Here is a 72,089-nt window from a genome sequence, read left to right as displayed (position 1 = left end):
TTTTACCCTCCTGTATGTCCTACCTCAGCTGGAGTAATAGAAGCTCAGGATAAAGTCAGGTGCTTTACATTGACCTTTTGTGTTTGCAACATACAAAATTAAGGGGTTTTATGCTCAGGTGGTTTGTCTTACCAAACATATACAATGCTCCACTATTGAATAGTCAGTAAATATTTTGTGCTGTTGTGAAATGGCACCCCTAGTGGTTAGGATCTTGGGCTGTTAAATCACTTGCTTGGTAGGTGTGGGGCTGGTAATAAACAAGAATCCAGAGATTGTATTCTTTAAACACCACTGGTGAACTTCTATTCTTTTACAGAAAGAGAGAGGGGGAGGGGAGAGGGGGAGGGTAGCAACAGTATTCCTCAGTCCAGGAAGGACAGCACCATGCACTCCACAGCATCAGGGTGAAGCATTCATGTAGCTAGCCTGTCCATATCATCCAGGCTCAACAAGAGCTACTTCTGCTAGGAATCCTGAGGGAGAGACATGTCAAAACTACATGTTTGTCTATGTAAAGCATCTACAGTGCACTGCATTTGAGGGAACTGTTCTGGTAAAGACAAAAATCACGAGTCAAGTCTTCAGGTTAAAAACTTTAATGGTGAAAATGTAGACGTACATTTAGACGTACTAAACACACCTTTATGGCCTGGCATTGAACCACAATACTTACAAAAACTTTGGAGCGCCACACATTTGGAAGTACAAATTGCTTCCAGATTTTCACTCGGGGTCTATTAAAAACAAAATGAGAAAAACGAGTGTTCAAGAAACTGATTGGTTATTGACTGGAAAGAAGCCAGGGAAGGGGTGGGATTAATTTCACCTTCCAGGTCTAAAAGCATGTCTTGCAAACAGGTTATTTTAACCAAAAACATGTGCCTCTTTCAAAACTGCACATTTGAGACCTGTATAATGAATGGATGTGTATGGCAGAGATACCCACCCTCCAGTGGTTAAAGGCCAGGGCTTGTAACCAGAAGGTCCCACCTCTGCCATTGACTGACTCACTGTGTGTGACCCTGAGCAAGTCACTTAACCTCCTTGTGTTCTGTCCTACGGTTGAGACGTTAAATCAAAGTGGTATTGTAAGTGACTCTGCATATAATGCACAGTTCACAGCCTACCTCTGTAAAGCATTTTGTGATGGTGGTCCACTATGAAAGGCGCTATATAAAGATGTCATTATTACACTTTTAAAATACATGAAACTGCAGGAATCTGTCTGCAAGCGGAGATGTCTACAGATTGGTTGAGCAAGGATCCTAACATGGTTGTCTGCTCGATTTATGGCAACATGCAGCTGCAAGGAATCACAGAACAGACAGTGTATCCAGGCTGTAAAATGCAGTTATAGTGGCGGGTATCTCTCTACAGTGGCTTTTTTTTCAGGAGCTGGGTTTGGAGTGTGATAGGTGTCAGCAGGCAGGTTAAAGCTGCAGAGCCCCACAGTTCTGTGTTCTCTTAATTCCATTGTTCTCAAAATCTGTACAGAATTCTACATGCTGAGACTGACCAGCCTTCCTCATTCCACTCAAGCCATGTGACAATATGATCATTCTATTCAGCCAGCTCTGCCTATTCTACATGTATATGTATATAGACAGAGTAGGTGGGCCAGCAGTGTTTTAAGGTCATACTGTCATATGATGTTGAGAGAATGACTATGTCTTTGAAGTCCTGGCAATTAGGATTTTCTAGACAAGCTCAAAGCAAGTGCCCGGTAAAGATATCTTCAGGGGAAATAATAATTTGATATTGGAGCAACAGAACTCAATACCACTCAGCACCATTTTTGTGTGGGAAAAACAGAATTATTAGTGTTATAAAACAAGTAACACAATAGTCAGAACGGTTAAAAGTACTAGTTATGAAAGATTTTTTAGGGATTATTTGCCTTTAAAAAATGGTGCTTAATGGACTCTATGTTGTAAAGAGCCAGTACAAACACTGAAGTATGTACTAACATCTCGACTGGAGAGCTTGCTTTTTAGTTGAATGTTGACACATCTTTAAACCATCAGGTTAGAGGCCCGCGTCCAGAGCTTTCCTTCACATTCAATTCAATGGGCAGGGATCTCGAGCCATTACAACACGACAGTGCCCACTGTATGTATCTGAACACGAACTGAAGTTTGAAAGCTTCAAACACAAGCACTCCTCAGAAAATCACTCATTCTTAACAGGTTAGAAAACAGCAGGAAAGTTAATTACAAACCAAAGATGATTCATTTCACTGTTTCACAAAGCGAAACCACATGCACTTTCAAATCTCATTTACATTTTAACACACTGCTTTGAAACTTTTGCCACGGTGCATGAAACGTAATTATGCTTAATTTGAAATTAGATTAATTTAAAAGAAAATACTATTAAAATGAAGATGAATGATCCTGCCTTTTCATGATAAAGTTTGTAGCGCAATGTTCCTTCTCACAGGTGAAATGTTTAAGCATTCTCTAGTCTAAGAATCATTTTCTGCCAGTGTTGCTCAATCCCACAATTAAAATGATTTGGTTTCCACCTGCTGCTGATTCCACTAAGAACTGACATGCATGCTTTAACACTGAAGACGCTGCTCAAGTCAAATGACCAAATGAAATAAATAAGTAATAAACACTACCTGAAAGTCAATCAAGCAAACAGAATGTTCTTTAACTTAATATAGTGTTATTTTATTGAAATTAAAATTCATGTTACAGCATGTATTTTACAAAACCACGCACGAGGGAACTGTGTAACATGGAAGTGTGTGACAGGTATGAATTACAGATGTTGTAGCGGATTGCGGTGGTGGAGGAAAGAGAATGACAACCATTACTGAACGGGAAAGAGCCTTTCTGACCGTCAATCACTGAGCATATATAAAAAGGCTGCCCTATCAGGGCCATGCTGTGAGGGGGAAGTCCCTCCCACCTCCTGTTGAAGAGGGACATCCTCACAGTAGCATATCGCCAGAGGTCAGCTGGGGACATGACCTAAAAGGGTAATGGTTGTCATTCTCTTTCAGGGAACCAGGGTTATGGTAATAACCTAACGTTGCCTTTCAATTCAATGACAACCATTATCGAATGGGAAGGCTGTACCAAAGATGTCGTGGCTCCAGATTACCAACAGTACAGCCCCATGGCGATAGCCTCAGAGCCCATATGACGCCTAAGGGCATGCCGCTCGAGGTCTCGCTCAGTTTGCAACATCAAGGCGGTAAAATTGTGCAAATGTCTGACTACCTGTCCATGTAGCAGCATTGCATAACTCATCTAAGGAGGCACCATGAAGGAAAGCCCACGAAGTTGCCTGGCCACTGGTAGAATGGGCCATAATGTCCCCCTGTAACGGGGAGTCTGTCTGTTCATACACCAAGCGTATCGCATCTGCCACCCAGTGCGCTAGATGTTGCTTCGATGGGGCCTGACCTCTAGAGCGGGACTCATAGTAGACAAACAGCTGGTTGGACTGTCTCCAGGATGCTGTCCTATCCAGGTAACAGTGCAGAGCCCGAACTGGGCAGAGCATGTGCTGTCTACGGTCCTCCTCTGACTTGTGTGGGGGAAGGACTGAAAGTTTCCAAAACCACGGCTGGTTGATATGGAATGAAGATACCACCTTTGGGAAAAATTTGTTTGGCTGAATTTGTTTGTAATGTTACCCACAAGTCATTCCCTGTGAAAGCCATGCATGTGTCATCAATGGACAGCGCATGAAGCTCACTCACTCGTCTGGCAGTACCAGTTCTAGATCCCACTTGGGGCCTATACTTTTCACGGGAGGAAAAAGCCTCTGAGCCCCTTTAAGAAATTGCACTGCCAGGAAATGTGCCCCAGGGGACACAAATCAATTTTGTTGTGACACACTGTTATTGCTGCCAGGTATACCTTCAAAGTGGATGCTGATTTTCCTGCGTCAAACAGGTGTTGTAAGAAGGTTAGTATCGTCTCAATAGGGCATGTCACAGGATCGTGACCTTCGGCAAGGCACCAGTCTTGGAAAACTTCCCATTTATATGAGTACTGGGCTCTAGTGCTCGGCGCCCTAGCAGACTGTAGTGTTTCTACTACTGCATCTGGCAAACGTTGTCTGAATAGACAGCTCCGTTCAACAGCCAGATCCACAGTTGGAACTGGGCTGGGTTCAGGTACCATAATAGCCCCTCCGCTTGGCTCAGGAGGTCCTTGAGCAGCGGGAGCTGCCACGGATGATCCAACAACATGTCGGAGGGGAGAGCAAACCAGGGGCGTCTCGGCCATCTGGGTGCAACCAGCAAAACCTGTGCTCTCTCCACCCTGATCGTGTCTAGTGTCATGGGTAATAACGCATGCAATACCCCCTGTGGCCAGGGGTGAGCTAACGCGTCTACTCCCAGGGGGCCCCCCCGTCTTTATCCATGGAGAACCATAGGGGGCAATGAGTGTACTCGGCTGTGGTAAAGAGGTCTACTCGTGCAGGTCCAAACCTCTCCCGAATCTGTTTTACCACATGAGGATGCAGTCTCCACTCCGAGCTGTCTGGAGCTCTTCTGGACAGGAGGTCTGCTGCCTTGTTGTCCACACCAAGGAGGTGAACTGCCCTGATGGAATGCAAGTTTCTGTGAGTGAAGGCCCGGTGAGCGCAGGCCACCTTGATGGTTTATGTAGGCTACCACTGTGGTACTGTCCATCTCGACCAGCACATGTGTGTGCACTAATTGCTCGCAAAAATGGGATAACGCCAGGCTCACTACTTGCAGCTCTTGGGCATTTATGTGCGCTTGCTGCCAATGTCCCTTCCACTGACCTCTTATTCCTCTCCCATTCCAGACCGCTCTCCAGCCCAGGCTGGAGGCGTCTGTAGTGACCACTTCCCTTCTGTGGGGGATCCGAGGGGAGATCCGAGGCACAGATTCCCGGGACGGAGCCACCACTCCAGTGTCTTCCGGCATTGTCTGGATACTCGCACCAGCCAGCACCAATCTCGGCAGCCGTAGTGGAAAGATAAGCGAGGCGGCTGCCATCAGCCCCAACTTTGATATACTTTGATCCATGCACTTTGAAAATATGCGGGGTGCCAACGAGAGGCCAAATGGCAGCACACAGAATTCATACGCGTTGCCTTGAATGGTGAAGCGCAGATATTTTCTGTGTGCGGGACGGATCGGGACGTGAAAGTAGGCGTCTTGTAGGTCGATCGATGTGAACCAGTCACCTGGTTGGACGATACTCTGTGCTGTCAACATGTTGAACTTCCTCTGTTTGAGGAACAAGTTGAAGACCATGAGGTCCACAATTGGCCTGAAACCGTGTCTCTCTTGGGCACCAGGAAGTACCTGGAGTAAAAGCCGCTGTGGGCATCGCTTGGACTTACCAAGCGTACAGCGTTCTTCCATTGAAGAGTGTCAATCTCCTATTGAAGGAGTATCACTCTCGCTGGTTCGATGGTGGTGAGGAGCACACCCTTAAAGAGTGGAGGACCTATGTGGAATTGTTGTGCGTATCCGTGTCTCATTGTCGATAGCACCCAGGAGTCCTGGGTACAGCCTTGCCAAGGGTCGTTGCCGTTGGTCTGTCCAGTTGTGAGGGGGTCTTGTGCAGCTGGGACCCCCAGGGGCGGTCTTCTTTGGGCTTGGGAGAGGGTGGGTCTTTCTTATGCCCCGACCTCGATCTCCAGCTGGAGAACCGGTTACCCCTGGCCTGCGGTGGTCCCCTGCTGCTGGCTCTGCCTCTGCCTGCTTGTCTACTCTGGAGTGGGGGGCAGTGTTCAGATCCTTTTACTCCAGCAGGCTGTGAATGCCACCTTGGGCCCTGACGGTAAGGCGGAAGGCGCGAAAACTTGGAGGCGACCTCCGAGGCCTTGTGGGACCTCTCAAGGCTCACATCAATGGGCACCCCAAATGTCTGCCCCAGTGTAATGGGGGCATCCAGTAACGCCACCTTCTCAGTCTCCACAACCTTAGCCTGCGTCAGCCACAGATGCCGACGAGCGGCCACCATCGCCACCAGCAACCTCCCTGATGCCTGGCCTAACTCCCTCATTAGGTCAGTCATCGCTTTTGCTATCGCCTGGAGCTCCCCTGTGTCTGCTTCTGTAGCCCTTTCCTACAGCCCCTCTGCTAACTGGTTCTGGTAGAGCATCAGTATAGCCATGGCATTCGCTGATCGGACTGACAGCGCTGCCGATGCCTTCGCCTTCTTAAGCATCGCATCCGTTGTCCTGCAAGGCTTGGACGGACAGGTTGGGTCCTTATCCCCCTTGGTGAAGGTGGAACCTTGCACTAATACTGTGACCGTGTCCCTGTTAGTGGGGAATGTGCCTAGGCCTGCTTCTTGGGCTCCTGCAGTGTGCAGCAGAGACTCTGCTGTTCTGGAGGCTGAGGGTGCAGACTCTGGGTTGCTCCAGGAGGAGCGCATCAAATCTAGGAAGTCCTGACATAAAGGGATGGCATGCTGTGGGTGCCCTTTCTGCTGGAGGAAGCAGTTCCCCTTTCCTTCCTGTTCTGCCAGCCAGGGAACGTCCGTGGCTGCAGCTGCATGCTGCATTAGTGCCTGGAACTCTTCCCTCTGTGACACATGTGGCAAGGGCGGCAAGGAGCCCCCCGCCGTGGCCTGCCCGATGGAAGTGGGTCCGAGATGTCTGATCTGGACACCGTGAAGGTCAGCTCACCTGGGCTAGGAGGTTTAGGTAGTAGGGATGGGGAATGAGAATGTGGGGGCTGGGGCTGCCCTGCGATTTGAGTAGGGTCTCAAGCATGGTCTGCTGAGTCAGTCTCTGAGTACAGTCTCCACCAGCAAAGCGACTACGACGGGGATCATCTGCGCCAGAGTGCGGTCGGTGCTGAGGGAATCAGTGCCGATGTGTAGCACGGTCGGTGCCGGCCTGTAGAAGGCTCTAAAGATAGTCAAGGAGAGCGCTGTCGGTGCCGAACAGTCATTGCCGAGTCAGCCTGTTCCCAGGTCAGTACCGATGGTAGGCACGGTCGGTACCGGGCTGTATGTAGCCTCAAAGTCGCCGGGAAAACCGTCGTCGATGCTGGGGTATGCAGCCGATTCAGTCGGTGTGGTCGCCGAGGGCAAGCTCAACTGCTCTAGGAGAGCCCGAGGCTTGAGAGGGGCGCTAGGCCTGAGCTGTTTTTTTTTTTTTTCTGCTCGCTGTGGCAGATTAAAATTGGCATAGAGAATGGCGCCACGAGCCCGCAGAGTCTCCTTACAGAACCGCAACAGCTCCCAACACGGTATATCAATCTACACAAGGCCTCGTGTAGTGAAAAAGAGTAATGGCCACTTGCCAATTTCGTAAGAGGGGTCGAAACCAGCTCTAGTTAGTAAACTGACGGGAGAATCAGGCAAGAGCACTCTTAATAACGCTCGAAAGTGTAATTTACCGTGGAGGTTAGAAAATTTGAAGGTCGAAACCAACAAATCAGCCAAATTTGGACAATAAAGCACTAAGCAATCTGTGACCCGTCTCAGTGAAGTGAGAGAGAAAATGGTGAAGTGCTATTGTGAGGACGTCCCTCTTCAACAGGAGGTGGGAGGGACTTACTCCTCACAGCAGGGCCCTGATAGGGCATCTTTTTTATATATGCTCAGAGATTGATGGTCAGAGAGGCTCTTTCCCATTCGGTAATGGTTGTCATTCAATTGAAAGGGAACGAGGAGTCAGCTTGTAAAATGAACAGGCACTTTTATTCACAATACACACAGGCCAGGAACCGACGACACACTACAACCCCAACCAGGCCCCCACTCTTTATATACAGCTCAGGAGGACTGTGTTGTGAACAATAATACATCACATAATAAAAGTAATACATTTATCTAAATTAAGCTCAGGAAACGCACCAATACTGATACAGAGATAACACAAAAAATAAGAATTCACACACCCAGTCCACAGTCCTGGGGCCACGCCCCCCTGCTCCTGTCACTGGCTCTGACTGTGCAGCCCTGAGCTTGGTTGCCACCACTCCCTTACTATGTTTTGTTAGCCACGTTAACTTGTCTTTTAGATCTGGAAGTGGAAGCTTGATCCACTCATATGATGTCACACAGAAAAATAACCCTCCACCTTTCACAGTTATGAATGATACAAAACTACAGAATAGTCTGTCAACCATTGAGACATTCGGTCACCGTTTTGGAAGTGTCTTTGAGAGGTGGAGTATTAGATGGAGTGCTGCCCTTTCACAGCAGACTATTGACATCCTCATCTTATTTTCCACTATGGTCAATGAGAATTCACAGCTTACAGTTTATGCCAGTGGATCTGTCCACTAACTGTGTGCCTATCTGCATCTACAGCCGTGTTTGCAGAGGAGAGTTGTTTTGCATTTGGGGATAATTTCCTCCCTAGACTAATTATATATTATCATTTTCCTTCAAAAGCAAAGTTGTTAGCCACCACTGTGTGTTTACAGTATCGCTTCCTCCCGTTTTTGTTTTCACATGGGTGTCTGGTTTTACAAAACTCACAGTACCTTTCATAAAGTGTTAGCAAACAAGCGGGGCAAAGCAGCAGCTGGTTCTTGGTGGATGATTATGAATGAGCTCAGGCTAGCTAGACATAAATTTGATGTACCATCTGGGAAAGACCCCCTTCCAGTCATAACAGTTGGCCGTGGACTTTGGCCAGTAATTTGCACGTCGATTTGTGGTTTGTGTGTCAGCTCATCTGGTTCACGTCTGTCTCCCTGAAATTTATCTTGGAAAACTGCAGTTTGACATACCCACACCAGCTCTGAGTAGCGCTGGTGGCTCAGTTTTATGGAGCATCTGAGTTAACTTAGGATGACCCCATCCTGACCCCCATCCTAATGTGTAATATTGAACCACCTCTTACACTGTGACCTTGTCAACACTGTGGCGCAAGGCTCCATGCAGTTCTCAAGACAGGCTTTACAACAGGCAGACCCTTCCACCAATTTTACAGAACACAGGGCCTTTCACTTAGCTGCAGCATCATTTAATATAGTTTACTGTGGAGTTTTCTTACTAGGCAGCCTCAATTTCAGATGCTGAAAAGTGAAAACTACATCAAAACATATTCATAGATAGCATTTATGTTCAGTAATATGTGTTAATTATAAGCTGCTCATTAATTGTAAGCTTGACTAGGCTTATAATTGGAAAAGAGTTAACTTCACAATATGTATCGTCTCATACGCCAGTAAATGGATGTGTACCCTCTTCATGCCCTGTGGTAGGATAGTGCCACTGGCAAGGCTGCTTACCAGCAGGAGGGAGACTCAGAAACAGAGAGCTGCAGATAAAGCATGGAGGCACACGTTTATTTACAAAAAACTAAAATAAACACACTTTAGCCTGAGCAGTCACCTTCACTAAAACAGAGCCACACCCCTCCTTGCTCAAACTGGGCATTCACCTTCACTGAACCATCTCTCCTAAGCACAGGGTTTGGCTTCTTTTAATACCATGTAGCTGGGACTTGATTGATGATGAATTATTCAATGAAGACCCAGGCACATTCCACACATGGGTTTGGCAGGGGTGGAATTAACCCCATCCCTGCCAAACTTAAATACAAAATAATACATCTTTATTTATACCTTCACAGCCAAACCTAACACTGTTTACAGGTAGGCTTCCACTCTGTCACAATGCCACTTCCTCCATCAGAGTGACGGGGCCAAAGGTGTGTGCTGGTCCAGATGGACAATACCACAGTGGTAGCCTACATAAACCATCAAGGCGGCCTGCGCTCACCGGGCCTTCACTTCAAAACAGTGGTCCGTTTCCAGTGGTGGCATATAGAAACCAGGTATTAAAATCACAGGGCCATTCAACAACAGAGGAGTTATTATTGTGGTGTTGTGCGGTAAAAAAAATAACCTACAAATATGTCAAGTGTGACATACATACCTATGCACTGTCTACAACAGCCTCCACTCTATCCCATTTGCATGGGATAATTAACGTTACTGGAGCAGCAATGTACCCTCCTATCACGATACCATAAGTACAAGCAGTAAGTCAATCAAGAAAGATATAAGCTTGTTTCCCTCCTTTAACTTCCCATAAAAATCCATAAACATTGCACTGGGAAACACAATTAATCATTTTAAAAAAAGACAAAAACAGCATCATGAAACTAAACAATGACAGACACATTTTGTACCTATTCAATCTTTAAAGCACTGCTTTCAAATGAAGACCACATCCCCTTTCCTTGCTGACTGAGGAAGGTGTTAAACAAGTCATTCTTTATAGCGTATGTATATATTAGCAGCCTCAGTATTAGAATCTATACAGTGTTGTTCTCAGGCCTTGCCACCTTTCTTTTAAACTCTCATCATCTATAGATAGAGAGAAATAATATCCAAAAACGGCAGAGGTAGTGCAGTCTAGGAATAGTGACCAGCAGACCAGTTATATCTTTTTTTTGTAAAAGAAAACGTCAACTATTTAATTCGTTATAGTTGTGTTTTTGGTATTTAGTACTGAATGAGGTCAAAGCAATTGCAAAATGTCCAGCTGAGATGGTTAATTTCTTTCTCATGCTTATAAACCATCACAGGCCTTGACTAGTGAAATCTCATTATACGTGTTTCCTTTTCTGCTTGTGGTCAGACTGAGGGCCTATGGAGCACATTGTAAACATTCCTGCTCAGCACAGTGCTCAAAGGTGTTCATTCTGCTGCTCCTTGGTAGAAACGATCCAGACTCTTGAAGGAATGGGGGGGGGGGGGGGGGGGGGGGGGGGGGGGGGGGGGGGGGGGGGGGGGGGGTAGGGGGGGGGGGGGGGGGGGGGGGGGTGGGTGTCTGAGTAGAAGAGAAGAGAAAGTCAATTACTTTCTGAAATGTTAGTAGAAAGACCACCTGATCCCCCTGATTCAAACTCAGATTGTTCGTATTAACTGTGGCAGGTTCCCACAACAGAAGATTTTTCAATGACAGTAGTTTTCTTAAATGTCTCAGTTGATGACATTTCTATTCATATTTCTGAATTTACCACAAGCAGTTTTTTATAGTTCTGGATGACGTCAGATTCCAAAGCAAGAAGATGGAATGTTTGTTACTATTTATAATGAAAGGAATAAAACCATTATAAAATTATAAAACTATCAAAAAACCACATAAATGAATTAAGCTGCTCCTAACTGCTATAGGTGCCCACTTAATACTCAATCCTTGATTCCTTTGTAAGGAGAGAGTTAATGAAAATAATACAAGTACAAAACTATGAATGTGATGCAGCTGTGCAGTTGTTTTGCGGGCAGTGTATGCTGCTACCAGGGAAAGAACGTTTTGTTGCTATAAAATGAACAAAACTGACCCCACGTGACCTGGTCCAAGTAAGAGCAGGTATGTTTATAAAGGAAGTAAAGAACTGAGACATGTAATGCAGATAACAGTTTATAGTATTTGCCTTCACATTATTTTTAGTATGTGTGTGGTTTTATTTATTTATTTTTACAGATAAACTACCACTGGGGTTACTAACTGTTAATTTGTTAGTTAAGTGATTTTCCTTTGGTGTGAAGACAAATAGACTCCTAGCGCACTTTCGTTACTGAGTGTAAGTTTTTAAAGAATTAAATTAAGCTTTCTGAATTGTTTTTATTGTAAGATATAGGGATGCACAGTCAGTACATGGAGAATGATAGTTGCTACTAGGATTCTGGATCAATGCATAATAATTCCAGCTTTTACTGCTGCTTCCTGCGTGGTAGGCCACGTGGTCTCACTGCAGCTAGACGACTGACTTGAGACAGTGGTCAATTGAATTAAAAGTGTTGTATCTGAAAACCCTCTGTCAGGGGGCGAAGTAACAATGTTGAATGCCAGATTAAACATTTTTTTAGCCTTGGTTAGCACTAACCTGCAGCTAAACAGGAAGCTAAAAGTCTCAAATCCATTCTAAAAACTCAGACAGTTCATTTTTGTATTTTAATGCAATTCTTACAACATAAAGCCCTTTTCATCTTGTTCAGCTTAACAGGGCTTTCAAAAGCATATCAAATGATGTCTAGAACGCTTTACAAAATCTTTCTCAAAAGATCTCATACATTCCACAAGGCCGGAGTGCATTTTTGTCATATCTTAGGTGTACAGACCCGTTTAAATGATGTGTGTTCATCTTGCTAACCAGAATGAGGAAAAACACAGAGAAATAGTTTCACCGTCGTTTTACATTTTTGAAGCAGGTTTCAAGGTGTCCTTTTCATGTGCGCCGAGGGCAGCAGGGAGGACAAATACTTTCACTAACCATTGGGCCGAGGCTGCCGTTTTGGAGCTGGATGTTTGGAATCGCTGTGGGTTTCACTGGCTGCACTGCGTTTATTTTTCGTCTGCCTGGGTTTTCAGGGGAATGTTTCGTACTGGATAGCCATTGCTGTGGCAGAAGCAGGAATGTCTGGGTTCCTTAGCCAGGGGAAGGTTTGTATGTGTATGTGTATGGGAGAGAACAAGGTGGGCCGGAGGCTGGGGTTGCCAAGTCCACTGTACCTTAATTATTGTTCCTTGTTGCCTTGCCCTTACCCACATCCCTTATATTGAAGTTTGCTTGTAAATGTAGGATCCACTTCATTAGGAACTTGGTGAAAACACATCCTGCGTTCAGTGGGATACTGTGCATATTGATGGATGCCTCTCAGATATCACAGTCATCTGTAACTGCCATCTTCCCACATCAGTCATCGTTCTCTTCCGGCTGCACAGATCTGAAGTGGTCTTTTAGGACTGTTTATACTCGCGAGGGAATTTTTTCAGTATTATTTTTATAAGTTAAATAGACAGTTATTTTGAGGCAGCCAACTCCACTGTTCTATACTAAACTACTAACAAGCTTTCTGTCCTGCTGAAAGAGCCAGGCATTTATTCAGCAGCTAGATAAACAAGCAACAGACAGACAGATATACAACTAACGCAAGCACACCACAACCCTCTGAGTCAATGGTTTATAATCCACAGCTTGCTTCCCTGTTCCACACCCCCTTTAGGCAGAAAATATTTTAATCTCATTATAATTAAGCATAAATGAACACCTGGCAAAAAATAATAATTAAACTTGGTTATATTATCACAAAGAGACCACATATAAAAACAAAAAGGGTTGATTTCCATAACTAGTTAAACAGTTCAATCTTTATCCCTTGAACTGACAAGTCACCATGGAGACCACAATGCTGGATTGCCAGGCCTTGTGAGAAACATGGAACGGGGAAATAGCTGACATTCCTTCTTTTCCACAACCCTAAACACAACAACAACAACAAAATTAAAGAAAGTTGTGTCCTGCTTGCAGAGTGCAGTAGGTGGGGGAGGAGAGAGGGAGGGAAGGTACTACTGAAATTGCAGCGCCCTGGAAAAAAAGAAATAGAGAAAATAACAGGAAAACGAGGCAGAATTAGTTCACTTTCTAATCTGAACCAGATTTTGTCTCTTACCTGCCAAACCCAGGTGTGGACAGGGTATAAATTCAGAGCTGTGCTCACTTGTTGTTTAGAGACAAGCTTGACCAGGAGATTGAGCAAAAGAGTTCAGAACTTTAAATAGATAAGTTCCCTAGCTGCAGCTCTACAGAGATACTTGACAGTTTGAATAGCTTTTGAACTATCCTTTGAAGAAATTAGACTTTTTTTAAAATTATTTTAAAGCCTCTTTTTTTTTTTTTTTTTTTTTTTTTTTTTTTTTTTAATTCTACTTTATTTTTGCTGGTCTCTCTCTCTCTGGTTCTCCATGGCTCATGTGAGGTGTCTCTGGTGCTGGTTGTCCATGCTGTGGGCTGTCTGCCTGTTACTTACCCTCATCCCGAGTTCCAGTGAAGCAGCCATTTACCATCATTCAGGTAAGAACGATTCTCTATACACAGAGTCTAATTATACAAAGAAACTAAAGCAGAAGTAACAATTCTGTATAAATGATATATAAAATGGGAATTTTGCCTACAAATGACAACCGAAAATGTAATATGTATTTACAATAGAAGTTTTTACCTTTAATACCATGGATGGTGGCAGGAATAAACTTGCCTACTGCTAACATTTTTCATGTTTATTTTAATCATTGTAAGGCAGATTTTAATAGTCTTATTATCTTTAAATAATGCCAGTATCTTGTGTCAGCATTCCGAGATGTGACAGATATTAAAATATGATATTATTTAAAGATGGCACTCACATAAAAATAGATGCAAACAAAGAAAAAATGATCTTTTGAGCAAAATTGCACCTAGTAAGATTTGATAAACATGAAAATATATATATATATATATTGCAAATATAGCAGATAATACTGCCTTTAAAGAATAAATAAATGCACATTCCATATATTGGGGTATACTTTTTTGTAGTCAGCGAGATAGATATGCACCTCCCCCACTTGAATTTGGGCAAAATGTTACCCCAAATTCACAGGTAAAAAAAAAAAAAAAAAAAAAGTACAGCAGTAAAATTTAAATTTTTGTTTTTCCTTTTCTAAATTGGGAATTTGTAGATAATGCTAAAACACTGGGTTTTCATCATCGATCAACTCAGACTTATGATCTTGTATTCTGACAAGAAGTAGTGTGCCGTCTGGTGTTTAAGGCTAGATATTGCAAGCACATTTGTCTTCATCTGGTTCTTACTGCCCTAAGCGCTTAATTGGGTTTAAATTCATGCCTTGTGACACTGTTTTATGCAGGAACTGCCCATTTTCTCTTTTGTAACTGCTAGGCAAATGCAAGAACAAGGATAAGCTCTTCAAAGTAGGACAGACGTTCACAAACGGCTGTGACAAGTGCTACTGCCACGAGATGGGCTTCACCTGCTTCACGTAAGTTTACCGGCACACCCTTGAGTGTGTTTGAGAACAGCAGTGATGTATAGTTGTTGCCTTCAATTGAACGTAATGTGCTCAGGGGAGATTTTCGAACACAGGAAATCAAGTTAAGAAACCAATTCCATTGCAGATCTGTATCCCTTAAATTCCTTTCAAAAGGAGTGAGAACTAAGGCTCTCTTTTCCATTAGCTCCATGCACCACCAAATGATGAGAACTGGGAATGCAATGCCACATGGTACAAAAACTTTCGGGTATATGATCATTTCCTGTGCTGTAGGTCACACTGCAGGAAAGAAATTTACCAACAAAACACAGAAAGTGATTAGGTACCTCAAAACAACAGCAGCAGAAACTATTGTATTAGAAAATAAATAAATTGGCATATCCTGAATAAAACAATACAAATAAAAAAAAAAGCTGTAACTAACCCCCAAAACAATGGTATTAGGGTCCCTGAAGCAAGGGCAGCTATTAAGAGCTTTGTTAGAAGGTTAGAAAGAATTTTCTATAAATGACTAATAGCCACTGTGCTCAGAATCAGAAGCCTCTGGAGATTTATGATAATATATCACATTCGGGGTAGCGTGACTACTTATGAACCAGAGTGAAATAGTCAAGATAAAAATAAAATAAACGTATTAGATCATGTGCAAGTGCAGTTCTGCAACACTCTGTGCGCTGCATTTTAAAACTGCTATTAAAATCAAGCCTCGCTCAGGACAACTGGAAGCTGCTAGAGACTGGAAGATGCTGGCAGATGTTGGTCAACGGCTTATTTTTCCACCTGAGATTGCCACCACTAACCTTCGACCAGACATTATCTTATGGTCTGGATCAGCACGCCTTGTTCATCTGGTGCCATGGGAAGATGCTGTGGATGAGGCATATGAGAGGAAGAAACTTCGGTATGCTCAACTAGCTGCTGAAGCGGAACAGCGAGGATGGAGAGTTTGAGTTTAAACAGTGGAGGTGGGTTGTCGAGGATTTGTGGCACAGTTTCTCAGAGACGTCGGGTTCAGTGGCCAAGAGTTGCGTCGCACAGTGAAGAACTTATCTGAAGCAGCAGAAAGGAACAGCAACTGGCTGTGGTTGAGACAGAAAGATTCTGGATGGGAATCTCAAGCACAATAGAAAGAAAGCAGCGCTGATGTACAGGTAAGTAAGCTGGGCTGAGCTGAGTGGGGGATGGAGGGGGGTGATGCTGGGACGCCACAAGCACTGTTGAGCCCTCTTGAGGCGTCATGGGCTAGTCAATGAAACACCGAGGATGGAAGGTGCCCACTCGAAAACCCCAGAGATATACCCTACTTAGCTCAATCCAGACGGTTGTCATGCTGATGCGCTGGGGAGACTGCACTGGGTTGATCCCCGGAGCCAGCATTGCAGCCGTTGTGTGTGCTGATGTGCTGGGGAGGCAAAATGAGCTAATCCCTGGACCCAGCATTACACTTCAGCAATCAACACCAGACAGAAGGATATCTACATCATCAGATGGAAAACAATGCAAATGGATGGAGATGCTGATGGATCACATTAGTTTACTGCAAAGCTATGTCTTAGTTGGTGCTTATCTTGGCGAGAGCATGAAGTTCAACATCTACTCTCATGTAATGGAAATCATTCTCAAATGTAATGGATTGAGGTCGTAACCGCACATTTCACAATTACTTTCTATTTAACTCAAACGGCCCAATTCAAATACCGACAGTGCTAGTTTGGTACTAGTATACAGTTTAAACACAGAAAAACATCACTATGCAGCTGCTGCTTTGAAAGTGAAGTGTATGATTAATCAACTACCAGTTTCTGAGGTCAACTGTCACTTTTCTATTGGTCGGTGTTATCCCAGATCAGACTCCAGACTTGTATTTGCCTTCATATCAAGGCAGGGATCGAAGGTAAAAGCAAGTAGTTGCCTATTGTAATACGGCTTCTTCTTACAAGGGTTTATTCAAAACATATTTTACTTGATATTTCATATTTTGAACCAAGCTTGCTTCTCATACATTACCAGGGATACCTTTCATTACTATCCCGGACATAGCAAGGAACAAAGTTACCCCAGACTAATGCAATTAGCTTATTGCTAAGATAAGAGAAAACAGGCAACATTAAGTGACGTTGCTGAATAATTTCATTTAGGTGATATTTTGATTTGGATTTGCACTGCAACACTAGTAACAACCTTTCTCTGTGTAGCCCGATGAAGCCCACCTCTTGGCCTAAGAAATGCATGCGAATCCCAGTAGACTGCGGATACCGGATCGTTTACCGGGAAAACCCGGAGAAGGAGTGCCGGGCCTACAGCTGGATCGGGTGAAGTGGGATTTCAACCCATCAGTCAACATCCATGCAGTGTTCAGATTCCAGAACACTGCTGAACTGAGGCATCTTTGGTGCGGGCACATTTTCATTATTCTGGAAACACTATATATAATTTTCTATTGCAATGCCACATAGTACAAAAACTTTGTGCTGCAGGAGTGAAATCAGCCTACAACAGGTGGCGCTGCAGTAAAAGGTAAAATATTATAAAAAGACAGAACCATAAATTAAAAAAACAAAACAAAAAAACATTGAATAAACTTGGCTGTTTCACTGCAACTAAGATACACCGTGACTGAAATTGCAAGAAAACCAGTATAATCCTGAAACCCTGCTTCAGTTGCAAACAGTATCATCTGAGCTATTTTAACGTGTTTATTAATGGGCAGCTAAATACTATATTTTAAAAAGATATGTAAAGAAAACCAGGGACTGTCCCTAAAAACTAGGGTGTGTAGGTCTTCCTTTGTATGAGACTTGGTAATCTTACTGTGTAATCTTATGATTTTTAAAGTGTAAATCTATTTACAAAATCCTCAGCAAGTTATTATTGATATTATTTGTGTTATGCTAACAGCCTGACAACACTGCCTTTGAACCAAGGAAGTTAACGGTTTTAAGTTTATTCATTAAACAGACTATGGTTAGTTATGACCAATAACAGGATTGTGTATGTATATATAAATTGTATAGCTCAATAATATAACTCCATATAGCAAATATATAGTAATGTTTAAATATGTCTGCAAAAACTGTATACATAAAAATCATAAACTCTTGAAATGGGCTGTTTCCCAATAATTTGCTTTAATCTTTAATGTATCCTGTTTGCAAATCAGGAACGAATTAGTGGTACAGGACACCTTGTCTCATACATGTGTATTTAGTTCATAAATTGTGAGCCGAATGACTTGTGATAATTATGACTGTCAGAGGGTCACAAGCAGATTTTTTGTGACAAACCCTGGGCACTCGTGGAAGTTAAAAAGAGCCTGGATATACAATGGAATTGCTTTCTCAATGTTTCGATAAAAAGATTTTTTGGGAAACTGTACCCACATTGTTTTATGTACAATTAAGACCAGTATAGTTCCCTGCTGGAATTTACTTACATATCAAAATATGTATGCTGTGTAATATTTTTACTTTTGTTTAAATGGAGTTTATTTTATTCAATAAAGTATGTCGATTTACAACATATTTTGCAAGCCAATTGTGTACTGTGTATTGCAAGCCAACCACTCAACCTACTGCAGAGCTGGACAGTAATGACATTACATCTACATTCATTATTAATCCAGTCCAATTGGATATTGAGCACATTGCAGGATTGCTGTGAGGCGCCAAGAAGCAACTTACTGTTGGCGACAACCGTGCAGCTTCCAGCAGCTCTATAGCAGTGGTTCTCAATGTTTGAGAAGTGCTCTTTCACTGGAGTAAAAAAAAAAAAAAGGACTAAAAAAAATAACAGATGGTGTAAAATCCACAGGACACATACAAGCATATTTATATAAACATCCTTGACTTAAATGTTTGTACCCAGCAGATCTCGCATGTAATGAAATCCATCATCTCAGCCACTGCTGCCTTTGGTGATCCAGATACAAGATTACGCAAAACATAAGGAGCATGTATTAAAGCCCAGGCTAACGCTGAAGAAAAGCCAACACAGCCAAAAACATGGTACTGAAAAAAGTAACTAACAAGGTCTGTTGAACCATTCCAATGGTACATTACAGAGCTTTCATGAAATGGGCTAATGAAACAGCAGGTAAAGAGGGAAGCATTGCACCACTTTTGGTAAATTAAACATTTAGGTTTCCGCAGCAAGGAAGGAAAAAGTGACAAGCTATATAAAAATTAAAAATAAATAAGTTGTAAAAAGCAAGAGATATGAAAGATTTAAGCTATAAAACATGTATCATCTGCAGGTCCAGCTCTCAAAAACACAGATGATGTACCAACCAGTGTTTTTTTGCTTTTCAAACATTGGAATGTCTACAATTTTTAAAAGAAAAGCAACTTACTATTTTGTCATGTTACCTCAAGTCATTGCTGAGCTGCATTTAACACCTCTTCCAGAAGCCCACTAGTTTAGCATTTACTTACAAAGGATCTTGTAATAGGAAATGCTGAACAGTTAATCACCAGTATGGAATACATCCATTTGCAAAAAGCACAAGAATTTCCATGTCCCATATATTTGTATATAACAACTTTGGAAAGACATACCCAGGTAATAATTTCTTGCAGAAAGTCATGAAACACATGCTGTACATTACCACGGATATTCTCTCAATATTTACTAATTTCATTAACCAACACCTGAAACCAAAAGTGGGTGTATGTGTGTTTTACTCCACTGGAACAAGATATATTTTTTTTATTTTAGTATTTTTTTTTACTTCCAAGACACAATTCCAAAATTTGCACTCCTGAATGTTTTTGATTATCAACATGAGTATTTTATTATCAAAAATTACATCTTATTTTTGGAAAATCTAAATTGTTACAACTCTCTGTAAAAACACCATTGACTTAAAAATGCAGTATTCCCTTTCAAAATGCTGCTGGCAAGTTCACCAATAAGCAGGGAAATCAGTGTGCAAGATTCAGCCTAAATGCATTTCATGTTCATGAGTTCCGAACATTCAGAATGAAAACGGAAAACCTGATGGGATATACAGTAAACTCGATTTATGCACACCTGCTTATATACATTCAGGTACAAACAAAAAAAAAAAAAAAAGAAGTGCAGATATTTGGTATTTCAGAGGATTGTGTTCAGTTTTAACATTTGTTTTTTCATTCAAAGGGTTGTGATGAAAGTGTTGAGTTGGAAAAGGTGATAGTGTTAACTGTTATGCCATCTACACTGTTGGGAAGAATTAAATATCAAATACCAACACTTCCAAGATCATAAACTTGAATTTATTGTAATTAGTTTTTCTGGTACGGTGGATGCAAAAGTCAAACATTTTGTGAAGGCTCTATAAACAATTTTGTTTATTTATTTGTTGGTCTGTTTAAATCAGTTAATGAGACAGCATCTTAAAAGGGACACTGGAGATTTAACCCAAATGAACTATCTGCTTTTACAATTAACTGTGTACAGAATGGAGGAGAAAAAGAGGGAAAAAAAAAAAAACACATGACCTTAAATTCCAACAACTTAATTTAACAGGTTTCAAAAAGAAAATTAGCTTCCTTAGAAATCCAACTCTCTCCCACTCAGTTATACTGAAAGTTTGTAACAGTCACTAAAAAACAAAAAATGTTTCCAAATTCCTCATCGATAACAAAAAGATTGAGGAACTCACACTGTGAACTTGGGGAAAATATAAAAATGTCACTGCAGCACTGTGGATTATAATGTCCGTATGGGTCAAGTACTTTATAGCTAGCCTAGAACGGTTATAACAAATAAAAATTAGATAAATAAAAAAATAATCTAACTCCAGAATATTACAGTATACTCGTGTGTGAAAAAAAAAAAGAAAAAAGCCAGCAATCATCTGGAATGACCGTCTATACGAGTTACTCTTCTCACTCCACTGAATTCCTGTGTCTTAATATCTGATGCTACAAATATAGATTTGTTTCTGGTTGTTTGTTATTTTTTTTTTTTTTTTTTTTTATACATACACCACACATATATATATATATATATATATATATATATATATATATATATATATATATATATATATATATATATATTTTTTTTTTTTTTTAAACTGCAAAACTGACTAATGTTTTGGTTAAACCAAATAAGATTCCTAACCAAATTATTTCTGCTTCTGTTTATTTTTTTCTTATGTACCTAAACAGGTACGTGTATTACTTTGTTTTCTATTTCTCTTATTTGTACATTATCTGTCAATCTGAGTTAAAGGTGAACAGGGAGGGGGATTTGAAAGGGAGGGGTATTTGAAATTCTATACAGTTTTTTTTGTTGTTGTTCGTACTGTAATTAAAACCAAGGCCCATTCATTTTTTATTATGCCTTTGGTGAAGCAAAAGTCTGTATAAAAACAGGTCCTGGTGGAAATCCAATCCCAAATGAGTGTTTGGTCCATACATCCCACAGATTATGTCTATTTTAAACTAATAGGTTCCCGATTGTGTCCGCACTCCGGAGCCTTGTATCTGTGGATGCTGGTACTGGCTCAATGCTGTTCCCCGATGTTGGTAGTGCTGCGAGTTGGCTGCTGCTGCTGCCAATAGCCTGGTTCCAGACTGCAGGACAGTTTGTCCAGGGCTGACTGGGTTTAAGGTTCGTAAATCAGATTGTGACAGTCTGGAGCTCTGTGAAACAGAGGTGAAATTAACCGAAGCAGCATTGGTGGCTGGAAGAACCACGCTCGAGTCTGTTGTTACAGTTTTGTGGTTGCCCGGTGTAAGCGAGCAGGCAGCAGATACAGCCATGGACTGACTAGAAAGCAGGCTTGTCTTTAGATGGCTGCCACTGTACAAGTGTATGCTGCTTCCAGAATGCTGTTGACTGCTACCATAGGGTCCGATGTTCCCACCAATGTGCACCATAGAGGAGTCCAAGGAAGAGGAGGAGGAAGAGGAGGAGGAGGAACAATGGACAGGGCTGGAGTAGGATGCAGGCTGAAGTGAGGGATCTAGCTGGCTCTGGGCTGCCCCGTGGCTCATTGTGTGTGTTGTGGGCCTGTAGCCATGTCCAGGTGATGGTGTTGAGTAGCTATACGTGCTGCCGTGGCCTCTAAATGGAGACATGCTGTCCGGTAGGAAAGTCTGAGGTTCTGGTTGGTGTCCTTCAGAATGAACTTGCTGCAGCTATAGATAGGAAAAAGGGGAAGGGATTGCTTTTCAAAAAGAGATTAAATATATTCGGCCTCTGCAGGAACAGCTAAATGCTTTTAAGAACTTACACATCCTGTATGTACCATTCAGACTAAATGAATCCATCAGTAGAATGCAGAGAGTGTCAGACATGTCATAAATCACTGAGGATGATTAGGAATGGTGGCAGCAGCCTCTCACCTGGTGATTGTATCGTGAGGGACTATGACTGTATCTTTGGGGGCTGTGTATAGGTGAGCCTCTAGAACGAGAAATGGCTTGCATTTCTAAACTTTCCCCCTCTGTGAAATCTGAAAAACAGAGTACAATCAAGCAAGTTAAAGTTTAATATAGTGCTAGGTATGTTTAGCACTTTCCACTTTCAACACTGCATTTGGAGGGCAGAAAAACAATAAGGGTTTTGCTGAACTAAGATGTCACTGCCAAAAGTAAATAACCATGTGGAAACGTAAGCCACTCAGAGCCTTGACCACACACTACTATACAGTACCTGAGTCTCTCTCCCTGGTCTCTCCTGAAGTGGACTCCACTCTCTTCAGTACACGCTCCATCTTCATGCCCCCTCGCAAGACTCTCTCCAGCACCCCCTGACCCTCTCGTAGCCTTTCAACTGATGTGGGAACCATCCTAGGGAGAAATGATCATTCAGTAAAGGGCATGCACTTACACCCCCTTGTCTGATCACACAAGACACTAATACCAAAATAAATTAGACTTTAAAAGTTAAGGTAAATATTTTCAGTAAAGTAATATATATTACACACACATGTAGACATTTTCACACAAATCTGCACACTATCAAAGAATTTAGCAACTTCAGTAACCCCACCTCTCCCACTGCATTTCTTTGAATAATGTTATACTGCAGAGGCAATTTGGTGCTACCATTCAATATGTTCTCACACATGCATAACTCTAGAAAATCTGATTAGAAAGCAATTGAAAAACTAGTTCACTTCGTTTTCATAACAGATCTATTTAGAAACAATTCCTGCATTTCATATTTTCCAAATTACAATTAAAATAAAAAAATAAAATAAAAAACAAAGAGTCTAACCATATGGGTATTAGGGTATGTAACACTAACGTTAAACTGTTTTATACAAGTGAAATACCTTACTGTATATTAATTGTCTGATAAGATGTCTTGGAGTATGTTTTAAGAGAATAATAAAAAAGCAAGAGGTTTCAGAGACTTCATAAAACCCCAAGACCAAAAGGTGTGCCAATTACAGTCACCCGAAACGCTTAGTATTTTATGGTTTTAATAACAGAACACACTAATATCTAACATAGGATTATTTTTGTAGTTTTATAAATTTCAGCATAGAATTCAAATGACAATGTAATGTAATAAGGACTTAAAATGTAGCTTGTGAGAGTTCTTCTTGAATAGATTTCACTTCTGACAACACACTACAATGTTTAAAGCAGAAAAAATGAAAATCCTAATTTGCAAGATGGTTAGGTGTGCTTTCTCACCAGCGGCTGCTGATGGTGTCCTGAGGTTTGATGTGGGAGCCAGCTGTTGAGGCTCCAAATTGTCGGCTGGTGCAGGGCTCTGGAGGGCTGACCTCCTCTATCTGAGGGATGGAGGGGTGAACCGGGGAGGAGAAGCCACTCTGTGGGGAGGTGGGGTGCCGCAGCGTGGGGCGCGTGACATGAGGAGACTCTGCGTTGCTGCTGCAGCTACTGTTGGACCTGGTAGGCGTGCCCACGGATTTACCTGGCTCACCTGGGAAGCTCTCCTTCGTTCCTTGTTTCCGCTTTCTGTATTCCAACAGAGAGACCTGAAAACAGAAAGTGGTGGATCATTGTGTTAATCAAGATGCTAGCAAAGGGCCATGGGTTGACCTTACACTACACAAGATCCCACCCGAGGGTCAATTTGTGTTTTGTACACATTTGCCTTTGACGGACAAATGAGGAGAGACTAAAGAAGACATTTTTCAATTCTTAATTATATTGTATTTGTGAACAGCTTCGATCCCTTTGCTAGGAACAAACAATATGGAAAAATCGGATACGCTGTGAACAAAAATGCAACGTTCCATTTCAAGAGTTTTAAAAGGAGGGGGGTACTTGTTTAATTTCTGTCTATTACTCCTAAGTAGCCTCAAAATTAGGTCTGGGTGTCTAACTTTAAACAGATGTGCAGAATTGCTACAGATGTGAATAAAAAGAAAAGTCCTTAAGTTTGTTTTAATCCTATGCTTTTATGCTACACACAGAGGTTTTTTTTTAAAAAAAAACAAGATCCGCCCAGGTATTTCCTGAGGAATGTCCACGTGCCTCTGTTGACTTCACAGGGCTGTTTGCATATCAATCTATTCCTCAAGTCCCATATTAACAGGAAGAGAGAACTCCCTGATTTACAGACAAACTGGAGAAATTCCAATGACAAACGCATTACAGAATTTCTTGTCTGGAAATAAAATCAGTATGTCAGCACCATGTTGTAAACTCAAAAAATAAGAACCAGACCGCTAAAATGGCCTTCATCCCAGTATGCACTTGTAAAATATGCATGTACTGTGCAGTGCAGATTCTGACTTGAATGTTATTGCCAGGTTTCAACATGACTGGTTCTCTATATAAAAATACAAGTGTCATGTACTGATCGACAGGCGCCCCCAATATATTAATTGTCAGGGGATAATAAATGGAATTCTAATTGTTAACAAATGCTCATGTCTTCTTGACAATTATAAATATGGCAGATCAGCATACTTTATTTTCAGCATACATGAATGCCGAGTATTCGATAGCTCACAGTAGCACTGAGCAAACATATTATTGCCAGCCTAATTTATAAGAATTGAAGAAGAATGACAGTAGAATTTCCCCAAAGGAGCACTTAAGAATTAAGACATTTTTGCAGGTTATGCCTTATGGTTACCTTTATAAAATCAAACAATTCTAATAATATTTTTAAATGGCTAATTTAAAAGTAATTTCTTTTTAAATGCCTGTAACGAATGACCCTGCAAGGGCGGCAAATCATTACTGCCAAATACATCCTCACCTTGATGAATGCTTTCAAGCTCTGTCAAGTTATTTAAAAAACGTGGTACAGGATCTGGTTTCAGACATGTTAACCTTAAAATTGTTTAGTCTAAAGTGCAAAAAGGTTACGTAATTCTAGTGGCACAAAACCCAACCTGTGGGCCCCCAACTCTAGTTTACATTAGTACTGAAACATGTTGGTGGAGCTGTTAATTGGGAGGATGAAATAAAAATGTGTTTAGTTTAATTACTGGTATCCTTCATTAACAAGTCAAATTTAACTGGGATTCATACTTTGCTTTACAAAAGATCAATTTACTACAATGGTGTATGAGATTTTTACACAGATCTATTGACAGTTTATAATGGTATACTTTTTTGTAGTCAATGTCAATTTACTTTGCAATCAGTTTTGTATTTAAAAGATTACCTTTATCCACTAAAAGACAGTAATGCAGAACTTTTGTCCTAAAGCAGGGTTGGCTGATTTAAATAAAGTCTATTTAAATTGCGATTTATAAATTACTTTTTTTTTTTTTAAATTACTGTTTTAAATCACTTTTCTTTTATTACCTATTTTATAGTTTTTCCAAGGAAAATACATGAGCAGTTAGCATCCTTAAAATGCATGCAAGTTAAGTTATAATATATCATATATATATATATATATAATATATATATATATATATTGTAAATATGGACTGGAGAGGAGGACCATAGTGGAAAATTATTGACCCGAGGGAAGACCATTGTTACCGACAGGGGGCTATAATGCCCGGAACAGCATAAATAGGAATCAGTCAAAATAATGAGGCAAGGTTGATAGTAAATATGACTTTATATATACTGTAAAGCCATACATATTTGCAAGCATTTTATTATATGCTTTTCACGTATTGTAAAAAAGTAATTTTTGGCACAAACATCTTAGTGCTGTACATATAATAAAGTAATAAACTACTACCAGCACAACAGGTCGCCAAACTTCTGGAGCAAAATAGGTTTTATGCATGTGGAATAGCCAAATATTTTGGTCGCAAACATTTATGGCTTTACAGTATTTTGTTTAACTATAGCAGACAGCCGTTTTCAAGAATACTTATTTTTAGGCTGGATTTCTCATTTTGTTTGCAAAGTATACTCACACAGTCTCCTTTCTTATGCATTTGCTGCCGGCAAGCCCCAATTTAAAAGCCACACAGCAGTCGGTTTGTATTGCCTCCTTCAATCTGTTAACGCGAGTCCCGAATTTACAGTCTGGTTACCAGCACCGAACCCAAGAAATACCTTAAACAGGTTATTGAATGTTAGCTGAAATCTGGGGTCCTGTATGGACCACCACAGCTGTGTAAAAGATGCTATCCTTCAGGAGAGACATAAAGCAAGTTACAGTTGGAGGTTTGCCTGAGGTAACATTACAACTTGGGGACAGGCACTCCAGAAAACAAATGTGTCTTTAATAAAATAAATGCATGATATGACTTGCCTTCTTTTTCTGTGGTGGGTTATGGGGTGGTGTTCCGCTCTCGGAGTAAACATACTGTCTATCTCCATAGGGTGACATTGCACCCTGGGCAGGCTCATTCAGGAGTCCCTGACTCTGTTGACCAAAAAAGGCTTCTCCAGGGGAGAACCCCCCTTCTGACAGTGACGTTCTCCTGTCACTGCCAACAGCAGACCCACGCCCCGTTCCCTCTGCAAGGTTCCCAGATGCCAGCAAGTTAGCGTTCAAAGGGGAGCAGGCGTAGATGAGATTAAACTCTGTCCTGAAAGCCTGCTCCTTAGCCTGGGCCTGGCATTCCAGGCTCCTCCCACTGAAGACTGCATCAGTTGTACTGCTGAATGGCACCCCAGCAACAAGGGGTGTCTGTACCGAAGCAAAATCCTCAGAAGATCCTGTTGCAGACAGGACAGGGCTTGCCATGCCAGAGGGAACAGACAGATCCGGATAACTTATCTGGGGTTGGTCAAAATCTGTTCGGAGACAAGGCTGCAAAATATAAAAGGGAAAAAGAAAAAAAAAAAAAAAGTTTACAACTCGTCAGACTTTCACTCTTTTCTAACATTTAGAGATGTGGTTTTATATTCTGAGAGAGGTAGTTGGCCAACATCTTTTTCTATTTTTATTTATTGAAGCTCTTTTGCTTGTTATCTGCGACCTTTTGAAATTACATCAATCTATGATGACTCGCAAACCTACATAACCATCGGAACACAGATGGAACCTCAACAACTCACAGCTGTAATTTTAAACATTTAATTATTTTTGGTTTTTTCGCTGCTGTTCAAAACACACACATTTTATATATATATATTTTTTCTACAGTAGAGGTTAGTCATGCCTACACAAATTTCCAGATGGCTGCAACATTCTTTACACGTCTAAAAAAAAAAAAAAAGTGTGTTTCTGTGCAGTTAGCTGCTTCAGACTTATCAAACCTAACCGTAATGCTAGGAGGTCTGTCAAAACAAGGCAAAGAGCTAAAAAAAATAAAAAGCAGGCTGGTATGCAAAATGCCTTCATAGTACTAAAATAACTAAAAACTAGAGACAAAATGTTGCATGAATTGGTTCCAAAAATGTGAAAGACTTAGCCAACTGCCACAGTCTGTGACTTGTGTTCTTTCTAGTCGCATAACCAGGTGTATGAATTTTTACCACCCATCTTCCAAGTCCATGCAGATGAAAACTGATGACATCACTTACAATCGCCACCCAGATCCCATCAGAAGGCAAGCAATCCTTTCAACTTTACATCAAATCATTTTCTGTCACCTACAGTGCTTTGATACAAGTGGTCAAACATATTTAATTATTTGTAACACAAGCAAAGGTGGCATGATTACAGGCTGTGTTATTACTTTTGTTTGTCCGCTTAGATTATTTTGCACTGCTTTTTTAATAAACCTGGTGGTATTTCCATAAAAAGGATTAGAGTGCTGCCTTGTGGTATATTACATTATTGCAACAGAAGTGTCTCAGGATTTTACCTTTACTGGGGATTAATTCCTACTTGTTGACATGTAATGCTTTTAAGAAGCATGGTGGTGAACATTAAAAGCAGGAAGACACTGGTCTAAAAACAGTTAATGAATAACTGAATTTACATGAATCTGAACTGGTGTTTGAAGAGCAGACCAAACGTTGCTGTGGTCTTATGTAGTGTGGACTGGATGTGTGGCGCTTTGTAGGTGACTGTATAGAATTGCAAACTATTCTCCTATACAAGCACTGTGCGTTGAAACTCGTGAAAATTTTAAGGGGAACATAAAAATTGACTTGTCAAGCTATCAGTGCAAACAGATTAAATAGATCTGAGAATGAGAGAGAACAGCAGAGAAACAAAACAAAACAGTAGTCAGAGTATTCACACCAGTGTTAAAGAACCCAGGGGCCATTACTGGTGTGTTGATGGCAGCAGATTAAGGCCTCATCTCCAATAGGAGTTTACATTTGTGGGTCTAAAACAGTACACACCTGAAGGCAGGCTGTCCCTATGAATTTGTCATTGTACAAAAGACCAGCCAGCCAGTTTAAAGTTAACAGTTGCTCCCAGTAGTATAAACCCACTCAGCCTATGGACTGCTGTTAAGTCCATGCATGGGTAAGTAAAAGAAATATGTAAATCTATTCACGATCTAATGATCTTAAATGTAACCTTTTCAGTTTTCCTGCAGATGAATAGCATTTGCCTATATACTATTCTTTGATAGTTTTGCACACTGCTGTTCTCTACTCCTCTAACAGAATGTGTACGAAACACACCACAACATTTTCTATTGATTTTCCTCTGTCCCCTTGTAACTTACAGGCTTGAACTGGTCCACTTCCCCACATCACTTGTTTGTTGCAAGGGTACGTGAATTTATCATGCACAATTCACCCATTATCTCTATCATAGTGATAATGAATCCCATGCACTAAAGGTTGCACAACAATCCAGAATGACCCCCCCCTCCCAGACCTCTCCAAGTTTTATCCTGCTATTCTAAGCGAGAGACTGTGATAACTACCTCTGGTGACAGGGACTCGGGCCTATGCGCAGGGGAACTCTCAGGGGAGGATATGTTCTAGAGAAGGGAAAAGCATCTTGTTATTTTTCTACTTAAAGTCAGGTTGCAAAATAAAATTAAAAAAAGCATAGAGAATTGCCACAGCTTTTAAAAGTATGAAATGAAAAAAAAAAGACTTGGAAACCACTCAATATAAATGCATGTAGTGTATGATTAAAACAAATGGGTTGAGGGGGGAAAAATGCAACAGGTATGTATATTCTGTTTTACTGAAAAAGTGAGAGGGAGCATCCCTTTAAGGGTATTCCCCATACATAACAGCAAACTGCATCATTACTATCAGTAAACACCAAATACACAAGTACAGCCTTGTGGTTCATCAATCACAACCTGCTTTGAATACTTTCCAATAAAGGGATTACAATATATGCAGTACTATAATTGCAAATTAACAAAAAGGTTGGAAACATTTATCAGATATCAAATAATTTACAACCAAATAGTAAAAAGCTGTGGCATAATGTTAGGCGAATATTAGAAAAAATAAAATTAACAATGCCAAACTAAACTTTTTTTTTCAAATCAGTCTCTAAAGCAACAGCACATTAACAATGGTATGAGTCAGTGATCAGAAATAAGACCTCCCCTTTGTCTCTCCTGTGTATCACTTTTACACCGTGTCTGAAACGAAGATTCAACATACATGGAAGTTACTTATCCAGTAGAAATGATATGGACTGGTATGTATTGCCGTGTAATCAATTAATATAATTTATGCAATCTGTTGTGGGAAGCATATCAAAAAGAGAATTCAAAAGACTAGTTAAATATACAGAAAAAATGTACATATACAGATCAAGTGGGCACATGTGAAAATGTGGCACAGACTTGGCTGCATAAGTTGTACCTTCAAGAAATAGGTCATCTTTAATATAACTGACCATACATACGCACATTATGATTAATTATATTATTGATTTGCCATTTTATATATATATATAATATATATATAGATATATATATATATATTATATATATATATATATTTTATAAATACATGGTCATTTATTCTTAAACGTCAATTTGTTTTAATAAACAACTTATGTTAGCAACTTAACTGTATATTTTTGAATGTGGGAGAGAAACATGTAACTAGTGTATCTCTGGTAATTTCACATTACAGTAAAATACATTTCAAAGAAATCACTTCCCACACAACAGACTGAGAGAGGGCATATGAGATTCAGTTGACTTGAACTGCAAAAATGACATGGTGTGTTAACTGATAATAGAAGATAAATATTTTGAAGAGATAGCAACTACAAGAAAGAGTATGATGCTAAAACAGAACCAAGAAATGGTGGAAAAAAGGAAAAAGAAAAAAGCCAAGATTAGCAAAATATATTCCAAAGATGAAATATGTAGCAAAATTAAGCAGGATGTGTTGAAATGTACTAATGTCTAATGTTGGCCATTTTACACTAATTTCATGTTAAGTAGATATTTCCCTAAAATGTTTCTGAGAAGGATATTGGGTTTAAAACACAGCACATTACTGTCCCCAACATCCTGCTTTGATGTATGTATTCCTGCAATATATTTCACATTTACGCTTTGATATTTTTATTAACATATCCCTGTTATAAATGAGGTTTGACTAGTTCTTTCCGTATCACATCGCTTATGCATTGGGTCTTCCTGTCAAAATGTCTTTTGAATTCACAACAAAAATCGTGAGGTTGAATCAGGAACATTTTATTGGTTTCCTACTCCTCTTACAAAATTCAGCCATATGGTTGGACGTACACCCCATGTTGGGATTACACAGGGCTTGTCATGCATATTCAGGAAAACAAACAAAATGAATCAATCAAATTGCTGCACTTTGTGACAGGATGTTGGGAACCAATCAAATGTTTCTGATTCTCAGATGTTGTGATTTAGAACATATTTTGGCAGGAAGACCCGATGCATAACCGAAGCTAAAAAATAACTGGTCAAAACTAATTTTACGACCAGTGATATGTTAATAAAAATCTCAAAGTAATCGCAATGGTATTAAAGGATGTTGCGGGGAATACGTACAAAAAGCAAGAAACTCTGTAAAGTAATGCGTCGGGTTTTAAGCCCTACAAGTTGTTCAGTAAGACTAATGCAGCTTGTTATTTTCTAAATGGACTTCCTGATGCTACTACCCTTTCAAATAGATCTAAAGCCCAATGAAAGTAGAGACACAGCAATCTTTTTAGCCCCAAAAAACTTCAGTTAATTAATAAACCAGAACTGATTGTGGAGAGTAATACTGCATCTTTCAGCAAATAGGTCTTCCGCCTGTAAAGAAAAATAAGTCTTAACAATAAAAAAGAAAGATAAAAGAAAACAGATTTTGCCAGTGGCTGCTGCTTGAGGTATTCAGTACCTAAGAATTGTATACGAAAGGAAAAATAAATACGATTAGTGGAAAAGGTTTTCAGGACATCAGCCTTCAATAAAACACTGGAGAAAACCACTTATTTCTTTGTGCATTGAAACTGGTTGTAGGGAATGTCTAGCTTAGGGTATACCTGAATTCTACCAAGCATAACATTAAATAGATAAAAAACATTCTTTGGCTAAATAATTACAAAATAAATGCAACTATTTCAAATGGTACTGTTTTCTATTTAATGTATTGTGACTGCTAAAATATAATAATAAAAAAAAAAACTATTTGCATTTCCTCTTCTATTAGTTAATATTCTGTCATTTGTTTAATTCTGTAACACAATAAAAGTAATTACCTTGTTCTCCCTAGTCAGTTTTAAACATGACAGATATAACAGACAAAAGGATTGGGTTAAGTATATCTATTTTACTGCAATATTCGATTAAAGCTAGTTAAGTTGCTTGAGTTTAGCTAACCCAGGGTATAACTTAAAAATGTTCCACAGGCAGAGTGGGTTTATACCACTGGAGCAAAGTTTCTACTTGAGTGAAGTTAAGTGATGTTTCACTCTGAGTTTGACATTCCCAAGTTACGTGCAACTGTATTTATCAACATTAGCGGCACAAGCAAGCTTTACAAGGGACTAGAACAAATCAAATACTTTGTAGGTTAGTAAAAATGTATAATATCTTGTGTTCATGGCTCCAGAGAGGTTCATTTTTGTCTAACATTGGGAAATAAAGAACAACTAGTCAGGTTTGGATTTAAACCCAAGCACTAATTCACCCCAAAAATACAGTTTAACAGATGTTAATTGTTTTATAACCAACTTCTAATATCTAAACTTCGCCTTGCATGACAGATTTATTTAAATTGAATTTCTCATCTGTGAAATATAAATACTGCCTCTCTCCTAAACATATTTTTTTCCACCAGTATTCACCTCAAACTGCAGTGGGGTGTTACAGCGACTAGCAGCAAGGGAGTGAAGGGGAGAGTACATGTATCCATTGTGCTTGTCCTCTTCTCCTCCCAGGAGAAGTGCGCAAGAAGCTGCCAACAGGGGGCTCATAGTATCTGACGAGGGTAGAGGGGGGGTGATGGGGGAGAGCGGTCGAAGCAGCTCCGAGCTACTTCCCTCTGGCACATAGGATTTCCGTTTCTTAAGGGGCGCTGTTAACTCTGCAAAGGGAGAAAACAGGAGGAGTTTGAGAGTTTTGTCTCTATGGTGATTAGGGGCATTTCATCAAATTGAGGGTGTGGCGAGAGGGTTACCTGTGTTGCAGGGGCTGGGGTTTGAGGTGCTGCTGCAGCTGTGACTTGGGTGTGATGACTGAGTCACTGTTCCACTATCCCCGGTCTTGGCTGACATGCCTTCATCCAATGCTTGCTTCATCCAACGCTACAAAAAGAATAAAGAATAAAAAAAAAAATTAACAATACCAAACTAAAAGACTCTCCCGCCCCCCCACCCATATCAGTCTCTAAAGCAACAGCACATAAACAACGGTATGAGTTAGTGATCAGAAATAAGACCTCAATGCAATCTGCTGTGGGAAGCATATCAAAAAGAGAATTCAAAAGACTAGTTAAATACACAGAAAAAAATTACACATACAGATCAAGTGGGCACATGTGAAAATGTGGCACAGACTTGGCTGCGTAAGTTGTATCTTCAAGAAATAGGTAATCTTTAATATAACTGATCATACATACACACATTATGATTATATTATTGAAGATTGTTTTAATAAACAACTTACATTATCAACTTAACTGTATATTTTTAAAGTGATAAAAAAAATCAGCAGAAATGTGGGAGTGAAACATTCAACTAGTGTAGCTCTGGTAATTTCACATTACAGTAAAATACATTTTAAAGAAATGACAATCCACACAACAGATTGAGAGGGGGCATATGAGATTCAGTTGAGTTGACTGCAAAAATGACATGGTGTGTTAACTGATAATAGAAGCTAAATATTTTGAAGAGATAAACTACAAGAAAGATTATGATGCTAAAACAAAAGTAAATAGATATTTCCCTAAAGTGTTACTGAGAAGGCTATTGGGTTTAAAACACAACACCTTACTGCCCCCAACATTGTGCTTTGATGTATGTATTCCTGCAATATATTTCGCATTGACGCTTTGATATTTTTATTAACATATCCCTGTTATAAATGAGGTTTGACTAGTTCTTTCCATATCACATCGCTCATGCATTGGGTCTTCCTGTCAAAATGTCTTTTGAATTCCTAACAAATCTGGAGGTCGAATTTCACAAATATTTTGTGAGGCCTCACCTTTTTACAGGAGCCGTAGGTTCCATCAAGGATGACAGGGCGCCTGCGTCTCTCGGGTGTAAAGGGGGAGCCGAAGCGGATGTAGTGTTTGGGGGCTGTGCAGATGAGGGGTGAGTGGCTGAGACCAGGAAGCATGTTCAGGGTAGTGGCCAGCACTGTGGGGTCCGTGGTTATTCGTAGTGGCCAGTCGATCGGGGATTCAGGTTTCTCAGCAACCTTATCATTCAACCACTCCGTCACTAGGTACTAAAAAGCACATATAATTCTCCATTAAAAATGGGTATACTACTGGCTCAAGAAATAATAAAAATAAAAAAAGAAATGCATAGAAGTAGTTTAGCTAGCATGCACACACGACAGACACACTATAACAGTTTCAGAAGGCAGCGTGAACAAGCTCATCTTTTACCGTTTTAGTCTTGGGGTATCGGAGGTTTGCTCGGTTACCCAAGGATCCAGCAGCAGTCCCAGCTGCTCCATCTGCATCAAGGTGAAGTCCACTGGCCAGTCCCCCTTCTGTGCTCCCTGGCTCAGCACCACAGGCCCCTGGTATCCCCTCCTCCATGGCTACCTGCCCCTGCTCTGCTGCCTGCTGAGCCATTGCCTGCCGCTGTCGTCGTGCGCGCTGTGAGGAGCTGGAGCGATATCGGGAGAGACGGCTCTTTGGCCGTGGCTTAGATGACCTAGTAGGAGCAGGCTTAGCAGGTGGCTTCTCCACCACTGACAACTCCTGTGATGGAGGTGGCAACACAGGAAAAGCCATTATGGATTTGAAGAAAATATTTGAGGACCTTAAATAATGTTCTCTGGGATGACAGGAGCAAAATATCTTAGGGGTAAAATGTATATTTCAATGCAAAATGAATATTTGAAGTATTATAGGATATAAAGAACTGGGTACTCACTGTGCTCTGAGCGGATCGGCGGGTGCTGACCCCTACCCCAGTGTTTTGGGGAGTTTGCGTCACTGCTGAGACAAGATTGGGATCCTCGATCTCGGTGGTATCTAGTTTAGGCTCCTGTGCCGTGGGTGTTGCTGGACTGGAAGCTGCCCCTGAAGTGCCGCAGCTCTTCTCCTGGCTCTGGATATTCCTCCTTTTCCTTTTTTCCAAGTTCTCAAACACATGCATGATGGCTTCAGCTTTCCTATCATCCCGTGACTAAACAAAAATACAACGAATTATTTAAAATGTCTGAAAAGGTGGGAAAAATCCTACAAAAAAAAACACATTGTACTGGTCAGATAAAGCCTGGATCTATGCAATTGCAACACCCCTGACATACAACTGGCTTTATCTTCCATGAAAAGCAAGTAATATGCTACTGAAAAACACTACTGGTTATTTATTTTCACAAACTTGAGGACACAAATGTTGAGGTTGCTTGCTTTTACACAGTAGGTTTTAAGTTGGTAGTTTACTCAAATCTGTCTTGGTCTCACTTTATTATTATTTACTCATTTGCAAATGCTTTTATCCAAAGAAACAGAGCATGCTAACGCTATATGGTTAAGACTGACTAAATCTCCTGCTGACACATGAGGACAACCCAAGATTATTGCTAATAAATGAAAGCTAATAAATGGGAACTATTTACATATATCCACAGGATTCAATACTAATCAACATTAGCAAGCACCTTCAAGAAATAGGCTTTAAAATCAAGCCTGGTCTCAAAACTTCCCCAACTGAAAACAGAAGTCATGACTCTCCTAATAGTAATTACAATATTGTTAACGATTTGTAGTTTCACCTGTTTATTTAGGATTGCATTCTCGTCATGTTCAGTCTCTTCATTATCTTCTAGCTTCAACCTATCCTCATCTCCCCCCTAAAATTAGCGAAGAACAAAAAAGTGATTTACTGCATTTCCTTGCTTATGTTTTGGCTAACGTTTTCATGTATGTTAATGAAGGCATTAGCCGAAACATTTGTCTTTTAAAAAAGCCAGAGGATGAAGAGCCTCATATTATATAAAATGAAAATCTACAATCTCTACATACAACTGAGAACACGTATAGTGCAGTTGCCCTTAGTAGTTCTGTGAAGACACAACTGTTAGACATGGGAAGTTGATGATAACCATGAGGTTCTATAAAAGCCAGAAAATGGTAAGGTCTATGGTACTTGAGCTTTACGTTTTGGATGACCGATAAGCATACCAGGAGGTGAATGAATTGAATGAAACATACCTCTGCATCACTGCCCGCAGCTCCAAGTCCTTGGAACTCTTTGGAATCAATCAGGTGCTCAGATTGCTGGTTGCTGTTCTCATCGGAGGCGTTGTCCTGGTTGCCCACCTCCATCTCTTTCCGTCTGGCTTTACTGCGTCTGGTCATTGCGCCCACCTGTGGGGGTGTGGGAGGGGGATGAGGAGGTGGCAGTGGCTCCATGGGGCTCAGGTTGTGCTTCTGTACTGGGCAGTTCTGGTTCCCTTTATGACATGCACAGTCCACTTTGTAATTGCTGTCAGAAAAAGACAGTGACACAGTTTGAATGGGAGCTCAAATTTGAACAAAGGCTTTTTTATTTTAAAAAAAAGTCAAATAAAAGGGGTGCAGGAAGGAGGGGGTAATACCTAACACTTTGGTCACTAAACCAAGCTTTATCTGCAATAGGCATAACAAAGCCTATTCTTTAACAGCAGCTCTCCCAAAACCTTCTGAGATATTCTGTACCTTTTTGTATGAAACTTATTTAAATTAAAACTTAAGATCAAACATACGAAGTAATGTAAATTCACATCTTGATTCACACTATAAGGAATCATTGGGTTAAGAGCAAACACTGAATATTTACATGATCACAGTTACCCTACCTTTGGTGATTAACCCTAATGGGAATGAAAGAAAGCATTAATCATTTGCTAGGTTCCAGTCACCAGATTTTGTGTACTCAAAGCTTTTATTGTTCTTCATTTGGAGAGCGGAGCAAAATTTAATCAAATCTCTGGTAAATGTATAAAATGAGAACACAATAGTTTTCCTGACTAAAATAAATGAATAAATCCAGGTCACATTTATATCTTGATTGTCATTTTATATTAGTCTGTTTTTAGCAGTTATATATTTTTTTTTATTAAATTACTCACCAATTGTTGAATTCGTAGTCAAAGCCAATGGTTACTTCAGTATCCTTTGTGATGCGAGTGTTGCCATAGATACACAAGTGGATCATCCCATCAGCAATCACGTGCCGAACCTTAACAGAGATATAAGAAACTTTTGGAATGGAGATTTTTGAAACCATGACTCTCAGCTCCAATGCCTCCAACACCCATATGATTGATTAGGATGGATTATTCAATGAGGAAATCCTCAGTGTTGTGTTCTTACCTCAGCATTGGGTACGCAGGACCTTCTGATGAACCGTGCATCATTCCCAAATGTCCGTGCATCCACACACATCTCAACCTCATTAAACTTGGAGTAAAAAAGTACAAAGGGGTATGGTCTAAAAAAAAAAAAAAAACACACACACACGCGGATTACTTAATGCCAAAAGCCACAAATATATACCCACCTCCCTCCTTTGTTTGATTACAACTGTCAAAAACATTAACTTAGCACTCCTGTCTACTCCTTAAATCACACATATTTAAAAGTTCACATACATGTACTGTACAAAAGCCCCACCCCATCTCCTACAACCCCATCTCTTCTTGTGACCTTCTGCTTTGGTCTGAGTGACCCCTGCTGGAAAAAGAGAGAATACATCTGCTGGGTGGCCTGGATAATTAGATAAATTTAGCCAATTGAAAAAAAAAAAAGCCTGTAATAAACCAGGACTATTCCTGACTGCTAAGAGCAAGGTGGAGCCTATACTAGTACAGACAATGCCCAGCCCTGCCCCACCCCACGCTGCTTCACACACAAATAGCTTTGGATGTCTTACTTTTTAAAGAACTGGCCATTGACTTCAAACTGCTGCTTCAGCATGACCTTCCCTCTGTACTCTATGATCAGGGTGTTCGGCACCAGATCCCGTGCAGCTCGGAGTATCTTCCTGTGTTTTTGCACTCGCGTCACCCTCCCAAGCTGGAGCTGTGGGCAAACAAGGAAACATAAGAACATAAGAAAGTTTACAAACGAGAGGAGGCCATTCAGCCCATCTTGCTCGTTTGGTTGTTAGAAGCTTATTGATCCCAGAATCTCATCAAGCAGCTTCTTGAAGGATACCAGGGTGTCATCTTCAACAACATTACTGGGGAGTTGATTCCAGGCCCTCACAATTCTCTGTGTAAAAAAGTGCCTCCTATTTTCTGTTCTGAATGCCCCTTTGTCTAATCTCCATTTGTGACCCCTGGTCCTTGTTTCTTTTTTCAGGCTGAAAAAGTCCCTTGGGTCGACACTGTCAATACCTTTTAGAATTCTGAATGCTTGAATTAGGTCGCCACGTAGTCTTCTTTGTTCAAGACTGAACAGATTCAATTCTTTTAGCCTGTCTGCATATGACATGCCTTTTAAACCCGGAATAATTCTGGTCGCTCTTCTTTGCACTCTTTCTAGAGCAGCAATATCTTTTTTTATAGCGAGGTGACCAGAACTGCACACAATATTCAAGATGAGGTCTTACTAGTGCATTGTACAGTTTTAACATTACTTCCCTTGATTTAAATTCAACACTTTTCACAATGTATCCGAGCATCTTGTTAGCCTTTTTTATAGCTTCCCCACATTGTCTAGATGAAGACATTTCTGAGTCAACAAAAACTCCTAGGTCTTTTTCGTAGATTCCTTCTCCAATTTCAGTATCTCCCATATGATGATATTTATAATATACATTTTTATTTCCTGTGTGCAGTACCTTACACTTTTCTCTATTAAATGTCATTTGCCATGTGTCTGCCCAGTTCTGAGTCTTGTCTAGATCATTTTGAATGACCTTTGCTGCTACAACAGCGTTTGCCACGCCTCCTACTTTTGTGTCGTCTGCAAATTTAACAAGTTTGCTTACTATACCAGAATCTAAATCATTAATGTAGATTAGGAATAGCAGAGGACCTAATACTGATCCCTGTGGTACACCGCTGGTTACCACACTCCATTCTGAGGTTTTTCCACATGTTAACCACTCCCTAATCCATGTACATGTGTTTCCTTGAATTCCAACTGCGTTCAGTTTGAGAATTAATCTTTTGTGCGGGACTTTGTCAAAAGCTTTCTGGAAATCTAAATAAACCATGTCATACGCTTTGCAATTATCCATTATCGATGTTGCATCCTCAAAAAAATCAAGCAAGTTAGTTAGACACGATCTCCCTTTCCTAAAACCATGTTGACTGTCTCCCAGGACCCTGTTACCATAAAGGTAATTTTCCTTGTTGGATCTTATTATAGTTTCCAGAAGTTTGCATATAATAGAAGTCAGGCTTACTGGTCTGTAGTTACCTGGTTCAGTTTTGTTTCCCTTTTTGTGGATCGGTATTACGTTTGCAATTTTCCAGTCTGTCTGTACCACCCCTGTGTCAAGAGACTGCTGCATGATCTTGGTTAGCAGTTTGTAAATTACTTCTTTCATTTCTTTGAGTACTACTAGGAGGATCTCATTCGGCCCAGGGGATTTGTTTATTTTAAGAGCTCCTAGTCCCTTTAACACTTCTGCCTCAGTTATGCTAAAGTTATTTAAAACTGGATAGGAACTGGATGACATGGGGGGCATGTTGTCAGTATCTTCCTTTGTAAAAACTTGTGAAAAGTAATAATTTAATACATTTTCTATTTTTTTTCTTCATCTACGATTTTGCCATTTGTATCTCTTAAACATTTAATCTCCTCTTTGAATGTTCGCTTGCTGTTGTAATATTGGAAAAACATTTTGGAATTGGTTTTAGCTCCCTTAGCAATGTTCATTTCTATTTCTCTCTTGGCCTTTCTAACTTCCTTTTTGACTTGCATTTGCAGTTCCGTGTACTCTTTCTGCGTACTTTCTTTTTGGTCCTTTTTTAATGCTCTATAAAGTGCCTTTTTTCGCCGAATATTTTTTTTTAATTGATCTATTAAACCATTTTGGCAATTTAGTTTTACATTTAGATTTGTCTACTTTAGGGATGTAATTGTTTTGCGCCTCTAGTACTACATTTTTGAAGAACAACCATCCTTCTTCTGTGGGTGTTCTCTATTTTACTCCAATCTACTTCTGTTAGTCTCTGTTTCATAGTTTGCTTTTCTAAAATTGTAAACCTTAGCTTTAGTCATTACTTTTGGGGTTTTAAAAAACACTTCAAAATGAGACCATGTTGTGGTCTGAGTTTGCCAGTGGTTCTCTGACCTCTGTTTTAGTTATTCTGTCTTCGTTATTTGAAAAGACTAAATCAAGGCATGCCTCCCCTCTAGTCGGTGCCTTGACAAATTGTGTTAGGAAGCAGTCATTTGTCATTTACACCATTTCAATTTCATCCTTCGTGCTACCCACCGGGTTTTCCCAAAATTTACCCACTCATCCCAAAATTTAACATTAAAATCAAATTGTGATGGGATTTCATTATTTTTCTTTCTATTAAGAAACAAATTAGTGTGACTAATTTGGGACAGCCGCTTATTCTGGATATTTATCCTTCTCCCGTGGTGTCCTGATAAAGTGCCACTGACTGTACATATGAAAAACACGAAGCACTCAGAACCCAGAAGATGAACTATGTCTGTTTGTTCAACATCTTTATTTAGTCCAAATGTTACTAAGAGCAGTGGGACTTGGTGATAACACAAAGTGACTGAAAATATTGATAGACTTCTAGTCACAGCATTTGATTCGCTCAGTTTAAAGATTCTTGTAGCATTTCAGTGTCTTGGCTCCAACGCAGATTATCATTTCGCTGGCACTAAGCTGCATCTCAGTTTGGCTATATGAACCTACAAAGGGAACATCCTACTTTCCTACTATAACAATTTAAACACAGAATGAAGAGGAAACATTTGGTCCTGTTCCAACAAGTTAGTCTGATTTATGGAGCCCACTATTACCAAACAAAATAAACATGTTCTGTGTCTGGAGCATTTGAAAAGTGGAGCTGTTTTGTCAAACTTCCAGCTTACCTGCATCTGAGAGCCGATGACTGTGTTGTTACAGGCTAACTCGGTTTTGTTGATGGTGTCCATTGTTGCGTTTTTCCCCACAGAGTCCTTGTTGGTGATGCGCTGCAGCTCCAGTAAGTTCTGAATGTCAGCGCTGTACTGGTTAGAGAACGCTTCTTCATACTGATCTGTCCAGAGCCGGATGCGGTTCTCCCAGCCCTCTGCCGTGTTCTCATCCAGGGTGTTAGCCTCTGTTGTTGAATTCTAGTCATGACAATTATTCAGGTTTAAAAAAATCCATTAAGCACAAATATATATTAAAACCAAGAAAATGTATAAAGACGTAAGACAAATGTTTCTCTCTAACATGAAAAGATTAATTTATCACAGAGACTTAGCAGCCAACATGGGAAGGAACATGTTTGCCCAAGTAACTTTACTTAACTACACAGACTTGTTTAATATCCAGTATCACAGTACCCATTTTTTTGTAATCTATAAAATGAAACACTAAATCAAAAATGAAAGCAGCTTCTTAGTGTCTCACTGTCCGTTTCGAAACAGATTGTTTAGTTTAGTCAGACTTCACACTTGACGGTTTTGTTGCATTTTGTGTCACCCCCCCCCCCCCCCCCCATTACAGTTGCCTTTGAGGGCTACAACATCTATTCCCCCTCCTCTCCTGGTTTCTCTACATACCTTCATTCGCATTGATTTCCTAGAACCTTCTCGGAAAGCCTACAAACGAATGAGAATAAAATTAATCATATTTACTTTTGTGAAATGTATAAAATTACACAAATGCACATGAGCTTACACTTGGATATACTCAATTTCTGTGAAAATCTAGTGGCTCATTTGGTTTCACATATTACACAATGCCCCTATAGCAGGTACAGGTGCACCCCCATAGTTGAAGATGTGTGCAAATGCAAGACGTTTCAGGAATGCTTGAAAAATAACAAGTTTACTACACTGTGTTTACTTTTCTTTACACAGCAGAAAGGCTTTTGTCCAAAACATAAAAAAATAGCGTCATTCCCGACTTCTTAAACATTCAACAAACTCATTACAAAATTATAAGAGATGTAGATGCATAAAGGAATACAATAAAAAAAAAAAATACATATACACGTTTATATAATATATTATATATATATATATATTATATATATTATATATATATATATATATATATATATATATATATACACCCACATATATATGGGCCATATATATATATATATATATATATATATATATATATATATATATATATATATATATATATATTACACACACACACACACACACAGTACTAGTCAACATTTTGAGTACACTTGCTGGAAACTAGGTTTTTTTCATAATTGACAATGTTTTACATCATATACGTTTCTGTAAATACTTGAAAATGAAAACACATGTTACAATATACAAAAAAACCCATAAGGAGTATCAAAGCAATGTTCAAGAAAATTGAAAATTGTATCTAAATCTTGGATTCCTCAAAATAGCCACCCTTTGCCTTAATAACAGCCTCACAAACACGAGGCATTCAGTTAACAAGTTTCAGCAGGAAATCATCCGACATGTCTTCCCAGCTGTTCTGCAGCAATTCCCAACGACGTAGGGCACTTGTGGGTAGCATTGCTTTGACTCTTCTGTCCAGTTCGTCCCATACAAGTTCTATGGGATTGAGGTCTGGAGACTGGGCAGGCCAGGTCATTAGATTGAGTTGTTCACTTTCCTTCTTCGCCAGATAGTTGTTGCACAACTTTGAGGTGTTTCGGGTCATTACCTTGCTGAAGAATGAAGGACTGCCCAACTAGCCATAATCCTGATGGAATGACATGCCTCTGAAGTATGCTATGATAGCCATGCTGGTTGAGCTTGCCATGGACTTGGTAAAGATCACCAACTCTGTCACCAGCAAAGCAACCCCAGAACATGATAGATACTGCCTCCTCCATGCTTGACAATGGGAACCACACATGCAGAACTCATGCGCTCACCCTCTCTGCGTCTTATAAATACTCGGCGGTTGGACCCAAATATTTCAAATTTTGACTCATCGGTCCATAAGACTGACTTCCACTCCTCAAACGTCCAGTTTCTTGTTTTTTGGCCCAGGCAAGTCTCTTCCTCTTATTCTGCACTCTTAACAATGATTTCTTTGCAGCAATTCTTCCAGTTAGGCCAGCTTCATGCAATCTCCTCTGAACAGTTGATGCTGAAACATCCCTACTTCTAGTAGCATTTGGCTGAGCTTGTATTTCAGAGACAGTTAAATCGCCGGTTTCGCAGACTTGTGACTCGAATGAACTTGTTCTCTGATTCTGAGGTAACCCTTGGAGCGTATGACCTTGTTCAGTCCTCACGAGTGTCATTTTCTTCAAATCGTTTGTTGGTCTTGGCCACAGTAGTTACAAACACTTGCAAAGTTCTTGCGATTTGTCTTAAAGATTGACCTTCATTTCTTAAAGTAATTACAGTCTTTTTTCTTTGCTTAACCGAGCGTATTTTGCCATTTTCTGCTCCCTTACATTCAGGAATGACAAACTTGTACTTATGCTACCTATATTTATAGTAATCATGGACCCTCACCTGTTAACAATAATTGGTGACAAAAGGTTAATTAGGTAGCATGCTAGTTAACTCAGAGAACATCTAACAAAGACACTTATACTAAGGCCAGTGTTCTAACACCGTGTTATACACATTTCAGACTTTTAACTGACTTGGGTTTTAGACTGAAATCCCCTTGCTTTAGGTGACCATTTCATTGAAATTGACAAGATTTACATTTTCATTTAAAAATAAAAATTTTGAATGCAATTCACTTATGATTATCAGCTTATATAAGTATATGTATCATATAATGAAATATTAAGTGTTTATAGACAAGTTTATACAGTTAAAAGCATAGATAATCATGAAAAACCTGGTGTTTCAAGCAGGTGTACACAAACTTTTGACTGGTACTGTGTGTGTCATATATATACACACACATATATGCGCTGACTAGATAAGATTGCTTCAGTTGTCAGGGGTGTTACACATGGCAATCCTCGCGGGATTTGGTTACAAGCAATGTGCACGTGTAGGTCACCCTGGAAATCACTCAAGCATTACCAATGAAAAACACTGATCCCTCTAAACGTGTTTTACCGGGATGATCTGTGAGCGGAATCTCGATTGAGAAACCGCTGTTTGATTAAAGCACAGAACGTGATCTGTCCCGGAATAGAGTAAAAAAAATCTAGAATTAGCTCAGGTGTAACCAATCGCCTTCAAAATCGCACACCAAGTTGCCTCCACCTGTGTTAAATTGTAGTGATCCACATGATTTCAGGATAAATTCAGCAGTTCCTGTAGGTTCCCTCTGCTGGGTAGTGCATTTCTAAGCAAAGACTCAACCATGAGCACCATGGCGCTTTCAAAAGAACTCCGGGACAAAGTTGCTGAAAGGCACAGGTGACGGGTATAAAAAAATTGCAAAGGCCTTGAATATCCCTTGGAGCGCGGTCAAGACGATTATTAAGAAGTGGAAGGTGTACGACACCACCAAGACCCTGCCTAGATCAGGCCGTCCCTCCAAACTGGATAACCGAGTAAGAAGGAGACTGATTAGAGAGGCTACCAAGAGGCCAACGGCAACTTTGCAAGAGCTATAGGCTTTTATGGCCAAGACTGGTCAAAGTGTGCATGTGACAACAATATCCCAAGCACTCCACAACTCTAGCCTGTGTTGTAGGGTGGCAAGAAGGAAGCCATTACTTAAGAAAGCCCACCTTGAATCCCTTTTGAAGTATGCAAAAAAAACTCAGGAGATTCTGTAGCCATGTGGTAAAAAGTTTTGTGGTCTGACGACACTAAAATGGAACTTTTTGGCCTAAATGCAGAGCATTATGCTTGGCGCAAACACAGCGCATCACCCAAAGAACATCATCCCTACTGTGAAGCATGGTGGTGGCAGCATCATGTTATGGGGATGTTTCTCATTGGCAGGGACTGGGGCACTTGTCAGGATAAAAGGGAAAATGAATGGAGCAAAGTACAGAGAAGTTCCGGAGGAAAACCTGCTGCACTGAGCAAGAAAGCTGAAATTGGGATGGAAGTTCACCTTTCTGCATGACAACGACCCAAAGCACACAGCCAAAAGCTACACTGGAGAGACTAAGGAACAAAAAGGTAAATATCCTTGAGTGGCCCAGTCAGAGCCCCAACCTAAATCCAATCTAAAATTTGTGGCATGACTTGAAGATTGTCCATCAGCGCTTCCCAAGGAACTTGACAGAGCTTGAACAGTTTTGTAAAGAAGAATGGTCAAATATTGCCAAATCTAGGTGTGCAAACTTGGTAGAGACCTATCCCAACAGACTCACAGCTGTAATTGCTCCCAAAGGTGCTAGGGAAGGGGACTTATCCAATTATGATCTTTTCGTTTTATATTTTTAATATAAGTTTTTTCCACTTAACAGTGTGGAATATGGTGTGTAGATAAGTGGAAAGAAACGCTTTTTTAAAATGCATGAAACACTGAGGCACTGACACAACAAAATGTGAAAAAAAGTTAAAGGGGTGTAGACTTTCACTGTATATCCATCCACAATACAGACTTAGAAGTACAGTTTGTTTTTTGATAAGAGAATTTGTTAAATAAGAAATTGTGTATTTTGCCTTTTATTTTATTAAAGCGCAGACAAAGCTTACTAAATGCTTGTCCTTAACCTGTTACCCTGAATTATGATATAAGCAGCGGTGTGCCAATACTTTTGCCTACGACTGATGGTTATAAATTCCAATTAGTATACCACAACATAGTAATTTATGATAGTACAAAAATATATAGACTTGTAAGCAGATTAATATACGTTCACTTTCTTTCCATAACCAACACTCCTTTTTATAACCACACCCTCCATATGTGTGTATGGATCTTTTTGCACTATTAGACCAATTGTATCTTCTGCTGTTTTTCCATGTTAATAAAATGCAAAAAGGATACTTGAGAAAAGTTAACTGAAAAAACTGTGTCACCGGATCATTCTAAATTCATAAAATCATGAACAAAAATTCACAGAGAACTGATGGACATATTTTCATACTTTGCTTTGGTGTTATCCACTGGCTGATATAATCCTGCATAATGAAAATGATGAATCGACTGACCGGAGGTGCCGATACCTTGACTTTCTTTGCTTTTGGGGCGCTGCGTGTTTTCTCCGTGCTTTTCTTCCTCTTTTTGGTTTTGGATCTCTTGATGCGGTTCACGGTGAGAGTGATGCTGGTAGGAGTGTGCTGCGTGGCAGTGTAGGACACTGCTGGCGGGGTCACCTCCTCATCCCCACTCTCAGTGGCACTACTCTCACCGCCTGGTAAAACAAATGGCACTCAGACTTCAACCTTCAGAGCAAACTCTGGTGTAACCTCTGGTGTAATGTTTGTTTTTTTAGGTCATTTACTGGTAGTTATGTCCCCAACTGCCCAAAATCTTGTGATTTTCTAACAATACCTGTTAGATTTGCCTCCAGCAAGTAACTGTCACCAATCACATTTTTACTTAACAGAGTTTAAGAAAGGGATACAACAGTAATAAAACTTGGAGCCTTGATAGGGGTCTAGTCAATCAATGCAGGCATCGTATTTTATTTAGTGCTTTGAGTTATACAACAAGCACAATACATCATAGAATTATCACATTTCCAGACAGACCTTTTAAAAATACTACTGTTTGCACATTTCCTTTGAATTCAAGGGTGATAGCAACAAACTGTAAAGCCCCAGAGCTTTAAGGTGCTTCTTACCAGACACATTTTCTTGTTTTCTTCGCTGGACTCCGATCCCTTTCCGCCTGTCTAAACCCCTAAAAAGAAGAGCAAAAGAAAGGGCTGAGCATGGTTCCAATTTTTTTTGTAGGAGCATAACCTAAAGGGAATTGTATCTCTGATTAAACTGTTTGTATACATGAAGTAAACTGGATATGTGAAAAAGATCTTTAGGATTGATATGGCCTATGGTGGTAGTCTAGCTGAGACAGGCACAGCGGCACCTACCTACAGTTTTCACATTTGATGACAAAGCCGTCCTGTGTTAGGCTGCAGTGGCACCACCTGCAGCCGTTCTCGTCAGAGGAGCTGTCACTGTCAGCTGAATTGTCCTCGTACCGCGAGCACACCCCGTTAAGCTCCACCCGCGGGATGATGGTCTGTGTGGATGGGGATGCTGGCGGAGTGGGTGGAGGGGGGGCGCCATAGTTGTGATCCTGGAGACACAGAACAATGCATGAGTACACTTGAGATATACTTTAACCTCAACAGATTGCACAGGAGAGGGGTCAGGTGCTTTGCAGCTGTAAAAACCCATGACTATTAAGCTTGCAATACTCTGAAATACACAGCAGAAAGGGAAGATGGTGAAGAATTCTTTATGTCATTCCAAATTACCAGCTCCTCTGGCCAAGGGTTGATAATGAAGAGGAATTAATTGTATCTTGCGTAAGCTTTGGTTTGTAATCTCATAAGGATGAATGGTTTTACTCACTGCGTAGGGTAATCCTCGGTACCCATGATTCTGAGCGGTCCCACAGATGTGATTGGAATAATTATTCTTTTCATTGACGGCGGGGCTTGCTTCCACTGACTCTGGGCTGTGAAAAAAAACAGATACATTTTGCTACATCCCTTTTCCATAATAGTATTATATAAATTTAAAATCATTAAATAGAAAATACAAAGTGGTGTATGGTAAAAATAAATAAATATAATACCCTCAACAGGTCTATTTAGTCCACAGAATTCTGTAAGTACTAAAACATTCCACAAGATGGCAGTGGCAGACAATTTTTAAACCAAATCTGCTTTACAACTGAAGACAACAAAACGAAACTGCTTCAGCAACAGTAAGGCAAATGAACTATAAGTAATAAAATTGACCTATCAGTCAATATTGACCTTTGAAAAAATGCAGGAAATAGATATTTTTCTTTTATACCCTTGAAGTTGATAAAGCCGTTTGTTGTAGATACTGTAGAAGCCCAACACAGTGCACTTGCAAGTTAATTCAAAACTGGTTTAGAAAACTCAAGTTGGGATTGAGGGTCAGCAGGAAATTACCAAAACGAATGTCCATAAGCAAAGGTTGCTAGGTGTGTGTCAAACTAGAAAACAAAGCCAGATTTTGAAAGATCAAGCAAGTGTTTACCTATCAGAAATGTGAATTTGAGACTCGCTCTCTTTATAGCTAGACAGGTGATTGTTAACACTCTTAATTGCAGTCTGCAGGTAGAATCTTTGGAATCAACAATTTCATATTGGGCGGGACAAGATCTATTTAAACAACTTGGTTTAATGGTTCTTAGCTTCAAACAAGGAGTTTTACTGTACACTACAGTGCAGTGGATTACTGAATATTTATAAACTTAGAGCCAGAAAAAACACATTAGGGTTCATGCTAATCCAAGAACTCCACTTTACTCGAGGCTCTTGGGGACACGGGTACCTCCGTTCAAGTACGCATGGTTTGTCCGGACTCTTGGGTTTGCAGTCGTTTGCGCCCCTGGGACCCGAATCTCTCCTTCTAACACTCAGTTTGGATATTTCACGATTAAGGCAGAAAAAATAGCGGTCACATTCAGAAATGATAATTCAAGTTATTATATAACTAAATCTTCCCAAATATTGAAATGCTTTAAGGTTCTGCAGCATCTGGTCTTCTTTAATAGTGAGAGCAGAGGGGATGCCTGGTTGAGTAGTATGGTTGGTTGTCCTTTGATCTTCATGGAATTTTGCTTTTGTGGATTCTATTTGACGTTTTGGTTTTTTAGACAGGAAAAAAAAAAAGTTCTGTTTGTGGGTTTTAGAGTTAGTTATGTGGGGAGGGGTGGGGGTGGAGAAATATCAAAACTAATAAATGAAGAAAAAAAAAAAAAAACATTTGCGTACCATAACATTAAGACTGTACTTTGTTAGGACCCCCAACATTTCCTCTTAGTTGAGAATCCTGGACCCTCAAAGGGAAAAAGATATGAAGAGCCCTTATTACTTAAACAGTAGTTCCCAAATGTTTACTCACATCTTCTTAAACTATGGATAAACCACTCTTACTATTTGTCAAATAAGTTACAGAATGTGTGTCCCTTAAAGATGCAGGATATTCATTCCAAAAGACCAACATCCAGCTCATTTTAAAATATTGTGCAATAATCCAGAAGTTGGGTAAAACCAGTAAGATTCTGGGCACAAGAAACTAACAGAACGTGTTATTCAGTAAAACTACTAATTACACCAGGCCTTGCTTGTATTTTTTCATTGTATCCTGCTTTCAGGTGTTTGCCTATTGTAAATCTACTGTAAATCCTACCTTTATTATATTACAAGGTAATTTCAGGGCAAATGCTACATTGTGATACACACCTCCTTACATTCGGATACTCTTAACAACATGAGCAATTCTCCCGTATAGAACTCAAAAAAGATGCACATGTAGGAACGGGCATGGTCGCCAGATATAACAGTCTTAAACTCCAGTCCAATAGACCGTTGCAAAATATTTGTAACTTCAAAAGTGTAACAACCACGTTAGAAGATGGCAAACATCACAAAAAAGGGAAATGTAATGACTCTTTCAATGCACAATACTCACTCTGATCCAGCAGCCATGTCTGAGTACGATGTATCTGGTGTGGTGACTCCCAGAGGGATTACTATGCTCATGACGTCCAGCACCGTGGTGAGGGGAGGGAAGTTAAGGGAAAGGGATGCGGGGGTGGGGGGGGGGGAGGGAGGGAGGGAGGGGAGGGGAGGGGATCAAGGGTTCCAAATCACAGCAACTGACCACTCCTGGGGTGGGGAGCCGCAGTGCTGCGACCAGCACTTCACGGACATGAGGAAACCTGCAAAACACACAGGAAAGGACTATCAATTACAGCAGAACCTCCACGTTACAAAACCTGTTGAGAATGAAGGTTGTTAAAGTGTGAAATGTCTGTAACTCAATGAGTTTTCAATGGTTTTCATAAAACGTGTACACCTGCTAGATACAGCCTTAATCTGGTGAATACAAGGATACAAAACAGTAATGCAATACTCATTCTTATGGTTCTAGTCTTATGGTTCTAGTACCTTAAAAATGGAAAAAAGATACCTTTAAACTTACTATTAAGATTATAACTGTAGCAAAAACACAGGATTTAAACGTCCTGGAAAACCTGGGTGTAATGTAGAGCTTGTTTTTATTTTACACAAAATGCATTTGAGCAGCAGTCCTTTGGCTTGAAAAAAAAAAAAAAAAAACATTGCTTTAAGTGAAATGTTCTTAGTAAAATTGACTGTACTTGCTTTGAAATCTGCCTCGCCCTGGACACATTTCTTGGTACAGTAATTTTGCCTTCTCCATGACCAGCACACCACTTATGGAGTGATTTATTAAAATCATCAAATCAGCAGCAGCAGCTGCTTTGAGTACAATACATCTGTTTTTATTGCTCTGTTGCCTTTTGTCTCCATTGCAAAAACATTATTTTTTAATACTGCTGACAATTTCCTGATGGTGTATTCCCATTGCCGAGGACGATAATCGCTGTCAGTGTTTTCTTTCAAATGAAAGTGCAACATGTTTGCATTTCCCAGATCTAACCATTTCAGCAGGTTAACCTTACGTTTTTTTAAACTATACTCTGGCTGGATTGCCGCATGGTTAAGTGATTGTGTACTTACAGCTGAAAGTGGGGTATTCGGTTGACCATACGCCTCAGAAGTTTGGGGTTTGTAAGTCTGAGGTTTTACTGTACCTTGAAATGGTAAAACAGTACAGGTTGCGCATGTACTGGGTTGCAAAGTTTAAAAGATATACATGCTTCAATTTAGTGTACCATGGCTCGCTAAATTTTGGTAATGGTACTTGCCTTTCAGGCAGTCCATTGTAGATTTGGGTGTCCAAAAAAAAAAAAGCCCATAATTAACCTATGGACTTTGATATGTACAAAGTACACTGTACTCAATATAGGTACAGCATCTCAAGGTTCATACAGTTTTTCAACATAATCCCATACTTTTTTCAGACTTCCATTTGTTTTTCCCAGACTTTTTTACTTAGTTTCTACTATTTTTTCGATCGTTATCCACATTGGCGGGCAGCCTTAGAGAATTATAACTTTCTGATCCACAGCAGAAGTTGCTCCTGGTTTTCTAAAAGAGACAATGCCGGTATGCAAAAGAGAAGTAAGATGTCCAATATTTGAGAACTATGTTGCATTATTTACAAAAAGAATATAAAGTTGTATACTGGAAGTATACTTGTGTCAAAATAGGATAGTATAATGGTACCAATAGTATACTAAAACCAGACAATTTTGGTTACTTTATTACTTGCAGTATATAATTTTTTGTAAGGGATGATATTGGATATCATCTGTTAAATGTTGAACACTATGGGAGGTGAAAAATAAATTAAATAACAAATGTGCAAGCATTATACATTAATATGTGCAAGTGTTGTATATTAAACATACAAGTCAAATACTAAATACAGTACACCCTCGCTATATCAACCCTGTTTGGGTCCAAAGCTTTTTGTTCGCTATAGTAAAAGGACAATCCAGAACGAACAAATGTAAGCTGCTGGAGTAAGTTAAGGAAGACCTTGGATAAAGGCATTAACTAAACTATTAATATTAGAATGGTTTTATTCTTTGATTTTCTTTATTAACACAGTATCTGTCACTACTACCACTAATAACAACAACAAGATTGTGAATAAAAATAGAATTACAAGTACACTACCCAATTTATGGCATGCTGCACCCAGTATTCTGGCTATATCCTACTCATTGAAGAAATCAGTACAACCCCCCTGCTACAGCAGATTTCCAGTTACCTACCATGGGACAAGATGTTAGATGACGAATAATAGCTGTAAAATGTTGTACACCATTTAAAAAACAAAACAAAAAATTATATAAAATGGAAATAAACAAAATAATATATTTTGTCTTTGCAAACTTTGATTGAGCCTACTGTAAATATTGTGTGCACTTTGGCAGAGAAACAGTACAAAATGTAGAGAAATTTGACAGGTTATCCACATGATCTAGGGTTCAGAAGTTACAAAACTGAAAGAACGTCAAGAAAAATCAGACCACCACAGAGCTGGCGTGTTAACGACGCTTCCATCCATGCTTCTCTGGATTGAACCGTAGGTCCAAATGTTCATTACAGCAAATGATTCTACATCCCTGCTGCCACGGGGCTCATGCTGCGGCTCAAAAATCAAGAAAAATATGGCTAAACAGAATAAACAGAAATGTTCCTTGCAGAAGAGAAACCTTCATGCAGGCGTGGCTGTTTGTTATTGCGATGGCTCACGAAAGGCCGTCATGCATTTTGTCTTGCTCAACCCGTGTGAAAGTGTGTCACCCTACATCCTGAGGTTGGTCGCTGGGACCCAGGTATGACCCAGATATGTGGTTTCACACTACGTGATACTGTGACAGTGTGAAAGGGGTTTAAAAACAACTGTACATCAGGAGTTGGACTCTGCTTATAGATAGAGTGGGAAAAACAACAGGCAGAAGCTATTTTTATATTTGAATAACTCCTAAGGATTATAGTTAGTATGTTACTTAAATTTACTGGGAAATGTGTTCCAAACTGCACTGAAAGGAACATTTCCTTAACCACCCAGCTGCTTAGCCCGTGATTTCCATGTGCAGCACATGCAAGTCCAAATTTGTCTATCCCGTGAGAATAACGTGCAGGTGCATAGATGTGCATCTGCAAAGTTTAACGCTTCTTTTTAATGTGCTTCAATAAAGAAATAAGAAAACTGTATAACGAGTATGCAGTTTTATTTTTTACTGGCAGATGGCAGCAGTCCCTAAAAAATGTGCTTGACAGACCAGACCATCAGTACATACACAGCTGATAGTGAAAAATGGATGCCTGTGTATCTACAGAGACTATAATGAGGAGATTTCTTTATTTGTTGGCATTACAGGTTGCAAGGAAGCCTTGTCAGGTTTGGTACTAGTCAAAACGACTTATTGATTGTACCTACACTTCACAGAATTCACATAACAGCACTATATACACGTGCCTGAAACTGGGAAAGACACTGTATATGACACGTTGAGAATTTGCGACGCAACTTTTCTGATGTATATCTGCTAGATAAAGATGTTAGCATTGATGAGGGTTTGAAGTGCGTCTCCATTCAAATCTATCACACAAAAAATGATTTCTAAAAAAGCGATATGCCTGCACAAGTATTATATTACAATGCTGCCATTGTAAAAAAAAAAAAAAAAAATGTTATACTTATATAATGCTATTGTTATTTAAGTTATATTGAAATATTGCATTTCCATTTATCATAGTCACAATTTTTTTTTTTTTTTTTTTAAATAGCAAAAAATATTTTGAAAAGTCCAAATTGCTTATTTGAGGGCTAAATAAAAAATCTGCAAAAATAAGTGCATTTAACATGGAAATTGCCAAAATAAACGGTATGTTATACATAAAGTATGTTATGCATTTGTCGAGGTGAGGTGGGGTCACAGGGCACCTTTTTTGTATCTTGAAGAATTTAGTGAACCAGTCGAGCTACATGGCTAGATCTGCCCCTGTTAAACACTAATTGATTGACTGTGTTCCCTGTTAAATGAAAACAAAATCCTACAAGTTATATTCTACTGTGTGTGTTTTGTAGGACAGGGAGGGGACAAGTAGATTCTTCTAGCATTTTGTCCCTTGGACAACTAATTTTTTTCATTAATTGCACAGCCGATGTAGGTTTACTGCAAATCATAGGTTTACAAATACCTGTTTAGTCTTAGCATGTGCACTGAATGCATTTAGGCTATTAACCCCCTCCCCCCACAATTAAAGTACAGCTACATTTAAGAATTTTTAGCTTCATCTAGTATCAGACTGCAAGAATGGCAAACACATACCCTTAATTGTATAAAATCATCATGAGAATTAGGATTTTTTTCATAATAAACGGTTTGCAAATCCAATGCAAAATACAAGAAAATCAGGGGTGACCAACAGTGAGGGGTGGCATGTGCACAGAGGTCAGGCTAGCTTTTCTGTTTAGGCGTTCCTGAAACGCACATGACCAAAATTTTGCGTCCCATCCATCAAATACTGAATTTTAACACAAAGGCTAATAAGTTCCAGGGATGTCCATTTTGGTACATCTTTATGAACTTTTAAACTCTATGGCATATAGTAGTTTAAAAAATATCTTTCTTTGTATAGATATACACAAACACATACACACTTTTTTCTGTTATATATACTAACAGTAGACAGTAGTTTGTTGTCTCCATCTATGTGTGTTTTACAATTTTTCTGCATTCCAATAACAGCATTGCCGTGTATTCTAAGTGAAGATTCTTAAATTGTACATCTGTGTGTATGCTATTTTTTTTTTTTTTGTCCAGCAGCTCTCACACACAGTACATCTTGTCATCTTGATAAACAAGCCACAGATACTTCATCTTCCATTCAAAATTATAAGGACGTATTTTTCGTTCGCATTTTTTGTTCATTTGCTTGCAACTGTTTCGGTCACCGTAGTACTCGTACAGTCACAAGTAGATGACTGAGATGCAAATGAGCAAAAAAACTCCCGATTGACAACTGACTTGCTGTCAGTGTACACTGTGCACTTGGTATTCATTTTTATGCTTAAAAAAATGTCAGGACATCCCTGTTAAACTAGTGTGGAAAACAACAAAAGCACAACGTTAAATTAGACAACTGCAAAAATAAAAAGCAGGATCTGGGACGACATTCTACTGAACGCAGGACAAAATATTTTTCCGTCCAATGGATTTATTTTGCGTCTAGGACGCAAAATTTTGCATTAACGCGACCTCTGTATGTGTATAGTATGTCATTAACTGGGACCACAAACTTGCTTGAAAACCATGAAATTGAACCTAAAATATTTAGAATTATACTTAGGAGAACATGGAAAGTGAAGTACATTGAAACTGAAGAACCAAACTTTCCTGCATTTTTAGGGAAGGCAGCAGGAGGTTAGTTTGGACCTATTTGAAAAGGATCTCGTCTGATTCCACTTGTTTTGTTGTACATAAATAAGAGAGGATAAGATAAAATATGGATTAGTAATCACAGACTGCAGCCACGTCTGGGGTTTTTTGCAGTCCGAGCCCTCCCCAGATGCCAACGAGCATGCTCAAATCTCTCGCCTGCTCCTAAATCAATACCCAACTAGATTAGCAGTGCTGCTGTCAGACAACGCAATAACAGCCCAGCTGCCCTTTCGCCTCATTTATTCCAGTGGCCGATGCGATTCATCACATATCCTCATACCTCATCCATCACTCACAGGGAAAAGAGTCAGCAGAGGAGACTGATCGAATCTTCCTCGTCCACGAACATAAGCAGGCTGGCTTTTATTACAACGGCTTTGCTCAATCATCCAGAAAATGTAATTACACCAGCCCCTGACTTCTGTAAACATCAGAAATATTTAAATACACCAGCTTGTGCAGGGCTCCTAACCTGCAGTCCTGTAATCGGCTGAGCACTTGGGGTTGAGAAGCAGAAGTAGGAATGAACGTATGTCAGGGGTTGCTTTAGCACAAATTAAAACACTTTTTCACCCCCCTCACAGTTCTCACCTATATTGCATCTGTGAATATAGAAATTTCTGAAAGCACTGTACAAGCTATCTGTACATTTGACAGTAGGTTTTTAAATAAGACTTTAAATGCATCATACTCGCTGGCAAAGTTGCATTCAATTCATTACATTTCCTGTATGTTTTTACTGTTAATTGAAAAAGTTTAACTTGTTAAATGAAAAGGTGAACTACTCATTTTATTTGAACCTCCAAATTGATTTTGACCTTTATTAACCTCCATTTGGCAAACATACTTGTCTGCTTGTTTCGGAACACAGTATCTGCTTAGGTCAGCATCACTGCAGCTTATTGTGGACCAAAGGTTTTTTCAATGTGGTATCAAGAAAAATATTGTTGATCTTGACTTTTCCATTGTGAAGTTGTGATATTCCTAACAAATAGATTTGGTTGCTAATTTGAGAATGCTTAATACTAAAAAATAATTCCTAATATAGTTTTCTGGTGCATAATCTAGATAAGACATAGCACTAACTACATTTTTTAAGTCAACAAACCTGCACTACACTTATTTACTGGTTTAAAAGACACCAATAAGATACCTGTTCTTGGAGAAATCAAATCTGCACATTAAACAAGATCACTCAAGAGAGAAAGACAGAAATGAGAACTGAAGAGTACTTTGAATTCCAGCAACCCCTTACAGTCTCTGCAGTGCATGTATAAGAGTCCATGATTTGGGTATGTATAGACAACTAGGCAAAATCTAGAGAGATGGGCTTTATTCTGCAGTATTAACTTTTAATAAACAAAATATTCATTATAATTTAAATGTACTTGTTTCCTGCTCGCAGAAGAATTTTCCTGCACAAAGGGCACCTTGTATTAGACCAGCTGTCTCCATGTGCCAAGGATATGCCCCTTCCAGTCCGATTCAAGGAACCTCCAGAAAATCAAACTGCATGCACAAGACTCGCCTGTGACCAGGGCAAGACGCACTTGCACACAGAGACACGTTGCTACAAGAACTCAAGCAAGGCTGATTTTAAATTGAACTACAAAAAAAAAAAAAAAAAAAAAAAAAAAAGAACTAGAGCCGAGTATTGTCAGCAACTAGTTGGTATTGACCGACGGTGCTACCTTTCTGTAAAATGCGCAGAAGAGAATGAGTCATAGGTTCAAATTACTGGTTAGCTCAGGAAGAGGAAACTGAAGACAACAGAAACACAAACGATTGACCAGGAAAGTCCTTTTTCGTGATTAAAACACTACAACACTGTTTAGTCCCTTCGTAATATAGAAAGGCTATAAAAAGTATCAAGATTTTTTGTAGCCTGAAGGTATAAAAATATTCCCCAATCCTTAATGAAAAGAAAACCCTGTCTAAGCCGGCTGGGCAAGAAACTGCAGACCTACATCCCACCTTATGTGGCATCTACACCCCATTCAAATGGCCAGTAGCACAAACCAGGAGCAATGCTATTCGGGTGAGCACCAATGCCAAAACTTATCATAGACTGCAGACCTTTTGGGCTTATCCAAGACTGTTGATTTTATACATTTGTTTTTACCCCCTGTATGTGTGCGCACTGGTTCTACACGGTACAGGTAACACCAACAGTTATTAGTTTCAAAATGGGATTGTGTCTTTAAATACTGGCACACCTTTAAGTTAATGGCAAAAGAACATAGGCATAGAGTGCAACAGATGAATGTGCTGCTACCAAATCTTGAATGAACAACGGACTGCAAGATTTGTATTAATCATAAATGTGTTAAACTTGCCGAAACTATGCGTTAATGTGATTAATGAATCATCACTTTGTAAACACACCAGGAAATCAACCACAGACTAGGCTTGAAAGCTAAAATGGGTTAACGGAAATGTCGCCATCAAGCTATAGTGCAGGTTTTTAGAAGTAATTTAACACTATGTGCCTACTGTACTACCTATACAGTATAAATAACCAAAAGTCTCTGCATTGCATCGATGTGGAGAATGTGAGGACCCCTGAATGAACACCTAAATTGTAAGACATGTGTGTTTTCTTCCTATTCCTTACCTTCAGATTATTAAAATGTAATGGCCTAAATATATTAAGCCTTCCTTTATAAATTAGCAAATCTTTTCACAACAGAACTTAATGACTTGCTGTTTAGAGCTTTTAGGAATGGTGTGCTGCATTTAATCAAAACAGTCCCCAGACAAAATAGAGGACAGATGGTGCCATTACACACTATGTTACCAGCAGCAATGCTGTTGCAAGAAGATTTACTTTACAATGAAAAATTAACATCCCGATAAACAGGTCCTCAAATAAACAGATTACCCAATGGCTACAGATTTAAAGAATTCAAAACCATTCCAGAAAACAGGATTCTTCAAAAGGTGGATTAACTAATGCACTGAAGCCAAGACTTCCCAAATCCAGATAACCAACAATGCAAGTACAGGGGTCTAAAAGTCTTAATCTTACAGAACACAAAGGGACAACAAAGCAGACTGTTCCCAAAATACTGAGAGAAAGCTCTTTGAACTTGGACCACGAGAGGGTCCTGTGTTGGCCAGGTTCAATGCAACAAGCATGACAAATAGGCTACACAAGTTGAGTTTGCTATCTGAACTTGTGTAGCTTACTTGTGTGTTATTACTTATTCTTTTCCCTTGTCAGTTTATTTTAAGAGAAACTATAAGAAACACACACTTACATTATATTGGCAACTCAGATGAAGGCATTACCTGAAAGATTGGTCCATCTCAGAATGTATATTTGGTTCTAAAAGTTCCATTAGCATGTGTTCAAAGTAAACAAAGCACTCATCCAACTCAAAGAAAAAATGCTTTAAACAAATCAGTCATGTTTGAAACATGCACTTTTTAGCAGTCTCCTGGCATAAAACTGCATGGGGAGGCAGGGGTGGGGGAAAATCTCAATTAGAATAATGCTGTAGTCAGTCATCAAGTTAAATCGCCCATAAAAATCAACTATATATTTGTGTGCCGGAAAGTAGCATCCCTTGTGGCACTCCAATGAAGAAATTACAAAATGCAAACATTACACCAGTGCCAAAATGTGTAGGTGCCAAAATACTGATCAATTTTAAAACAGAGCTACTCTTAGCAGGTTTCTGAAATACATAAACTGGTTTGTGTGATTTGTACTGAATGTCAAGCTGAAATCTAAAGCAAATTATAGCAGGATTCTCGCCAGGCCACCCAGCTGAAAAACTCACAGCTGACCATCTTGCAGATGATACTGTGCCTTTAACGATAAGGACTGATTGTGCTGCTAGCAGAATAGATCACTTGCGCGCGTTGGGTGAAAAAATCTTACAACCACATGACAGCTGTGTTGCTATGTTACGTGCTGACGCTACATTTAACCAATCAGAGTTGAAGGGGTGGGTTTTCTGTTAAGCAGAGAAGCTGAAACGTTAAAATGACTGATAAAAAAAGAGCAACCCGACAGAGTCATCAAAGGGCAACTTGTAGAAAGTGAATAGCAAGAACCGCAAGAGGGGCCAGTTCGTAAAAAAAGAAACTTGTGGTGGGTACGATGTCTCCCGGCTATAATGCTGTCAACCAGCTCTACAGATTTCCTAGTGAGAACCCTGTATAGATTCCAATGTAAGTGAGACAAGGATTTTGGGAAACCTTTTTTTGACCTCAAGGTCATGGAATACCAGGTCAGTGCTGTTTGATAGTGTCTTGGTTCCCACTGCTTTTGAACATGTGTAGTGGAAATAGGTCAAAACAGCCGTAACAAATAGACCTGTGTACTATTTACACCTCTCTCAAACAAGGTGTAGAACTTAGACAATGTTTTACCAAGAAAATGTTATATAAGAGCGTTGATTTCTAGTAAATGCAGACAGGGACAGGAGGTGCTATTATTAAGTGAGAAAAAAAAAAAAAAACCTGCTAATGTGGGTGGATCCCTGGAGTGTGTGCTGTAGCGCTGTACTGCAGGAAACTGCAGTCTCTTCTGCAGCTCCTGGAAGACCAATATTTATGAAGGAGATCTTTTGCATAAGGGAGGGCAGTGAATGGCTAATTTCACAGGAGCTACTGTACTAATATAATTTTGCCATTAATTCAAGAAATCCACAGGAGAAACACAGCAACATAGATATGACCTTTCCAGAGCACATATGAGGATTCTACCTGAAAAGACTACCTGAAAAGATAGTGTTCAAGCTTCAGTTAGCCATATTGAGACGACAAGCACAGATTAAACAGAGTTTGTAATATTTGAAGATCTGTCAAACGTTAGTGCAAAGTGTTTTGTTAACACTTGTTTGTCCAAACAGCAATTTCACAACTATAATGAATTTCCAAAAAGAAATGTATTTTAAAAACGAGAAAAAAAAGCACTGCAGTATTAGATACAAAAAAGCACACACACACCCCCCCCCCCCCCCCCCCCCCCCTACTACAGTACTGTATATGGCTTGTTAAATTTTGTAAAATCTACTTTAAAAATATATTATATATATAAAAAAAGAATGACAACAGAGGAATATAAAAAGGACAGCGCACAAAAGGGCATCAACTTAGTAGTGAAATAGCGCTACTCTTCTGGGACATTAAAGTGATTCAACAAAGTGTTTTGGAATACATCAATTGTTCACTGTTATAGATATGGTGCACCCAATCTGTGTGCCATGTGTACAGTGTGGTTACCACTAACCAAATATATGGTTTAATCAAATGGAAGCTACAGTACTAGTATATATTGACTGGATTCTTTCAGGATGATCAGTTAAAACATTTAGAACAAATACACTGGATACAAATCGCTGTTCACAAAATAGCATTAAAGCTATGCAAGCATACCGTACAGTAGTCTCTCTATAATATAGGTGCTAGTGTGCTAAACCGAAGATTCAACAGGACATAATGAGAGCAAACCTCTCCCTTCATTCTAGCTTTCTGTGAATGCAATTCATGAATGATGTCATCCCGGAAACCAAAACAGTTAACACTATCACTGACCTACCCAATGCACATTCCCAGAGACAGCATGCAAAACTGAAACAAAAACTCCTCCTCTCCCCGTTAAAACAGAGTAACTTATAATAAGATCAAATTGCTTTTCTAAAAACAGCTCAGTAGTTACCAGGTCAAATGCAAACAGAGCAATTTAATTCCGGAAATACTGTTGCATACAAAACTGTAGCATGAAGAGAGTATACAGAAACCACTTCTCTTCCTGAGCCAGTCGAATTTCTAGCTAATTTAAATCCCAACACACAATGCTTTTTTTGTCTGTTTGCAAACGATAAAATCCCACACTCACACCCACACAAAAAAAAAAGAGGGAATGATCCAAGCAGAAAGTAATCCATGGAGTTGTAGACAGTGCCTATGTGTCATTTAAAGAAAAACTCAATAGTGCTGAATTGAGCCATGTCAGGCTCCAGATTATAAACACCCTTGAAGACAGGATGACAAAGCTAAACTGATATCACCTACAATTTCATTTATAATGGCTGAAGGCCACTAAATGACTTTCAGACACTGCCAGAACTGGATGTGGCCCCTAGGCTAAAGTCTGGGCTGCCCAGTTGTAAATAAATGATCTGGTTAACTTGGTGTCCCAGATCACAGCTGCTATTTACAATGTCAATATAAATACTTTCCTAGTATTTGGTCCAGGTCCTTTAACTGTAGAAAAACAAAGGACGTGTAAAAGGAAGGCTGGGCAAAAATGACATATTCTCTCACCTGTTATTTGTTCCGACTAGAAGCAATGATTAACCACACCTCCTGAAATCACAAGACACTGAAAAACAAAGACAGGAAAATATGCAGGACAAATCCAGCAGTAGCTGGAAATGTGCCAGCAAGTACAAGGCAAAAAAAATCCTGGTTTGACAAAAAAAATGTAATCTATAAATGTGCACAATCCACCCTTCAAATCAAGCTGGAATTCTCACAGAATGCCCACAGTCGGAAAGCAAAACAATTCACAATCAGTTCTAAACATGCTAACATCAAGGGCAAAAAACAGGGCAAAGTATTCCAAAAGCTTTCTGAATACCGCATCCGCATTCTGAATACCTTACACTTGGTAAATGGGCATGCAATCTCAAAAAGCCTTTCCGCTCCAGTTAGATATCTTCAGTCTATCAATCCATAATTATTCCGAATAATATCAGTGTTTGGCTTCAACAACAAAAGAAATACCAGAAATAGACTCCAAGCGGCTTTTTCTTGCTCAATAAAAAGCAACCAGAAACACCCAATGAATAACTAGCCACCCAATAAGGAAATTCATTCAGCCAGCTTCAGAAACTCTTTGTCCTCAGCCGCACATTTGTGCCTCACCTGGTCCCCTAAAATTCTACAGCCCCTGCCTCAACTGGGCTACCTATTGTTAATATTATTATATTTACTTGCATATTAACCTGCCAAATTTTCTGAGTAATTTTTGACAATAAATTCAGACCACCATTGGTAAGCAAATCAGTTTTTTTTTTTTTTACGGTAAGGCACATGGAACATGAACACTACAAGGAAGCCTCATTATAAAGTCAGAAGTCTGCACCTTGCCAGGTTTTATAGGGTAAACACAAGCTAGCTGTGTTTGTAAGAAACATTCAATAACGAGAAGCAGATCTGGGGAATCGGCAGCCATTTTACAAACAAAGAGTCAGGGAAGCTGGCTAAGGTTTAGATTGCCATTGGAATTCAATATCTAGAAGCTATCCTGGGGGGGGGGGGGACCAAAAACAGAATAAATAGGACAGTGTGAAAAGGCAAGCCATATGTACTGTTGAAATTCAGTAGTCACATTTTTTGTGCAACTTTACAATGGTCTCGGTTGCCACCTTGCGGAGCTTCAGAATGGTACTAATCAAAATTGATTTGTGTTTATGCAGAATTCTTTTCTTTAATCTGGCATGTCTATTTAGTGCTTTACTGCGATGTGAAGTGCCACCTGCTTGCTGGTTTGGGCTGGAAGAAAGTAAATCATTTAAAACTCACTGCATTCATGTTTTTTTTTTTTTTTTTTTTCTGTATGCAGGTTTGCCTTAATGCAGAGTATTCAATGTAAATGTTAAAATTGTAAACATTTTCATGGAGACTAAGCTTACAGAGAGGAAACTTAATTTGCCTATTTATCGTTGTTCTTGTTACAATAAAAATTAATGTACAACATTTAGGAAAACACAAGGATGGTAGGTAGAGGGATTTTCCCATAAACAGTTTCCTTACTTGGATATTAAAGCAAAAAAATAAATAAAAAAAAATCCCTACTTTCCCGGGCTGTGTTAAACATTAACAAAACTGTTGTAACAACGCCTAAAAAACACACCTGACAGTGTGTGAAATAGAAAGGACTGTAATGACACAGGAAAATAGCCTATATTTTAAAGCAGAACAATTCTATAGTCAGGTCCCTGGATACATGTCCTAGTTTTTCATCTTGTTACCTGATAATGTTTTGTGGTCACTTTCACTCAATTTTTGAGGATTGGTGAATGGTAAAAAAAAAAAAAAAAAAAAAAAAAAAAAAAAAGGGGGGGGAGGAAAACCTGCAAAAAAAATACTAAAAAAAAAAAAAAGACGCATTATGGCTTAACATGGTCTTCAATCAAGGTATAAAAAAAGACATTTCCATAATGAGCAAATTAGCAATCAACTATTAAAGTCTCAAGTTAACTTTATATTTCTTGTCGCTTGGATAACTTCTGTATTTCACATTGCCCAAGGATCAGCTTGCTGTGTTTTAGCAGCAATGCAGGAACTGCTTAACAATGCACATTAAACATACAGTGATTTTAAACCTTAGTCTATATATGGGGGGTGGGGGACTAAACCTAATCCAAGTTAGATCAATAGTGACAAAATAATGAGGGTTCTTAGAGAAAAAGGACCAATTTAGAATGTCAGGAATTCCCAGTCCTGTGTCCAAATTTAGCTTTGTGGTTGTTGGCTGAATGAACACCACACTTTCTTCCAACACATTAATCCAAGAACTAGCCACTTGCCAGTCCATAGCTGTTAAAACATATGTACAGTATCCTTTATGAATACATGATATTGCAGCCTACTTGTATCTAGACACAGAAAACACACACAGTTTTCCCAAGAAAACTAGAACTGTCCATAATAACCGATGTAGCTTATAACTTTTTAAAATTATAAACTAAAAAGGTAAATAACGGTCAAAAAATCTGCACCATCAGCATCACTAAAAAGTAGATCACAGTAAAAACATGTGTGTGACATACTTTTACTTCATTTCACTCACCAATATCACCTTTTTTTCTTTAGCTAACCTCTCCTGCCTATATGATGAATTTGTAAGCAATAAGGCACGACAGGGTGTGGGATATACTCTAATATCCACATCCCCCGGGTGCATTATAAGTCACAAGGCAAAGCACAGTGGCTTTAACTGCCTGGGGCATGTGGATATTAGAGTATATACCACAGCCTGAAGTGCCTTATTGCGCTTAGAAAATGGATCGATCGACATTACAAACCCCCCCCCCCCCCCCCCCCCCCCCCCCAAAAAAAAAACGTAAAAACTTGTTTTAATTAACAAAAAAAGTAATTTATTTCCTTCCACCTCTGCCTTAACTTAGAAAAAATAGTCCCTTAAAACATAAAAAAATTATAACCAAAAATGCATTAAAAAAATAATTTCAGATGTTGAATTTAACATCGCCATTGAATTTATTCATTACATTGTAAAGTAAAATATTACTGCCCATTTTCATCATGACACAGCACAAATGAGTCTGCCTTTAAATCATGCACACAAATAAGACTGGCTTTATTTTAAATCACGCAGACCCTTCCACACAAGACCTGCAATAGTATCAGGCGAGAGTGCATTTTTTTTTTTTTTTAAATAATCCTTTGTTATCCAGGGTAGTAACAGGAGGTATCCACAACAGATTTGTGCTACAGTGTCACAGTGGCGAGAAAGACGTTATTTGCATGGAAAACCTGGTTACTTATCAAACTGAATGCAATTTACAGCTTGGTAACATGGAGAACTACTGGACCAGTGTTAAGAAACAATTTTAAACAATGCAGGGCACAGCAGAAAACATGATAGCATTGTACCTGGACACATTTAAAAGGTATAGGAGGAACTGTTGAGATGAATTTATAAATGTTCAGCATCAGATCACACATTTGCAAAGGGGGTGGGTCCAGTGGCAGCAGGCAGACCGAAGAACAGACAGCGGGAGCAACAGCAACTAATCTTTTAACCCCAAAGTCTCTTTTAAGAGAGACCCAAATATTTAGTAAAAAGCTGAAAGTTTAAGAGATATTTTTTAAACTATTTATTTTCAAAATGGGATAGGGAATCACCGTGGTTCAGGGAGAAGGAACAGAACGAGTTTTGAATTTATTTGAATACTTAGTTTTGCTTTTTTTTCACTACTTTAATTAATCATTGGTGTCCAGTTCAGATTCATTTAATATCTCATGTACACTTCGGTTTCCCAAAAGTTCAACATTTACATAAATCTCGTCAGTCATGTTTATTGCGATAAATTCCAATATGTGTACTTTTTTGTTTCTAAATTCTAGTGCATGGATACCTGCCAGTGATTTGCCCGTTTTTGAAAAAGTGCCAACCCATGGCGATATGTTGTAATATCAACACCCCCACGTGACCTGTTTTGACCAATCAGGATAGAGTATTTAAAATGCCCATTTTATAAATATATACACACAGTACAACGTTAAGGTCTAATATGTGCAAGAACCTCTTTATTATCACATGTTATCACCAGCTGGTAGAGATCCCACAAAACCCTGGGATACAAGAATGTGAACTAAAGCTCACTTAAACACTGGAGACATTGAGAAGAATTCTATGCAAAATATTTGATGCTGAGGCAGTTGTGAATACCGGGATGTAACAAATAACACAGGTGTTTCATACAAAACGCTACCTGCAATATTAGTTTTGTTAGAAATTGTTCTTGAAAGGGCAATTTCTATTCTAAAAGCAGACAATATTTAGTTCACAGGTTGGTGGGGGATGGGTCTCAAGCAGTCTTGTAAACAAAAGGTAAAAATCTTGAAAGAATGCAGCAAACAAACCAAGGAATTTTATTTTAATGTAAAACTAATTGCATTTGTGGGACACAGCATAAATGTCAGAACCTGCAAGTCACAGTAATCTGTAGACTAAACTACTGAAACACACAGTCTAATGTGACTTTTGTTGTTAGTAGGATATATTACGGAACTGATGTGCAAACTATAGCCACTGGGGCGTAATCAAGCCAACTTTGGGTATCTGTATAACACATTGGTATGGTATGGCTGATGCAGTAACAATGTTTTGAGCTTGTTTGTCAATTATTTATAAAAAATAAAAATAAAAGAATGGTGTATGTGCTGTTCCCTTGGCTGCACAAATGCAGTTTGGTTTCATTTCGATTTTACCAAAAAACTAGGACGTCAAAACCAGCTGAAAGACTTTAATAAAATAAAACTGAACCGATCACAATCGACTTGCATCTCTGTTACTATGAATGTGTTGCTAGGCATTCTAGTGCTTCCCCCACGGTGCATAGCTAACTGGGAAAGGGATGAAACAATGTGTGCACAAATCGAATGTGTGTTTCAAATCAAATACAGCAAACAGCTAAAAACTCCCTTCCCTGCAGTTAGCAGTTTATTATTATTTTAATATACATTTTCATCCCCTACCTGCAAGCATACAGTATCCTGTCTCCCATTTAGATCCCACTCTTACAGGTGTCATCCATCTTAAGTTATGTTGCCGTGTCTGTACAGGCAACTGGAATATATTCTAGTTAAACTATTACAGCAATTAACTGGATTTATTATTTGTTGTATTTCTACATGTATAAACAAATGAAAGCTAGTCTTGCCTAAGGACATTTGAACAGGAAATTCATTCTGCAGACAGGACCCACGTAGCGGTTTCTAAACTATGACTCACTGCTCAGGTGTTCAGAGTGCAATATTGTTAGTCATTTCACAGATAAGGCTCATTCAGCCATTTCCTCCTATCACAGAGAACATGCACATGTAGAACACCCATAATCATGTGGTTTAAAACAGCTTCTGTTTAAAGAACACAAGAGCATGAAATTCTAAGACATGTTAAGTATTTATTTTTCATTTCACAGACCAGGCTCTTTCAAGGAATTTTAGCCAGCCCTTATGTTTATTTATTTATAGAATTAAGATGGTCATATCCATTCTATATTCTAAAACATATCTCTGAGAAACTAACATTTAGACACAAACTCTAAACTGAATGGGAAATGCTGAGTGTTGGTTGTTTAATGTACAGGCAAAACATCTGTGGTTTTCTATTCACTAAAATCTATGGGAGAGAAATGCACAGAATTGCCCAATTCTATGCTTCAAAACATCAGTTATTCATGAGTTCACAGATATTAACAAAATGTGCTGTACTGTAACAATTCATGCATCACCCCAATTTACCCTACTTCTTTTACACTGCAAAACACTTTACATTTTAATTAAAGGTAATTTACAATTACTGTACCATTTTGGAATATTTGAACTGAGACTGCTCCACTTTAAAGAACCAAGGATGAGACTACATTGTTCTATCTAAAGTGGTACATATTTGTAACAAACATAGATTACATATATTACAATTACCATGTTACCTCTAGAAGATGGCTGAATGGGTCCCAAGACAAGAAGCCATAAAGGTACAGGGCATCCTGCCATCAAGTGGGCTATGCTTCTCATTTAGGATGTTTCATTGTAACTCTGTGGGCTCCTAGCCACCATTGTTTCTTAAATCAGCAAACCATTGTTGGGCAACCTGGCAAAGAAGCACACAAGAATTTTTATAAATATTACGGGTGGGCACCAATATCGATATTTTAATATGATAGATAATTTCCATACCATGAGATATGCGCATGCATCAGCAGTTCATTACATTTTGTCTGTGTGATCACTTCCACTATTAATGCATTTTTAAAATGTAAACTTTCGGTATTATAAAGGAGATGCATTTTGAAAACATCAAAATAATGCAAAATTCAGCATGACACAGTACTTCATACTTTTAGAGGTGTCGTGAGTCAGCATTTACACACAGCAGCTGAGGATTCAATTACTTCCGGATTGACTAGAAACAGAACAAGACCTTGTTTTTCTCCATGGGTATTGTAAAACAAAGCACCACTAAGTTAAAGTAAGTTATTACTTTAAAATAAGTAAATATCTGTTATTGTCTACATATGTTTCATATTGCAATTGTGTTATTATATTTGTGTCTTGGAAGACTTTGATAGAGATACAATTTTCATATCATTGCCCACCCCTAATAAAGTATAACGGGTGGGGATATTTAATAGGAGAAAATAAACTACCCCCCCCCCCCCCCCCCCATCGAAAGTACATGCCCTAGTCTCAACTCTAGTCTAGGGAATCGTTCCTGTTGAGGTGCCCTATATAAAACGAACAAAACAAAACCCCTCCCTATGCTTCATAACAGTATTCTTTACAGTAATATTCCTTGTATGCCACAGAATTTACATTCCCCCCCCCAAACTGCAAAAGCTGTTTGGAAATATTTTACAACACATAAAACCTGGTATTTGCTAAGGTGTGTGTTAAGGGTACAACCTAAGCTTTATCAAATAAACAAACATTCACAAAATCTGATTTAAATTCATTTTCTTTATTAAACATATTACGTAACAAACTGTACTAACAAAACCCAAATACACCAACTTAATTTAGAAAGATGCTTTCGGCAATGAATGAGTTGTTTTTCCACACATTAGCAGTGCATTTCACTTTTCCCTCCCTCCCCCTCTCTGTCTCAGACTGAGCTGTGCAGGAATCCTGGCTCTCTCTTTCTCATGGAAATGTGCCAGCTCCCTGCTCCACACACCACATTGTATACCTCACAAAACTCTTTCAGGTTCAGAGGTTCTGGAAGCTGCCTAAAAAAACTTGCTGACTTCTCTCCTTTTCTCTGCATGGTAATCAGCAGATTAGTTACAGTTCCATCACTCCATGCACCTCCCCACCTTCTAAAATCTCAGTACTTTCTTCATCACTTCTAAACCTGTTTTTCTGGCTTCTAACCATATTACCTGCAAACCTTCCCCGATCTGAAAATTCTTTAAAGATCTACCAAGAGGCCTACTTGGGGATTACAACTTTTGAATCAGTTTTAAAATACACCCAGGCGAAGCACAACAGCAAGGCTTGTTTAAATCTATTTTGTTGTTTTAAAAATGTTTTGTAAGAGGTAATCCCTAAACAAGCAATGCTACTTAGATCTAATCAAGAAAGAGGGATATTCTACATACTGCATTTCAAAGCAATGAACACAGACCACATCTTTTTCTACATGTTTTTGGAAGGGGGCGACATACACCAGTATAACGCAAAAGCAGACCAAATATGCCCAAGAAATTCACACATGACTGAGCGTCTTGCATTTTTAAACTAAAAAAAAAAGATACAGGTGTCAGCTTTCTATATACCTCACATAAGCCAGGTCATCCCAGCTGTTTTAAAATCACGAAAAAGGTAGCCATTTTAAATACAGAAAAACAGTTAAAGGCAAGAAAAAAAAAGGTTTAACATCAGATTATAGGCAAATCCAATCCAAAATGTGTTCACCATGTAGAGTGTGACAGACAGGCCGACGTGATCAGTGACTGAACGCTGGTACTGACAGAGACATTCAGTTTTTTATAAGTAGAATAAAAAAATGGTTGGGAATGCACCGTTGTAGACCCAGGCTGGAGTTTATTTAGATAAGCCAGACGACTATGCAGCTAACAGGCCAAATTATGCAGACTGAGCTACTGATGTCATAAGCACCAACAACAGAAAACTGCACACACACATTATTATATGGAAAAGCTCCATTCCCATTGCATTTACTGTTTTCATAATTTTTTTTGTTTGAATGTATGTTTGTTTCTGTGAAAGCTTGAAGTCAAATGGTTAAATCGTAGCAATACCATATAGTTAATAACCAGTTTTTCTTCACAATACACCAACCAGACATGAAACAGCAGAGACAGCAAGTCAAAGTCAAGGACTTTCTGCACACATGATGCAGGCTGCAAATAAACACTTGCATAATGGAATCTGCAGCATCCAACATCCATGTACAGTTTATAAGAAAGGAACTTCATCTTGTGCAGCATACTGTCCTGACCATGTCCAAACCTTTAAGTGTGATGTTGCATACACCAAATAAATAGTGGTGTACTACCTAGAATCTTGCATTCTACTAAAAGAACTGGAGGTAAAACTGAAAATGTAGCACTCCAAGATGATCTAATAGCAGTACCATAAAGGCATTGTGAACCAGGCCTACTCTTAAGGACTTAAAGCCTACAGCTAGATTTCTGTATTCTCATTTCCAGAGACAGTTCTCTTGGGGTTTAAAACAACTACTGTTCCAAATACCCTCTGTTCAAATGTAACCAATGCACATACACCTATTGTAGGTCATCGTACACTTGGACTACATTATTCTGTATGTTAAATGTGTTTAAAAGAAAAACAAAAATTGAATAAGGCCAATAAAAAGTTAAATGATCCCTCAATTACCAACTCAACGTAAAGAATATATACAAAATAAACTAAAAAATGACAAGGCCATCAGATTTCTGAAAAACTGTTGGTATCAGGGAGGGCAGCCTTAAAACTAATACATTCAGATAACAAAGCTATTCCATCCAGGCTTCATAAACATGCAAACAATTTAACAATGTGGCATTGATATTTTAAGTTATCTAAAGTCTTCTCACACACAAATACTGCTACCGAGCCGTCTCAGAGACATTAAAAAAACGATTTAAAATACCCATTCACACAGCAAGAAATGACACAATCTATGCTGGTATAACACCGTCATAACCCTTTCACACAGCCAAAGGGATCATGCAAGTAAAATTTTCAAACCAGTCTTGTTTTCATTGCAATAGCAATTTGTCCATAAATTACAGCATCACACAGCGCCCTTCTATTTTTGAAGACCTCCTCTTCAGCCCGTAAAATTAACAATTCCTTAAATTATTCCAGACTTCAATTAGCCTACTACCTCATTCTTAATACGCCACTGTATTTGAAAAAAATGAAAGCGTGTAACACCAATGACAAAAATACCCAAAACTTCCAGTATAATCATGTGGAATGTTGACTTTCAATCCACGCCCACGCAAAGCAGTCCCAAAACATCACACCCCCACCACCATGCGTGGCGGTTGGGATGAGGTTTTTCTGTTTGAACGCTTCTCATTGAGGCCAAAAAGATCTACCTTTGACTCGTCTGTCCAGAGAACATTGTTCCAGAAGTCTTGTGGATCATCTATGTGCTCTTTGGTGAGCTTCAGATGGGCAGCAATGTTCTTTTTAGAGAGCAGTGGTTTCCTCCTGTCTATCCTTCCATGAACACCATTCTTATTCAGTCTTTTTCTGATAGTTGAGTCATGAACACTCACATTAGCAAAAGCGAGAATGGCCTGAAGATCCTTGGATGTTACTCTGGGGTTCCTTGTGACTTCCTTGATGATTTTCCGGTTTGTTCTTGGAGAGATTTTGGTAGGACGACCGCTCCTAGGTATAGTGACTGTGGTCTTGAACTTTCTCCATTTGTAGACTGTCTGTCTGACAGTGGATGGGTGGAGCCCCAAATCCTTAGAAATGGTTTTGTAACCCTTTCTAGACTGATGAGCATCAATAACTGTTTTTCTGAGGTCCTCAGAGATTTCTTTTGATTGTGGCATAGCGTGTTTCCACACACCTGTATGGGAAAGACCAAACTCACAAAGTTTCTGATCTTTATATAGTGTGGGGCCTCCCAAACTCACCCCTGAAGATCTTACTTAAACACCTGATTCTAATTATCCCCTTAATAAAGCTGATAAAAACAGGGGTTCACTTACTTTTTCACATACCCTGAATCTTAATTACTCATTGTTTGAGTAATTCATACATCATTTTGTTTCAAAAGACATGGAATTGGTTACTATAAACCTTAGTGGTTACTTATGAAAAGATGACTGATTCAAGAAGGCTATCATGTTACAACTATGGAATTTCCATAATTATCATTGGGGTTCACAAACTTTCTCGACACTGTAGTTCCTCAGTGTCTGTTAATCTCCACTTTAAGCTCATGCACACTATCAAAGGTAGTTGTTGACTGTGGTTTGTTTAAAGTACTCAGTTTTCCTCAATATGGAGATTATTGTAGCCATACAGTATAATACACCATTCAGATGCAAAGGTTTGGTTCATGGACAAGACACAATCAATTTAAGTTTTCACTTAGAATGACCATTTGGCATCAGACTTGCAAGTGATTCATACTTTGATAGATGTGAACAAACACAGATACACTGTTAACCTTAAATTAAAAGGAGAATGGGCAGCAGAAAGAAATGTGTATGTGCTGTGCAAGGGTAGCCACGTACAGCAGAAAGCAGAATGTGTTGAAATTAAAATCATTAGGTATTTGCTGCCAAGTAGTATGCCTGTGTCTTTCTCTTTCACTACTAACATTACACAGCATTTTCAAATCAAGTGATTGAAAAGGTTGATTCGAGTCTGGATGACTGGGGCGCAAGCCTCGCCAAAGCTTTTACTCTGAGTTCAACTGTACTGAAATTGTATCATGAAAAAGCACAGATTCAATCTTCACATCTTTTCAATTCTTCTACTCTCTTCCTCACTCTCTGTTAATGACAGATGAATCCACACAGGGGACCAAGAGTCATAAATGCTTCACCGCAGATTAGCAGGTCAATCTCTAATTTCAAGCAC

The 72,089-nt window shown here is 39.3% G+C and overlaps 2 protein-coding genes across 6 annotated transcripts; one reads left to right on the top strand and one right to left on the bottom strand.

Moving 5' to 3' along the window:
• The first annotated feature begins 13,611 nt into the window (after nt 1–13,611).
• Nucleotides 13,612–20,213, top strand: LOC121329403 (beta-microseminoprotein-like). The gene is made up of 3 exons (XM_041275003.1): nt 13,612–13,782; nt 14,651–14,750; nt 16,958–20,213. Exons 1-3 carry the CDS (start codon nt 13,674–13,676, stop codon nt 17,076–17,078), a joined length of 330 nt encoding a protein of 109 aa, XP_041130937.1. The 5' UTR covers nt 13,612–13,673; the 3' UTR covers nt 17,079–20,213.
• Nucleotides 20,214–20,822: 609 nt separating this feature from the next.
• LOC121328624 (histone-lysine N-methyltransferase SETD5-like) lies at nt 20,823–49,450 on the bottom strand. 5 transcript variants are annotated; one of them, XM_041273473.1, is made up of 24 exons: nt 49,322–49,408; nt 48,622–48,686; nt 47,222–47,327; nt 46,735–46,943; nt 46,486–46,544; nt 45,851–46,053; nt 41,378–41,416; nt 40,700–40,942; nt 37,560–37,708; nt 37,001–37,118; nt 36,757–36,866; nt 35,858–36,131; nt 35,419–35,496; nt 34,572–34,826; nt 34,076–34,396; nt 33,667–33,912; nt 32,636–32,762; nt 32,304–32,542; nt 28,936–28,992; nt 26,409–26,912; nt 23,399–23,706; nt 22,407–22,543; nt 22,097–22,206; nt 20,823–21,889 (listed from the first exon to the last, which is right to left on the bottom strand). In XM_041273473.1, exons 2-24 carry the CDS (start codon nt 48,627–48,629, stop codon nt 21,191–21,193), a joined length of 4,599 nt encoding a protein of 1,532 aa, XP_041129407.1. In that variant the 5' UTR covers nt 48,630–48,686; nt 49,322–49,408; the 3' UTR covers nt 20,823–21,190. The 5 variants fall into 5 exon arrangements, with proteins under 5 accessions (XP_041129407.1, XP_041129408.1, XP_041129404.1 ...); XM_041273474.1 differs by having other exon boundaries at nt 48,622–48,679; nt 49,322–49,398; XM_041273470.1 differs by lacking the exon at nt 48,622–48,686 and having other exon boundaries at nt 49,322–49,450.
• Between the last annotated feature and the right edge of the window lie 22,639 nt (nt 49,451–72,089).

The sequence above is a fragment of the Polyodon spathula genome, chromosome 16 (genome assembly GCF_017654505.1).
Source record: "Polyodon spathula isolate WHYD16114869_AA chromosome 16, ASM1765450v1, whole genome shotgun sequence".
Lineage (NCBI taxonomy): Eukaryota > Metazoa > Chordata > Actinopteri > Acipenseriformes > Polyodontidae > Polyodon > Polyodon spathula.
Note: the sequence above shows the minus strand (reverse complement) of the source record. Positions and strands in the feature narration are given on the sequence as shown.

Bases quoted from the DNA above. Each gene is read 5' to 3' on its own strand.
- LOC121329403 (XM_041275003.1), top strand. From the start codon at position 13,674: ATGGCTCATGTGAGGTGTCTCTGGTGCTGGTTGTCCATGCTGTGGGCT. The intron at 13,783-14,650 runs GTAAGAACGATT...TGTAACTGCTAG, and splicing joins AGCCATTTACCATCATTCAG to GCAAATGCAAGAACAAGGAT. The intron at 14,751-16,957 runs GTAAGTTTACCG...TTCTCTGTGTAG, and splicing joins ATGGGCTTCACCTGCTTCAC to CCCGATGAAGCCCACCTCTT.
- LOC121328624 (XM_041273470.1), bottom strand. From the start codon at position 49,392: ATGAGCATAGTAATCCCTCTGGGAGTCACCACACCAGATACATCGTAC. The intron at 37,709-40,699 runs GTAAGCTGGAAG...GTTTGCCCACAG, and splicing joins TCATCGGCTCTCAGATGCAG to CTCCAGCTTGGGAGGGTGAC. The intron at 21,890-22,096 runs GTGAGAGGCTGC...TCCTATCTATAG, and splicing joins CCTCACGATACAATCACCAG to CTGCAGCAAGTTCATTCTGA.